The sequence below is a fragment of the Lolium perenne genome, chromosome 1, assembly GCF_019359855.2.
Source record: "Lolium perenne isolate Kyuss_39 chromosome 1, Kyuss_2.0, whole genome shotgun sequence".
Lineage (NCBI taxonomy): Eukaryota > Viridiplantae > Streptophyta > Magnoliopsida > Poales > Poaceae > Lolium > Lolium perenne.
The window spans coordinates 20555514-20627602 of NC_067244.2; the positions used below are offsets into that span (position 1 = coordinate 20555514).

The following is a 72089-nucleotide window of genomic DNA, read 5'->3' on the forward strand; positions in this document are numbered from 1 at the left end:
AAATAAGTTCTTCATTGTTACCTTGGGTGATTGCATTCACCTTTCTTGAGGAGGATCTTTCAACATACTATTGGGTATGGTTGCTTTGCATATCGTCTAGAAGCCTCCTTGTCAGCTCAACTGGCTTGCCAATGAATGTTCCTCTGCAGTATCAAGCATAGACTTTGACATTGGGTTAAAGGCATTATAAAATAAGTGTAGGATTAACCAATCCTCCATTCCATGACTTGGACAGTTCATGGTGGCTTCGTTCACCCTTTCCCCCGCAAACGCTAGTGGCTCGCGGTCTTCTTGTCTAAAATCTGTAATGTTAGACGACGTGGGCTTAGCCCAGTGGTTGGGATCGCAGTGGCGCACCTCAACGACCGGAGTTCGATTTCTGTCTGGGATGAATTTCGGAATTGTCACGCCAAGTCCCCGCTTCTACTATATCAAAAACTGTCTAGTTCCTCCTAGACACGGTTTCAACAAAATCTGTAATGTTAGAACGCGGTTGCATAATCTTTATTGGTGGGAAAACTTAGTCTTAAATATATTAGTACATTCATCCCATGAAGTTAGAGGATTATCCTTAGCTAATGAGGTTAGATGTTCTCGGATAATTATTCGATCAGATTGTTTGTAGGTCATTGAAATGGTACATTTAGGAGATTTTCCGTCAACTGCAGCTACGGCTTTGTTTGATGATATTTAAGTTTAAGCCTCTACTTTCTCTTGCTGTGAGTTTAGTTTTTGTGACAGGGAAGCACATTGTGTAGTTGATCGTTTATCGAGAGAGATGGCTTCACTCCCGTGTGTTTGGGTAGATATGAACCACCAAATTTTATAACTTCTCTTTTAATTAACAATGTAGCTATGATTTAATTAATAAAGATCACAGTAGAATCCCCTAAGACTAGAGGACACAGTCGTACAAAGAGACAGAGAGAATAGAGCGTCGACTGAGACGTAGTAAGATACGTAGTATTCTCAGTCCGACTGCTCCCCCGATGTATAGATTTCTAGTTTCTCCAGATTTGAATCCGAACCGGTTGTATACTGGGAGTACGTGTACATAAGCTTTTTGCCCGGAATCGTGTCGACTCGCACAATCGCACGGATGTTAGGATTAATCTTGAGTTAATTAACGTGTAGCTAGTTAGTTGTCTAGATGTTGGTTCCTGAGTTGGACATACACCGTGAGTTCTAGTCCTTGTAGGTATAGGAAATATGGAAAGTGCTGCCGTATACGTGAGTCATTGTAGTATACTAGTGAGAGTCCAGTTTGGTAGAAGTAGAGTACTAGGAAGATTGAGCAGGACTCCGGCTGGGATTAGTGCTTGGTCGTGCGGGTGTCTTCATGTTAGAGTAGAATTAGGACTAAGGTGTTTAGGTCGGTGGTCTGGTTTCTGGACGTGTATAAAAGCATATCCAGGTCGTGTAAGAAGTTGTACCGTGAGCACGGAGAAAAATAGAAAAGAAATAAAGAGAGGGAATAGAGGCGATAAATTTTATCGTTGCGTGTGTTTGTCTAGTTTCATGCGATTGATCCGTGGACGAATTTCAACAACAGACGTACCTAGCACCTCAAAGCAAATTGACCATGGAGGATCGGCGGCGGGTAGTGCTCCGGCCGCGTGGACCGGATTATCCCGGTAAGGGCGTGGTGAACCAAGAAAGGTCGCAGCTTATCGCTACAGTGCACAACTCGTTCGAGGAGGCGCGCCGGCTCCGGCAAGCAGATGGCTTCTCTTGCATTGGCCTCCTCGATCCCGTCTCCAACATCGCCGTCAACGCCACCATCTCTGACACCGTGACGGCCGAGGATCTCGAGCGCCGGTCTGTGGATGGCATGGTCGTCTTCCTCACCACCTTCTTCCCCTACCTCACCGACTGGGAGGCCGTGCACTACCTCCTCCTCGCTCACGCCCACCTCCTCGGCGCCGCCTGCCTCGTCCTCAAGGACCGCGCCATGGAGACCTCTGCTGGACACGTCGACTCTATGCTCCGGACCGCCCTCAAGTGCGCCGCCCTGGCCGCAAGGCACCCGGAGCCCGACCGCCTCGTCGCCGCCTGGCTATCGCTCTCTCCTCGCCAGCTGGATGACATCGTCGCCGGCGACCTTTCCACCGTTCGCCTGGGCGAGCTGGCCGGTGATGCGGCCAAGAAACCTTGGGAGCTCGCGGCGTCCCGGCAGCAGCTGCTGGAACTGGAAGGCGACGTGCCGTATTACTACCACACGAGGTCCCTCAGGCGCGCGCTCCTCGACAAGGTCCACCGGCACTACCTGCGGGCGCTCGCCAGGCTGCCGCGGCGCGAGCTGCGCGGCCGCTACCACCGCGCCCTACTCGCCGGCGGCGGCTGCTACGGCCCACTCGACGACCCCGCCTCCAACATCGTCCTCAACATCGTCTGGTACGACGCCACGTTCCCGCCAGCGAGACGCGACCGGACAGAGGAGACCGTGGACATGATCGGCACCGACGCCCTCGCGCGCGCCGCCAGCCGCTCGACGTACGGCATGCTGTCCTTCCTCTGCACCCGCTTCGACGGCCTCTCCGAGCACGACGCCGTCCGTTGCCTCCTCGACGCTGACGCCGACCTCCACGCCGCCGCCCGGGACGCGGAACGCCGCGGCCACCATCAATGCGCCGGCACCACCCTGCAAGAAGCCTACGTGGCCGCCGCCACGGCCGCGGGCCACCCGGACGCCAACGCGCAGGCGGCGTTTCTCGCTGCAGGTTGCGTCGACGCCTTGGTATTGCAGCAGCCGCTAGAGTCCCCGGAAGACATCCTCAGGCTCGCCGAGCTGCTGTGTCCGGCACCGCCGCCGGAGCCGGTCGTTCCCGAACCGGCGACCAAGCTGTACTGGGCGATCATAAGGGACCGGAGGAGGCAGTTCAGGGCCAACGAAGCAAGGATCGTGGCGAAGGTGAATGCCGCGTTAGAGCAATACGCGGCGGCGCTGGGCAGCACGGCGTACGAGCTTCACGCCATCTGCGGCGTGAACGAGGACGTCTCCGGCCCCAACGAAATCCCCAGCACCGACACCAGCACCCATCTACTCCCATACAGATACGACCGCTCCCACATGAACTTCCTGGCGACAAGCATCGGCGGCGAGCCGGTGCTGTTCTTCGCCGAGTGCCGCAACTACAACGATGTCGAGGACGAGCAGGCGCCGCTGTGCGTCCCGGTGGGCATACCGCCGCCGAGAGCCTCTCTGGTCCGGTGCCTGTACTGCGACAGCAAAGGGGGCAACATTGTGCACCCGGCGTCGACGGAGTTCCACGGCCGTGACAAGAAGTTCGAAGCGGCGGCGCGCGGCGGGACGCAGGTTCGGCAGCTGCACCGGAACGAGGACATCATCCAGAGAAGCGATCACTATGCGGAGCGCATGAGTGCGCTGCAAGAGGACTGCATATACTACGACAGCGACGGGGCGAGCAGCGACGATGATCGGGACCTTCTTTCTATGTGTGAATTTGACGAGTGAAGACATTCCTATTCCACAAACTGAAAATGAAAGTAGTAATATCGAAATCGTCCGTGAAAATGGATAATATTTGAATCTATTTTATAAAAATAAATATAAATGTGGTATTCAATTTTGAAACAAACATGGATATGAAAATAGTTATATCCGTATCTCAATAAGAATTTTTTCACCAAATTTTAGTAATTTGACTCCAATATACCAATTACCTTTTTTTTGCGAGGAAACAGCTGAAAATACAGAAAAGATCACCACAAACTCAGAAATTCCAACCTAGTCCTTCTGTAGATTGATGTCGACAACGAGGAGAGAAACGTGCCGATGGCGCGCCGCCGCTCCTTCTCCACTGATGCCTTGGATGGAAGAAGATCCCCAAGCGGACGGGAAGTCGTCGGGCCTCGAACTCCGGAGAGCCTCCGCCTCGCTCCATCGCCGGCATCGCCTTGAAATGACTCCAACTGCTTCACTAAGGTCGACCGGATCCGCCGCGACGAGATTCGGAAGGGGATCAAGCGCACACGGCGACCCCGGGGGGCCGCGAGCACGCGGAAGGGGACGCTCCGCCGCGACGCTCCGTCGAGCACCGCGGCCGGAGAGGAAGAGCACCACCTGCAAAACCAACACCAGCCGCGCCACCAACTCCCTGACGCCGCCGGCGAGGACCCTAGCAACACCTACACTATGTACACGCCGGGGCCCGAGGTTCCCCCACCTCCCGCCGCCGGAGCGGCCGACCGAGAAGGGGGAACCGGCGAGCCGCCGGCGGCGAAGTGGAGTTGACGGGGTGGGATTCAGAAATCGCCTCTCAGGTCGCGGGAGAGGATAAGGGTCCAGGGCTCCCTTTTCATGTAATATACCAATTACCTAACTTAGAGAAACTAACAAATCGACCAAATATTATATGATTGAACTTGAAACTATTATGCATTATTTCAATATATTTCTCTACCATTCTATAGTCGGCTCATTATAAGATATAAGTCTATTACTATTATCTTACACCCGCATCTGCTCCAAATTTGTATTCAGCAATATCCGTATATGCATCATTACTCGTTAACGGTTTTAGGAAGGGCACTATCTAATCCGCATCCGATCGGGTTTCAATTCCTATAGTGGAAAGAAAAAGATGGCCTTCCTTAAGGAGAAATGGACTTGTAGCACCACCAATTTGGGAAAAAACTTCAAACGGAGGCCGAGCTACACGTAGCTCTTTACTTTTAAACACTCAGAATTCGTATTTCAAGATTTTGAAAAATCCAAATCAAATTTAGAGATAGCCAATGATGTAAAATCTCAATACAAACTAGTTTATATTCTAGGTACACAAATATGATAAATTCTGACAAATTTTATAGTGAATAGTACATATTTTAAGACTACTAATTTTGTCAGATTTTATCAATTTCGTGTAGCCTATAATATAAAAGAGTTTGCATTGAGATTTTGCATCATTTTAGGATACATCGTTGGCTACCTCTAGAATTTTGTTTCAGTTTTTTGAAAACTTTGAAATACGAATTTTGAGTCTTTGAAAATAAAGAGCTACATGTAGCTTGGCCTCCAAAACGCCACTCCATCGATTTGTGTGATATGCTTTAAGATTTGGATAGGTAGAGAATCTTTTGCATGCACATAGTACTATGCATACCCCACATAAAATTGTTTGTTTGGACAAAATTCAATTTGAATTCTGAAATACATATAAACATAATGATGCACAATAAAACTAGATACAAAAATGTGTTTTTAAACTGGAACTCTACGGCAATTGCCAAATATTTTCTAAATTTGATGAACCAAGTTTGAAACGTAATGAAAGAAATTGTTTCAAAGAAAAGTTTCACCTTGTTTCATCATATTTGATTTTGTTTTTTTAAGTTATCAAAATCTATTCAATATTAGACTTATTTTGTAGGTCTTTTTAATAGGAAACCAAATGTTCAAACGGTTTTCAAATTAAACTTCTAGTTTGGATTTTACAAGTTTTACATCTAGTATGAATGGATAGAGAAAAAAACTGACATAACTTAGAAAAAGTAGAATAGGGAGACGGTGGATCCGTGCATGGGAGGCACCTTGTATGTCAAATAAAGAAGGAATATTAGTATGAGAATGAGTTGGCATGGCCTGAAATACTTAGAAATTCAACCTCACAGGTTTAGAGTCAGGAAAAGAAAACAATAGGGGGTTCTGAAACTAATCCCGCATTCAGCATTTGATATCGCATTCAGCATGACTGCAGCTAGTAGCAAATATCCAGGTTGCTTGTTCAGTTGCCATTTCTGAAACTGAGTATAACCCCACATTGTTATTACTAAGGTAATGTTAAATGTATGATAATTTAAAATGGCGCAGCAATTAGAACAAAAGGAAAAGAAAAAAACATGTCACACCTGACTCGTGATGCATGGAGAATGTATCCGGGAGCTCCGGAGCTGCCCTGCCCCATCAACAAAAAACATCCATCTTTTACTACCCAAGTTAGTACCGCCCACTCATCTAAAGCAAATATCATCTTGTGCCGCCAAAACAACGAACAAAGTGGAAGCATGCAGTCCATCAGGACGAAACATTCTTGGAGCTGAGCGAGTTTGCGCTGCCGCCCTGGGAGCTCATCCGCTGTTAAACCATACGCAAGTCACATCAAACTTGACATGCCATATTAAAGAAGGATAGAATTAATAGAGCGACATCCAGAAGAAAAAACAAGGAGAATTACCTATGCCATTGCCACCTCGGTTATCATCCCTATATCAAGAAAACTGAAGAGGCTAACAAACAAATATTTGTACTTCATATGGACAACTTCACATTATGCATATAATGAGATATACTAAATTCAGGTACCAGCAAATTGAACCCGGTGTGCATTGCCACAGATCAAGAGTAAGTTTCATGCAAGAGTAGCCAAGAGTGCTACAGATCCAGACTAACTTTTGTGCATTTTCTATGAAGGCACATCCACCAGGACATAGTGAAATTGGGAAATTCCCAGCTTTGGACCAAATCGATTAGACTGAATGAACCAGGACTGTAAATGATCTAAGAGTAATAAAGGGGCATACAAATTATAGCAAAGTACCAATTCTCACAGCAGAAAACTAAACAAAACAACCTCATGAGACACCAGAGCATCTTACAATGACACATGCAACACTATGTACTGAGAGTTTATTTTCAGAAACACTATGTACTATCCCCTGAACAAGAATGGACATATGCGCCTTGTGCCATTCTTAGGAATTCAGAAACTAAGAAACCGCATATGTCCATTCTTGCTCATTGCAAATCAAGGTGAAGCAAACACAAAATTCTGTTAAGATGCCAACTCTCAATCTTTGAATGCACCTCCAGTCAAGTACTCCAATCTCATAGACTTACAGTGATACATTTTGTTAAGATGTCCAACTCTGAATCTTTGAATGCATCTCCAATCGAGTAATACAGCTCACTGAATTACAGTGTTAAATCTTTGAATGCATCTCCAATCAAGTTATACAATTCATGAATTACAGTGATACATTTTTGTTAAGATGTCCAGCTCTGAATCTTTGGATGCATCTCCAATCGAGTAATACAGCTCACTGAAATACAGGGTTAAACTTTGCTAAGATGTTCAGCTCTGAATCTTTGAATGCTTGTGCAATCAGGTACAATACAATTCACAGAATCACAGTGACAATTTCTCGAAAGACAAAGCTTCGGGACTTATCTCCTTCCTCTGGTCGACATGGTCGTCCACCTCGAAGAAATGCCAGCTCGTCTCGTTGAACGCACGTGCGAACCCGTCGCCCTCATCCACATCCCCGGCCTCGTCGACGCGCTCCTCCCACGCGAAGCGCTCCGCCTGGAGCACGAGCACGCAGAGACTGGAGGGCCTTGGCGGCGGGGCCGGAGCGGTTCTCCTCCGCCTGGAGGGCGTAGCGCAGGAAGCTGTTGCCGAGCACGCAGACGCGGCGGAGCTGGGCCCAGTTGGCGTCGAGGAGCGCGTCGTAGAGCGAGGCCTCGCAGTGGGGCATTTTTTTTTCTCCGCGTACGTGGAATCGAAACTGCGGTCTCCTTTGTTTGTTTTGTAGTACACGCCGCGAAATCGAAACTGCCCACCCGCCGGTTTCTCGTTCGCTCGAATCACCAGGGCGGGTGTTTTCTTCTCTTCCCATCGCGCGACCCCTCCATTTCTTTCATTTTTTAACCAGGGCGCGCCGAGGAGGAAAGGAAATGAACGGGAGGATGCTCCAACGAATCCAATTGTTTTCTTAATTTCCTTTCTTTTCGCGATCGACTCCAAACCTAAATTAGCTAATCCACTTTCTACGTGCAATCTTTTCTGCCTGCCTGGACCGCCTCCAAAATTAAACTGCCATCTGCCACGCCACCTCTAAACTTGGAAATTCTCCTCTCTTTTTTTTCTTTTTCCCATCGGAGACTTGTACACACATCATCTACAACGGAATCCATCCATCCATTCTTCCATTTCCAGTCGAAGAAGGAGTCTTTATGTTTGGCATCATCGACAATAGCTAAATTTATCGGGTGCTCCGTGCTCAGCTCGGCCGGCTATCAGTCCGCTAGATCTGGCCGGTCCGTGCAATCTCCGAATTGTATCTTCTTTTTTTGTTTTGTTGGGCATGTTTTTCCTGCTGCCCAGCACTTTTCGTGTGTGTGCTTTCCTTGTATGATCTTTGCTTTATTTATAAAGCTGAGCGAAAGCCTATTTCAAGATTGGAGCTCCCTTTATTAAATACCACCAAATGACCCAAACAACGAAAAAAGATAAAGCTCCGCGCTTCGTCCAAACGAAACAGGGAACCAACCAAGTCGTCCAAACGAAACAGGGAACCAACCAAGTCGTCCAAACGAAACAGGGAACCAAGTCGCAGCACTAATTGCAGCTATGCTCGGCCACGCCACCTCAAAACTCTATAATAATCTATACTACTCCCTTCATCCCGTGAAAATTTATCAAAAAATTCTTTTTAGTGTCCGAATTTGGACGAATTTCCGACGACTTTCATGAAACGGATGGACTAGTATAAACATACTGAGGCTCACTAAGTAAGATGGTTTCCAAATTAGAGCTCAACTTGCCAATTCAAGCTTGCCACCAATTCTTTAAGAAAAAAAGTGCATCAGTTCAGCTAATTAACATGCTAACAAAACGTGAATGATGAATATGACAGCACCAACACAATTACCCAACCGGTCCTAGGCCAGCACGGCAGCGGCTCCACCTGAGCTAGCCGGCAACACAGTTCTACAATGTCGTCGTTCGGTGCGTCTGCCTTGCCCGCGCTTCACCGTTGGCTTGCCTCGCTGCACCTGCACAAACAAACCGCAGCGAGTTAATCGATTTCTTCTTCTTTAAGAAACCAAAAGCACTAGCTAACTAACAAACTCTTCAAGTTTAATCATCAATGGTGTTGAAAAACTTGACATGGCCTTTGCCTCTTTTTGGACATCCAGAGACCACAATTCATATAGCAGAAACAGTTAAAAGTGCATATACCAGCACACCTACCTCTAGATGCATTCAAACACGCAGTCCAACTTGACTAGCATGTTAAATGCTGAGAATATCAACTAGTACCTGCAATGGCACGATTCCAGTACTACCAGAAATCACCCAAAAAATTTCATCAAGTTCACCGAATTGTAGCAACAACTCTTCTTATCTGATTGATTGGTGGTAGAAAAACAACAAAATAAAACCCACAGCTTCAATAAAACTCCTTCGACTTGAATACAAACCGCAACAACAACAGTGATATTACTAAACGTTATAAATTATGTTGACACAAAACTGGATACTCCAGCCCAGCAATGGGCATGTGGAGAGGCTACATGGTCAACTACATGCACAAGAGTAAGAAATCACAGAGAGGACCAGAATCATACCTAAACACATGGGGTCAGACCAAGGCGACCGCTCTCATTGTTTAGCCCTCCTAGTTATCCTCGAGCAAGAACAAAGCATGGTCAGGTAAAAAGAACACTTATATTTATAGAAGGATCCAAATAACAGCAACTAATAAGCGCACATGTAACCAACTTAAGCATCCAACATTCGACAATTAAGAACCTATTGTTCCCAACTTAGGCATAACTGGAATCACGCTACACCATTTGCATGCAACAAAATAATAAGGGGATGATACTGTAAGCAAAAGTTCAATTATGACCGAACCATTTGAGATTTAGGGAACCATTTGAGATTTATGGGACCATTTAAACTATTGTCCAACCAATCTAGAACCAATTCAATCGTTAAATCCAGAAGAACAAGTGGAAGCTCCGTACACTAAAACAATCGCAATAAGTACACTAGTCCATTCACAACCACCTGAGTGCCTCCACGATGCACTTTTTGATGTCGCCGATGGTGTTCGCCACAACACCTCCTCCTCCCGGTTCCACTCCGACGCAGGTTCTCGCCCTTCAGATCCTCCTCCGACATGCTTTCAACCTGAAAAATATGCATGATTTTCAGCACTACCTATGCATATCAAACATCAAGCAAACAATTGAACACATACTATTTCCTACACATCTACTGCCAAATTGCCAACGCACAACAATTTTTCCTTGACTGAAACAAGTTGCCATCTATACATGCAAGCACATTTGATTAAACTCAAAAAATGAAACAATTGTTAGCAACAACAGATTGCAGGAGGGTAAGAGGGAGCTCACCGGCAGTAGCTCGTTGGGGAGGTGGTCGTTAGAGCCATGTCGGAGTCATGGCAGCCCACGGAGTTGTACAATGTCATCAATTTTCTGCGGCTGACAGCCCGCTCTTCCCTGTTGGCTGGCCGACTCTGTTGTCCTTGCACAGCTCAAATGCATCTTCCTGTACGACTGCCTGCATAAAGCAAGATACTTCAGATGTTCAAATTAAGAACCGAAATTTAACATATCATATAACATGGCATGAACATGAATAGCTTGCAATATTTGACAACTGAGAACTTAAGGTTCTCCACTATTCACATAAAAGGTATGACTGGCTAAATAAACAGACTAACACTTTATAATCAAAGCAGATGGATACAACGATGATGAGTACAAAGTATTAGCCAAGTACACCTTCATACGATAAGCATCTGCGAGTGAACTCGAGTGGATGTCGGTGTTTTGAAGCTGTCCAACAAAATCAATAACATGCAGCAGCTCGAAGAAATATGTAGCCGACCTATCTGAAAAGGCAGAAAAAAAGGAAGTTAAGTACATGTTGAGGGAAGTATTGAAGTATGAAATCTTAATAGCGCAACACCAACAGGCATTTCTGTCAAAAGAAGTTCAGAGTAAAATCAAGATGCCTCCTACCATAAATAAGCAGGAATGTGCATCACCAGAGTTTAATCATAAGCAGGAAGTTGGGTCCCAGAACCACAATGACTCAGCAATGTGCATCACCAGATTAGTTGTGTTTATCCCATTTTTTTTTTTTAAAAAAAAGAGTATAGTACTGAATGTTACGGCCAGAGCAACGACAGTTGCAGAAACATACAAATTTATCAAGTTTCAATGCTTAATCATAAAAATGGAGAGATGCTCGCCTCTACAAATTTCTGCACTATATGTAAGAAACAATTGCACTAATTTGCATTTCAACAAATACAATAAGTGGCCACACAGAATCATTAAGCTGAACAGGAAAGCAGGTCAAACACCCTATTTTTATATGCAATGAATGGGCAAAGCAAAGGTATGGCAACAAGTAAATGAAGCTCTATATCTTACAGAATATATCGACATGTTGCACCATACAACAACGATTTGCACAATACCTCTACACCAATCGAAATAATCACTTCCGAACGCCTAGGCGGCCAAAGAGAAAAAAATGACCTTTGTTGCTGATGTCGATGATATCTGGAACAGCGTTCGGGCAAGCTCCTGCACGCCATGGACGCCTGATCTCCAGCCAGCCACCCTCCTTCAGTTCCTTGCAATGACATCATCAGCCACGGGCAGACTCCCATCAACCTGGAAATTAAAATGAGGCTAGATGTCAGGACCATAATAAAATAGAGCTCATAATTCTCATCGCAAGGCGTTGAAAATTGACATCAACACTGCTAATGTAGCTACTTTTTCTTTTTTTAATTACCGAACAATAATGTAGCTACTTTTTCTTTTTTCATGCATCATGGTTTAATTACCGAACACTACACATGCCTAATGCTGCTAAATATAGGTGTGCATCCTACATACAGAGGACTCTACTAGAGCCCCTAAGCTGACATACAGAAGAACAAAATTCGACCTTTGATTCTCCACACGCAGACGGAGGAAACAGGAGCAGCTGCTGCCGGAATGGCGGGCCTGGGGGAGACCACCGAACAGCGCGGTTCCCCTCCTCCGAGGAGACGCCCTCCTTGCAGCGCGTGGAGGACGACGGCCTTCCGCAGCTCGCGACTTGGCGGCCGGCGCGTCCTGGTGGCCGGAGACACCTCGCCGGCGTGGAACACTGCAGCACTGCATCGGCTAAGCTGCGACGGAGTCCGGCCAGCTCGACGGAGCCGCGCGCATAGGGTGCACGCGCGCGCCGGCGAGCAGGCAGGCCGCGACGCCATGGTCCTGGCTGCGCCGGCTCTCTCGTTGCCGGCGCTGGGGGCGGGAGCGGATGACGGGAGGAAGTGGGGTCGTAGGGGGAGGAGGCTCGAGGATGGCGCAGGGGAGGAGATGGGGTGGCGGCGGAGGGGCGCAGCCGGCGACGGCGAGGGAGGAGCGGCGGCGGAGAGGAGAATGGGGATTAGGGTTCTGGCCAGGACTAAACTAAAACTGCAGCCTTGATTACCCAAACAATTTGGCCCAATTTGATAGTGGACTCCGACCCACGATAACTGGAGTATTTTATTTTACCTCTTCCCGCCCATTTCCGTAAGCCTCCGGTCGTTTGTGATAACTATATGAAGCTAAACTAGTACTAGCCACACATGGTACTACAAAATTTTGGGCTAACTATGTTGAGTTCGGACGTATAATTATCTTGGATTTTCTAGACAAGTTTCAGGTAAAACTCAAATCTAGTATAAATCTGGTCAGAATTATTTTAAATTTGAAAAAAAACGATAGAATAACTCTGAAAAAATTCATGAGGTTTCCTTGATTTTGGAGGGTCATGGAATTTTTCTAGAAACATATCTCAAAACCATAGTTCTTGGTATCTGTACGCCCACCAATAGAAACTGATAGAGCCATCCTGCCCACGTCTGAGATCACCTAGCATTCCACATGTCCTCACACACTATTATTTTATGCTAGGGGTCTGAGATCACCTATCATTTAATCTGTCGGGGTGGTCGTGGTTAGGGTAGGTGGGGCCACTGAGGTGGAATAAAAGTGTCAGTGCCAAAAATATAGTTAGATAGGCTAGGCCGGATGGCAATGGTGCGGCGGCAACAATTATTATAAATGGTACAAGCATGGCTATGGCGACGAACAAAGGCCAAGGATGTCTAGGTTTTCTATAGGCTTGTAGAATAATAGCGAACTTGACCGTGAGGGAACTAGCACACTTAACTTCTGAGTTCCTTCCGTCCCGCTTCCATGTACTTTGCGCACATCTTATTGATATTACTATCATATCAATCCCATTAACCTCTTGGTCACGATATCACACTTCTTAGATTTTTTATCGATCTAGGTGTATCGTCGTCGTTCGGCATTGACCATGTCGTCGTCCCCACATATGTATTGTGGGTGAACATAATTTGTCATTGCTAAACCACCAACAAAGCCCGTCTCCACACGCAAACTCTTGATCTACTGGTAAACAGGTTAGACGGTTGTTACTACACTGGGCGCGCGATAGACCCGCCGTGCCCGGTGGACAAGCCCACAACTTTCGCTATGGATCTACTATCTTCTCACAATAGATCCCTCAACTACGACCTAGTGGTAATAAAACCTGGTAATATTATGCATCACCGCTTGCCACACACCACTATGGATCTCTCTGTGGTCTCATCATTCTGAGGATCATTAGATTATGTGCTAGCCATGCATTGCCTAGCATGCGGCCTCTGTAAGGGGTCACCATCGATACATGTTGCCACTGGTTACTGGAGGTGTCATCAACCAGCCGCAACACACCCACACATAGCACACGAGCGCTATGTCTATTAGGGAAGCAACCTATGTCATGCATCAAGCTTCATCATCCTCGGCATAGGAGTTGGCAGCGTCACGACCGATGACCACTGTGCGCGAGTATAGCTTCCACGGCCGGACGAGGTAGTTGGTCATGGCAACAAAGGTCGTATTGCCGGCGAGCTCTAGCGTGACCACGATGGAGCAACCCTGCATGGTGGTGACCATGTTCTAGATCGGGTAGGTGCGTCCCTACACCGTCACGGTGTTGCTCTAGCTAGCCATCTGGAGCTGGTTATTGAGGGTGCAGTTTAGGAAGATGATGGAGGTGTTGCCGAAGACGTAGTCGACAGCGCCATAGATGTCGCATGCCCGGTATAAACTGATAGAACCATCCGTGTGTGTTCGAGGTCACCTAGCATTCCATGTGTCGTCACACGCCCTTATTTTATGCTAGGGGTTCGAGATCACCTAGCATTCCATGTGTCAGGTGGTGGCGGTTAGGGCGGTGGTTGGGGTGGTGTGGTTGGGGGCGGTGAGGTGGAATAGAAGTGTCGATGGCAAGAAGACAGTTAGGCTTAATGGCAATGGTGGTGCCAAATGTAATTATAAATGATACAAGCATGACTGTGGCGATGGCATAGGCCGAGGATGTCTATGTTTTCTCTAGGCATGACGATTGTAGAATAGTATCAGAATTGACAATGAGGGAACTAGCTTCCAACTAGGACGCCCCCAACCTAGCTATCCCAAATAATTATTTGGTTCTTACAATAATTACACTATATTAATTATTATATGTGGGATTAGTCCATATAAAAGTTAACTAAAGTTTATTATCCAAAAATATATGCCCTCTATTAGTTCATTTGTGATGCATTGTTATAAAAATTAATTAATATTACACTCTCTATTTGAGTAAGCATTGTTTGCACGATCCGAAGTCAATCCCACTCTAGAGATCGGAGATGGGTTTATTTGTTTGGCAATGGGCTGAGAGCAACATATTTGCATCAAAGACATGAGGGTAATGATGAAGAGAGATTTTACTATTGGTATGATCACAAGATTGTACAGTACTTAGACATTGAACTCCACAGTCTTATAGATGCACCCGATGAGGTTTATAGATTGGATCTAGGGTTCATGTCTGAAGAGTCAACGATGGTGATTTGGTGTAGTGGTTTGAGCTCATTTCCATGACGAATGTGCTTCTGTATATGCGTAGGTGGTAGGAGTCTCCATGTTGCACTCTTGCCCATATGATTTTCCCTAACAAATCCTTGAGATCACCTCAAATAAGGATACACATGCATTTTTTTTAATCTTCTTTTACTGTTTTGGGCAAGCACATGAACACTTTTAAATATTTTATTCCCAATATTTTCAATTTCACAAATGAATACATAAAATACAAGACAATTAATTTTGACATCAACATACATTTATTTCCATGAAGGTTATGTTAACGATACATGAACAACACCATTATTATACATGAACCAACGATGCCCCACCGCATTGTCTCCTCCGACAAAGGACATGTACATGGTATTTCAGGAGAATATACACAACATCACCTCAAAGAAACGATGATAATGATGAAGAGTTTCTCTCAGACTTTATTATAAGTATGATCACAAGATTTTACAAGATGAACTTAACGGGCTTATGGATGCACCTGACGAGATTTACATACTAGTTCTAGGGTTCATTGCTATGGAGTCTACGATTGTGGTTTTGTGTAGTGACTCGACCTCCTTTCCATGATGAATGTGCTTTTGTATATCTGGACGTTGGTGGTAGAAGTCTCCATGTTGCACAAATTCCCATATACTTTGTCCCTAGCTAATTCTTGTGACCACCTCAAATAAGGATACACATGCATTTTTCATCTTGTTTTACTATTTTTGGCAAATGCATGAACAATTTAAATGTTTTTTGTTCCCAACATTTTCAATTTCACAAATAAATACATAAAAATGAGAAATTTAATTTTAACATTAACAAACATTTATTTCCATGAAGGTTATGTTGACGATACATGAACAACCCCATTATTATACATGAACCAACGATCCCCACTGTATTACCCCCTCCGACAAAGGACATGGAACGGTATGTCAGGAGAATATACACGCCACCTCGCCGCCCCGACACAGCGAAATCAATGGGCGATGCGTAGCTCTCGGTTGCTCGTGTCCACCGACCTGCTGGCTTGTCACGTAATTCTCACCACGGGATACTACATCAGATGAGTTCAATTCTTGTTCCACGACTTATTGTTGGAGCACCGCCCGCCTCACCACTATGGATATCCGCGTGATTTCATCATTCTAGTGATCATTAGATTATGTGTTAGCCATGCATTGTGTAGCATGCGGGCCCCCATGAGTTAGGGGTCACCATTGGTAATGGTTGCCACCCGTTGATGGAGTTTCCATCGGCAAGCCGCATGATGCCCATACATTGCACATAGTTGCTATGTCTCCGGTTTCCTCATGCTCATAGTAGGAGGTGGCTAGGGGTGTGCAAAACTAAAACCGTTGGAACAGTAACCAGTTAGTGGAAGTAGTTCATTTTTCTTTCATAAATCAAATCTTCGCTTCTACTTTAGTGACAAAAGATGAACTAAACTAAAGCTGGCCAAACCGTGAAACCGGTTTGCCCACCCCTATTCAATTTGGAGCCATTCGTAAAAAAAAACCCGAGCCATCAAGCCCGACTATTCAATTTGAAGATATACAAGTGTGTGCAGTGCAGCTAGGTAATCTGACTATATTCAGATGAGGTAACTCAATTTAGAGCACCCTAGCTAGCTAACTGAATTACTCGTGTGCAAAAGAAAAAAGAAAGGATGAACGATTGGTGGAGAAGAGTGGAAGACCACGTAAATTAATTGTCTGTCATGTAGGCATGCTATGCTTCAAAAACGTCAGCCCTTCTGTTCCAACGGAATCGGCATGATGCATTCGATTGATATGCATATCACGAGCAGAAGAAAATTATCGGTGATTAGTTATGGTAAGGTGGCGCCAAACCAAAATGTTAGGACCAAGGAGTACACAGCCTGCCAAAGTTTTGCTTATTTTGGAGTAAAATTACGCTGACTGATTTGGCGCTGTTTCTGCCTGGAATTGTGGAGGCGGTTTAAATGGACTGCTAAATTTGGGTTGAGTCTCCTCCATATCTCGCTCGATTCAGATCGCATCTCTTTCATTTTTCTAGAAATTTTCTTCTCAGTACGGATCAGCCCGATTCGTATCTCGCCGCCGCCGGCGCCACCCAGCTCCGCTCACCGGAGCCCATCCTCGCTGCTCACCGGCTACCCCCGCGCAGCCTCCTTCTCACAGGCCGATTCCCCTACAGCCGCCGCACTCCCGCGCCCGCCCCCGGTCGCACCCATGCCAAAACCCTAGCGCTCCACTGCCGGCCGGCGTCGGCAACGAAGCAGGACGCCCTCGCCTGGCTTCTGCTCCTTCTCCGACCACCACGCGCGACATGGACCCCCTCGTCGGTGGTCCGGTCCGGTGCTCTCCTCCACGGCTCCGACCCATCCGCGCCGAGCTCACCCGGCCGTGCCCGCTGTAAGCTCCCGAGTGAACCCCTTTCCCTGTCCACGCCTAAAAACACAAGATTTAAGGCCGTGACGTGTAAAAGATGAGATTGTTAATGGACCACGGTCTTGCCTGCCACACAACTGTTTTGGATACATGTACCATCTATCACCATCAAGTCCAAACGATGTGAAACTGCCACATGTTCACAGATGCTAGTTTATTTTTCCACCCACTAGGACAAATACCTAATCTACATGTGCTTGTCTGAAAATTTGACTGAACAAAAGCACGGGAAGGGTTTCTGATGCTTGTATATAAGTACGAGTTGATCGTATTGTTGAATTCATCTCTTGAAATTTTGACTCTTCACTGCCTTTTTGTGTGTTAATCCAATGGACCTGAATGTTTTGATCGCAGGGGGATGTTCACCTGGAAATTCATGTACTGAATATCAACCAAGGATGGGCAGCGGCATGGCGGCTAGACCACGGTGGAGCTGATGCGGCCAGCCAACGAGCCATGGCTCTGGGACCCTGACGGTCGGTCGGATGCCGGTGTCCTTGGGGCCTCGATCATCTGCAAGTGCAAGGATTTCAACCGGAAACAAGGTAAAATGCCCCTGCATACCGTTGGTGATATATACATGATTTTCCAGCAGTTCAATCGGAAACTAGGTGACAAGTTTTATTGCACTATCTATGTGGCTTGAGTGGAGTAGCTCTGGAGTCCATATCTTCGTTATATAAGAAATTACAGGCTTTCTAATATGTGTTCAGCTTCAGGTAATTTGGGGAATTTCCCCGCAAAAAAGGTAATTTGGGGAAATGGATAACATATGTTGTTCAAGAATGTTGTACTCTCATACACTTCTAGTGTGCACATTTGGCAACAACATGTGAATTCAAAGAACCCTGTCTCGTTGGATCTGTAACTACAACTTAGTGGTCATCCACAGGAACTTGTATCGTTATTGATTCATATGGTTCAACTTAGTTACAACTCTATGTATTATTAGGGTGTTAGCTTTACATGAATTTTCATCTGCTTGGAGAATCTCCGTTAGGTGTGTTTTGATAACTGTCAAAAAGAATTTGGCAAACTTCTTCCCCCTTTCATTAAACATAGTAACAAGTACAAGAGAGGGATATACAGTCCTTTATTACAAAGCTCGCAACTAGATACAAAAGTTCCTAGAACGCATGATTGTCTATGGTAAATTGCTTGATGTTGAAGTGTTCCCAGATAAATTGTAGTCTTCTAGCTATTTTTTTAATGTGATTTATTGCTAAATTTTGCAACATTTTTATGGTATTGGGTTTGTGGTGCAATTTATTATTATGCTGCCGAGTTAGTCACCTTCTTTGCCAAACGCAGCTTGGGGTTGCCTCCATCCAGTGGCGACAGGGCACCCTCCCCACGTTCTCCTCCGTCGCAGCAGGTTTTAACAATGCCCTGGCTTCGTCCTCGACAGCAAGAAGGCCATGAAAACGGTGAGACATCTACTATTCTCTCTATCCCTACAACAAACCGAGTTGCAGGAAGCCGACTGTTTGTAAAATGATACGATCTTGCACAGCTTTTAGTGTTGTATGATTGGAACCTGTAAGCTTCTGTTTGTAGACCTTGTTTTAGTTAAAACGGGATATTGGATGCACAAACTAGAACACAAATATAATATGTAATATAAATTAATGAAGATTTTCAAAAAACCTGAACAAATTCATGTCTATTCCAGTCTATTCGAAGTAGAGGCTTATTCAGAAGCAAACCTTTGATACTCCATGGCCTATTTAAATGGACGTTCCTGAACATGGAGGATTTGTGAGCATTTCAATGCGATTGGAAAACTCGCGTATATTGTGCCCTCCTTTGATCTTTAGTCTAGTTCACATTTTAATGCATAGTTTCTGTATTATCTTGGTCTAAAATTGCAAAGAGATATGTTTGTTGTTCACTCAAAATAACTGATGATTTTTTTAAACTATTTGTAGAAAGATAGGCTTGTTCTACTTGTTGCCCTCGTACATGTATTTAGATTTTAATGGTTTATCACATTTTCTTCTGTAGCTGATACGAGCAATTTACTTTTATCTTGACTCCGCGTTGTTGTGTCCTATGGAAACAGTCGCAATTTATAGCCATCTCGTCATCAACAAGTCTGGTCACATATATAGTACAAAAGGTATCTTCGTGTAATCATCCTCCTCTTCTACCTTACAAAAATGGAGTCTAAACAACCTGCGCATCTCTCAAGGACTATGACTCGGCCAGGAGAATGGACACCAACGACAGTCTACAATTTGGCATTTGATGCATGATATCTCTCATCAGTTGTCCCCTACTACCATTGGTTGGAATGGAATTGACAATCTACGGGCCTGCAGCTTTGACCTCCACTTCTTCCAATCTCTCGAAGGTATTCACTTATGTCATGTTTCTTGTAACTTGCTTGACAACTAGTATCTGCATGCTGATGCTATAGGTAGTTTGAGTATTTCTTTTAGTTGGATAGGTTTCTTTATTAGTGGACTCGTGAATTATAAAAAAATCCTCTGCTCTCTAGCTATCCACTTTACTCCTTTATCAGTGTTAAGTTATGTTTTGAACACCAATTTTGATAATTAATCTACAATTATGGCAATATTAATTACTACAGCATCTTCTATGAATTGCTCGCGATTGACCGGGTCTTACGGAGGTGCAGGAAGAGAAAGGTTTGATCTTTGGCGTCCATGGCCATAACATAGCAACCGACTGGAACGCGTAGAGCTGATGTGGTCAGCTGACAAGCCGTGGCCCTTGGACTCTCACCAACTCAGCCATCCTCGGGCCCTGAACTATCTGCGAGCGTTAGGAGTTCAATTGCAAACTAGGTGAATCACCCCTTCCTATGTTGTACGGTTATATTTATATTTTTCCAGCTGTTCAATCGGAAACAAGGTGCCAAGTTTAATTGGTATGTTTCTGTGGGTTAAATCCAGTAACTATGGAGTCCATAACTTTATATAAGAAATTCAAGACTTCTTATGTCAGCTTCATGATATTTGGGGAAATGGATTATATAGTTCAAGAATTCTACACTCTCGTACATTTCTATTGTTCACATTCTAAACGACCTGTGAATTCAAAGACCTGAGTGGTCTTTAGGCTTATCACGTCAATAGGAACTTGTATAGCAAGTGATTCATATGGTTCTACTTAGTTAGAAGTCTACGTGTTATTGAGTTATCTTTACAGTGTACTGCTATTTTTGTGCCATGAATAAGCTTCTTGAAATTTTTCTCTTAACTGAATGTACGGCTCACTAAGCATGGGATTGTCGGTTTCTTGGCTGTCCAGGTCTCAAAAAAGGGAAGATTTGTTCGTCGGGTCGGATTAATAATTAATTAGTACCCCACTTCAGCGTGTACAAACACAAATAAATGAGCTCAATCGGTAGTTTTGCTAATGAGAAATCGTTTTACACATGGCCAACCAGAAGTGCGAGTACACTCTACCAGGCAGGCAGGAGGTACAGCCAACCAAGCCAAAATTTGAATGGATTTGAGATTTTTCTTACAGAAAGATTTGGATTTGTTACGTACAACCTTGGTACGCATTGTACCCCGCGGAAATGGGACACCACGGCAGAACTATTTTAGCATTGTTCATGTCTGGTGCTACCAACACTGCACACACACTCTCCGGGATATTTTTTCTGCGCGGATTAATAATGCACCTTCATTAGAGTACTAATTTTCAGAGTAAGTTGTGAGTGAAGCAGAGATCTGCTTTACTTGTGCATGGACAGGAGGAGGCATGTTGTTGCCTCAGCGGCAAAAAGAATTACTTTCACTTCTATTGTCGATTCTCCAAGTTTTATTGGTCTATCTATGTGGGTGAAGTGGAGTAACTCTGGGGTCCACTTTTTTATATTTGTTGAACATCGGGAATTTGGGGAAATGAAGAATATGTGGTTCATGAATGTTGTACTCCCGTATACTTTTGGTGTTCACATTTAACACCAGACATTTGCAATCAAAGAACCATGTCTCATTGAATCTGTAACTAAAATTGAGTGGTTTTCAGGCTTATCTCATCCAAAGAAAATTGTATAGTAACTGATTCATATGGTTCACCCTAGTTACAACTCTACATATTATTGGGGTGTTAACTTTACATAAGTTTTCATATACTTGGAGAATCTCCGATGTGTTTTATGTTTTGATAATTGTCCATGGCAATTGCTTATATATTTATGGATATGATACTATGCTATGTATCTAGGTGTTTTCTTGAACTATCTACTTTTGTATACTGAAGTGTTCACAGATAAACTTGCAGTCTTCTAGCCATCTTTCTGTATAATGTGCTTTGTTGCTCGGTATGTTATAGACATATAAGTGCCAATGGTTCATGCCATCATGTATGCTTGCACTTGTAGACATTGTGCACTTTCATGCAGAAAAGTGTATTTGCACCAAGTCGGATCAGTTTTAGTCAAGATACAATAGTTCTATTCCAACTGTCTAGCTAGTGTGGGACGATAGAAATGTTGCCACCTCTGGTGTAATCTGGAGGTGCACGTTACATTGTTCGATTAAGCCATATTTGCATCTTTCTTCAAGTTGACTGCTGGCATCTACACTGGCGGTCACACCAGCGTCGACGCCACACCAAACCCTCTCCTACTCAGGCCTCCCCGCAGCCTGGGCCGAGAGCTGGGAGGTGTTCAAAGCACCCCTTGCCCCGTAGTAGGCCTGCTTGTTTGTTTTTCTTCCTTTCGTTGGACTGGACATAACCATGTATATCTCTATTTCTGTTTTACAAACATCCTCGTGACCATGCTTATTTTTGTCAGATGTAGCTGGCCAACAAGCTGCGGCAATGGGACCCTCGCTGGCTCCCTTGGAGCCTACACCATCCGCAAGCACACCTGACTGTTGTGGATGTCTCCGGCTCCGGCCGCATTACCCGTCTCCAAGTCGGCACCCACCGCCAACTGTAGATTTTATGGGTAATCTGTTGGTGGGAGACACATAGGTTGAGTAGAAACAGCTCATCAGCTGGTGCCGACCACAACCATGCTCTTGCCGCCGCACCATGTGCCCTCCTGCTTGCAACCCGGCGCGGTGCGCCTAGTTGATGATTTGCTGCTAGGCTTACCCTAGACAATGTTGTTCCAAGCAACAAGGCCGTCTGAAAGTGATGGACTTACTTCTGCTTACTTCTGTTGCATGTTTGAAATTGTCCCTTAAAACTGGTACTAATAGGCAGGGCATACTGTAGTAGGATACATGGTATCTTGTGTTCGTTTATTAGAGGTTTTCATAGACGTGGACAAGTTTGTGGTCTTGGAGTGAAACAACACTGTGGATTTTTAAAGTATTACGTGTCATGTCTTTGGTGGGTTTACATTTTTAAACTATAATGTGCAGATTTTACTTCGCAGTATTTTCTAGTGTAAGTCTGCCTGTACTTTGAAGTGGGTTGTCTAAAAATTTGCAGGTGGGATATTTGATTCTTTTATTTATGGCATGTTAATTGGCCTGCAGCTGTTTTGTATGCACTATTCATAGTAGATTTGTCAAAAGTTCTTGTTCGTATTATTGTATGTTTATTTATTCATTTTGCTTAATTTGTTGTAGGCTTCCAGCCATCGGACCTGGAGAAAGAGTCAGGTAGGTCTGGGGCATAGCTATAGCAGTCTGTCCTAAACATCAGCAGTTTCAGCACTTCTCTGACGATCACTCCAAAGATCTTCTGCAGCGGTGTCAGCGGCGACACAGGTGCATATCTCGGTTCACGAGTCTGTTTCCTTACCTTGTGAATGTGCTATTGGATCATGAAACAAATTAATTAAGCCTTGTTACCTTCAAAATTGAGATATCTCCAGGTCTAGATTACTAATTACATACCTTCATGTATTCATCTCTAGGGAGGGGGCACCCATGGTTCAGATTTAAAAAGTATAACAGAGCAAACATAAAGTCCCTCCTTTTTTATTGGTTACTTTCTTCTGTCTTAGTTGCACTCTTATGTATCATTGCACCCCTCTATTCATACAATCCATGTTGCATTAGATCCATTAAATAACACCTAACTGAGCTGAGTTTTGAGGTAACATTTCTCGTATTTTTTTATGATTGGTTGTTCTTTCTTCACACGGCCTCATTGTTTACTTTCTACAGTTTTTATAGTGTACCACTAGGTCCACTACTGCAAAATTCAAGTACATTTGGTCTGAATGATGGACTCACCATCTAGAAATTGTAGATGTTTTTTTCTAATTGGATGTAATGAAGGCTGGTGATTTTTCTATTCATATCCCAAGTCATGATTTTGCGGATTCATAATGAAAATTTTGTTTTTTAACAACCTGATCTACATTTTTCACTAGATACCACTGATTCCTCATACTTTTTTTGAGTTATGCTGACACTATTTGGCCTTGATTCGTTCTTGATGGTCTCCTTTATTACATCGTATGGTCTCTTTGCTGTTTGGGATGATTATTTTGTTCTAGATAAATTAGCCTTATGAATGTATGGCATGTTGTTCTGTAAGAGGAAAGCAAGAAACTATGTCATTTTTCCTCTTTACCCCATGGCAATATCATATTATGATCATTTTTTTTATTTTCTCATCACTGGAGTTCATGTCTTCATGGGTGTATACTCATGGGTTCTATTGTACATCAGTTTGGAGACAATCAGACAACAATAATAACTTGCATGGGGATAATATTGCAACACGAGCCCGCGGTGTGTGGAAGTAGGCATCCAAAGTTTGCTGACCTATATGGTGACCAGCTTCCATCCAGGAAGTTTAGTTGATCATTATTGGAGCTCTAGTCCTACAAATAATCTGCCAATGTATGTCACTCAGCTTCTAATTTAACTATCATTACATACCCATAGTATGTAGAGTTCTAGTGTATTCATGTTACCTTTAGCTTTAAGTTTCTTCATGTGATATATAGGGCCTCCACTTGCACATGACCTATATTTGCATGCTGCCCGAGTGGTTTCAGTCATTTATGTCCTGAAACAGGAACTAGCTTTCTTTTGCCTTACCTTTTTTTATGAAATTAATCATCAATTAGCGTGCCTTGAAACTCCCTGTATTGTTTCAGTAATATATGAAAATGTTTATTTTGGCTTCCTTTTGAGAGTGCTCCCAGCCAACCATATTTTTGTAGTTGGTTACTTATCTTTGTAGTTGATTACCTAGATTATGCAATTATTTCTTTATGCAGATCTGGCATGTTTCTGAAATTTCCACTAGCTACAAAGTGCCCTCTATGCCTGCTATGGGGTATATGAGTAGCACTATGTGGTCGTCTGATTGAATCCCTTGAAACAAAATCTCCATTCGTAGTAGAACACCCATCAAACTTTATCACAAATGTTGTCCCAAAGATTCATGGTCATTCTATGTTATAACTTTGTTCTTCACTTACTTTTCTCAGATGCATACAGTAACAAAACATAATATATATGTGTGTAGTTCTATGCTTTTTGTACCCGATGGTTCATTCTATTCAGTATGATTTTTTATTCTTTTCAATACCATTTTAGCCACCTGACAAGGCTGGTGCTTGGTGATTGGTGCATGGATTTAACCACTATCCCTGCATTACTTACTTTGAAATGAACTTTGTTAAACTAGTTGCCTGTTAGAGTTGATTCGTTCTTATGCATTTACAAAAGTTTGGAACATGTCCTAATTCTTTTTATTCTCATGGAGTAGCAGAACCTCTGTGGTGTTGAAATCGCCCATAAATACAAAAACATATCTACCAAGGTTCATAAATAGAAATGCCTTCTTTCTTATGTTTATTTTTCATATCAATATTCTAATTTTGTTATAATTAGGTACATTCCGTCACACCTATTGACCTATATATATATATATATTGATATCGTTGTAAAATACTGACCATGCTAAAAGTCCACACTTCTATCACTCGAAATCCAAATGAACTCGGGTAAACTTGATAATATCGTGGATTTGTAGGTTGATGTTATCCTTGCACTCCTTAGAAACAAAATTTTGTAAACTAGAAGGTGTTCTGGATTTGCAGTTAATAACAAATTAAACAACACTTGTAAGAATTTCCTAGATATGACTTTATTCTATGAAGACCTTATACACCAAATACCCTTGGACAAGTTTTAGTCCATTCAAATGTTAAGTAATGTAATAGTGGCCTATAAGTCTGAATTACAAATAGTGTTATATATTGTATCATAATCCATGAGGCTAGTTTGACACTTTGACTCAACGGTTGTTAACTGTTGTCTGTTGCAGGCCGGGCTATATTGTCTGAATTACAAATAGTGTTCTATATTGTATCATAATCCACGTGAATGCGTTACTTGTTAAGACAAAATCATCTTGATTATGCTTTATGGTGGCTTTGACAGAAAGCTTGTGTAACTCTCACTATATTGCAATGATCAACAGGGGCGTGTATATATACACGTTACAGGATAAGTATCGGAGAGGATCTATCCTAGTACATTACACAACTATCGGAGTGGCGTGCGTGCGGTGCGGAATGGCCACACACCGAACGTGCGCGGCGAGAGCGCGGTGAGCGCCTCCTGATGACTCGGTCTGACAGTACGTGAAGCGGTCTTCCAACATTGACTAGGTAGTTGCACACCACCTGTAATAATAATGTAATTTTGTCTCTATAAATAACCCACTGATAGTTTCTTTTCATCATGTTATATACTCGTAGCTTAAGTGACACATGGCTTGATTGTAACGAGTATCCCAAGAAGTGATAGTTTCATCTTGCTTAATATCTTCCTTTTATTGGTCAGAAAACCAACTAACGGAGAACCAGTAATGCTGGTGTATAAGCAAGCTGATAACTGGCTAGATGCATAGTTTATATTTTTGTATGGAAACATGATGTGTGAAACTGTTGATGTGGTTAATCTTAAATTCCAAGCTATATTTGCCACCGTATTTATGCCTGGTTGATGATTAAGAGTTCCCTGGGGATCGATGTTATTCGAGTTGGTGATTTTCCATGTTAGTTATGTTAAACTTTGTAGGATCCTGATCTGAAACATCAATTATATTGTCCTGGTAGATGCATAAAGAATTACCTAGGGATCGATGCTATTGAAGGTGGAGATAATGTTTCCCTTATATGGCCTCTTTCTATTTCAGGTTGTTGGCGCCAGGGGTGCGTGGGGTTGTCAAGGACAAGGGGACCTACTGCAAGAGGTAAATCCCTGCTGGTGAACCCCGGTAGACCTGGATCTGTTGTCGACGTCTTACGATGACCACATCCCCAAGAAATTGCTATGAGTAACTAAAAAAGGTTGGTAATGTAATCAATATTAAATCCACCATATTGTCAGCATGTTGGTTTGATATACTCAACTAGTATGTGTGAAGTGTCTGATGACTACAAAAAGTGAACTAGTCATTGATGTCCTCTGTTTATATTACTACTTGCAAAATTAGTGGTTGTATTGTATAAGTATTTTTGGTATAATGAACTAGTGATTGATGTATTTTACTTGACTAGTGATATCTTGTCTAGTTATTCTTCTCCTGTCAGAGTCGTTGGGGTACCGACTCATAGACTAGTCGTGACTAGTCTAGACTACTGCTCGATTAGTTGATATGTACTGCATCAGTAGCTAGTACAAAATACTATCGTATATAGTAACCAGATAAGAGATTTAGTAACTAAATCGACATTAGTTCAACACAAGTTACATAACATAATAATGCTAGAACCTAGAAGTTCATGGAATAGGCCTCAAATTATCTTGTCTAGATGATGAAACAATGTCTTTGAACTTCAGCTTCATCCTCCACGTCTAAATATTGCTCCATAGCTCTAAACTTCCTTGTATTTAAGAAGTTGTGGATTTCATTCTTTATTTCCACCAACTCCTATGGACAGTAACCTATCCCAAATTGAGTCAATCGACTCGAATACCACGATTAGTCTAGACTAGTCCACAACTAGACGGTCCAAGTACATCGAGAGAAATATACTTGTCGCTTGACCGCTCGACTCTTCAAACTAATCGAGTCGAACAAGCTAGTCGACAGTCAAGTCACGACTCATATACTGGTCGCACGACTAGTCTAGACTAGTCGTTACTCATAATCCATGCTTCCTATCATCTTTAAAAACGGATATGTGTTATCATGCTTTAGACAGTCATGTTTTAAAATTTCCACTACTTTGTTGTCATGTGTTTCACCTTGTGTCCTATGGAAATATGAGGAATCACCATTTTCTCTTCTAAAATTATGCTCGACTATGTGCATTTTTTCACACTTATTTATCATAATAGGTGTGTTTGGATGAGCGAAATCTTTCTTTCGAAAGTTTTGTTGTTTGCCCTGATGAGTTTATTGTATAGTCTTCTCTAATTACAGTAGTATTGTTCCGCGTTTCCTCCTGTGTATGTGTTGTGCAATAGTGAATTGGTTTCCTTTGCACATTTGTAGTAGTGCTCTGCAAATACCATGCTGAATTGTTTTGAACGTGGAACTGGCCTTGTAAAAGTGATAAGTTGGATTAGTAGATGTGGCTATGAGTAGGAGAAAAATGTCCGGTAGTGCTACGAATCTATTGGGTTGTTGCTTTGGTGTATTCTAGTTGAGAATTTTACATTGATATCAGCATTAGGTAGTTTTGACAGAGACACACAGTGGATTTGTTGTTGTGTGTACACCACTTACAACTAGAATTTTCCGTTGAAAGAAACCTTTATTCTTGCTGATATATTTTTGCAGAATCTCTTGCTGGTGCTTATGGTGCTGGTAATGTACATACCACCTGCTTGTCATTGATAACCAGGATTAACTATGGATAAAGCATGAATGTTTACGTGTCATTATAGGGAATTTATCTGAATTATAGTGGAAGAATGTAGTGTATGTTTGGGTGTCATTCTGCTGCTTCAGCTACAATTTGTATATCGGGCTAATAAGTTATCTCACTTCTCTTTTGGAATATGTAAATCAAGTTTGAATACAACATGCTTGTATTGATCAGTATTTTTTTTTTTTGACATGTAGCCTAGTTATCTCAGTACTTAATGCAATGGCAGGTTTCATTTTGTATTGCTGATTTGGCTTTACCATGGACATGATTTATCTCGTGATTTACCTACTGCAAGACATAAATGATCACCTACAATAGCAGCACCTGCTTTCTCAAGCACAAATTCCTGGTCGTGAGCCCCGCTCCACCTGGAGCTGCTGTTGGCGTCTTGTGACGAGCCCCACTCCACCTGGAGCTGATGTTGGTGTCTTGTGACGACCATGTCCTCGAGCAATTGCTATGAGTAACTGAAAAAGGTTGGTAATGGAATCCTTAAATTCACTATATTTTAACTTCATGTCAGTATGGCAGTTTGATAAACTCAACTAGTATGAGTGAAGTGTCTGATGATGGTAAATAAAGTGAACTAGTGATTGATGTCCTCTGTTTATATTACTATACTTACATAATCAATGGTTGTGTTCAAGTAATTTGTATATCGTGCTGATAAGTTTATGTCACTTATTTTTGAATATGTAAATCAAGTTTGAATGCAACATGCTAAATGTGTTGATAGTATAGCAGTCCTTCCTAAATGTGTTGATAGTATAGTTGTATGGCCATTTATGTTCTGTTGTTTGTTTTAGAGAACAGAAGAAGTTGTTAGTATGATGTGCTTGGCTGGTTATTGATTGCCCTTTTGTAGTTATAACTTTTGACATGTGGCATAGTTATCTCAGTACTTGATGCATTGCCAAGTTCCATTTTTATTGCTGATTTGGCTTTATTTGTGGGCATGATTTAGCACGTCATTTTATCTTGGTTGCTTTATTCTGGTTGTCTTACATTCAATTCGGTTTTATGTTGATTCAGTAGCTATGAAGGACGAATATTGATTCAGTAGCTATGTTAAATCTCTATGTATGTAAATTGCATGGTTTGTATGATAGTGATGTTGGTGATCTTGTAGGTGTAGCAGAATCTCCACAAAAGATTGTGGAGCTCTGGAGGAAGTACGAAAGGTTATGGTAGACGGAAGAAGAGAAATTTGAGCATGACCGCTTCGTCGGCATGTCGAGCCAAAGTTTATTTTTGTACCGAAATTCCCACTCCTGTTAGGAGCATTCTAGGCGTACCGTTTTTCATGGTCAGATCTGGATTCATGTCATGTTCTTTCAACAGCCCGATTATAAGAAGGCCAAGAAGGAGCAATTGTCGAGCCGCTCATCCAGAGACGCATCTTCCAGGGGCTTCTCATGAGGCACGCTGGGTGGAATGGCTAGCTTCGCTAGAGGAATGGGTGGTCGTATGCCTCGGGGAATGGGTGGTGATATGCCTGGAGGGGCTCCCGATCCCGATGTTAGCATTTGGTGATTGTGTGGTCACATCAACTCTTCAAGTGGGTACAGTTTCCCTAAAATAGTTCCTCCGCTTCCTTTATGCAATTCCCTTGTTATTTTAAATAATATACTATGTGCTGGCTGTTGGGTCCCCCCTTTATGCAACTTGGATGATATGTTTGGTACTTGTGCCTTGTTGCTTTTTTATGCAGCAGAAGCATACTGCATATCCTTTGGGTGCTTGAACAGATGTCGAGTTGTTCAGGGAAAGAAAACCTCAAATTGATATCATGTAGGTGTGGATGGGATATTTCCACTAAATACTTGACAGCGGCATCAATCCCAGTTGAGTTTAGTTTCTTACTTTACCAAGTATTAGGCTTCCACTGGTAGGAGAAACTATGGAGTCGATGTGATCCATTAGAACCATCAGGGTTCGCTCTTGGCTAGAAGCCTAGAACTAGTGTTACCGTCCTGCTGTTTCATTACATGTCCACTTGCCATCTTTGCTTAAGCATGGGCTCCTTTTGAATGTACCATATGACTGTTTAGTTGCATATGATTTTCCTTTTAGATATGGGCATTTTCATGTAGATGGTTGCTCTGACATGTACCTCCAATGTGGCTATAAAATTATGTGTACATGTTATAGCTTTTGCTTGTCGTTCTTGGCTAGAACTACTGCTACTTTCCTGCTATTTCAGTCTGCCATATTTTCTTATGCATGTCCAGTTGCCTTATGTTAAAGTGTCATGTCGGTGACGAAGGAGGTGTGCTTGTTAAACCAGTGGCTTGTGGAGGCGATGGAGTAGCAGGTTGGCGTGCCGCTTGTGAAGGTGCGAAGTGGTGATGTACGTTGGAACCACCTGGCCGACATGCTTTCTTATATGATATTTCTTGTAGTTGGTTAGGTCAAATGTTGGCCTCGAGCATCTTTTAATTTTGTCGTTGGATGTTTGTTTCCCAGAGACATGATCTAGCTTATTGATGTCGTGGACCTGGTGCGGTGGCTCCACTTTAGGTTTATAAGCTACATGTAGATATGTTTATTCTGTACTTTGGTGGCAAGACAGACTTGTCATGGCCCATGAGTTGTATTGATACAGAATTTTAATCGAAATACAAGTTTTTGACGGTGTTTCAAGTTAATTTGTGCTGGATGCCTGGTGTTTCTTACTTAAGGAGGCGGACATGGTCCTTATGCACTCCAGGTGTTCCCCATGATCAAAATTATGTATGGTACATGCATCGGCCATCGATTCTACTTCCTCTCTGTTCCCTAATATAAAACGTTTTGTAATGGTAATTTAAAACTTTTTATAATAGGCAACGGGGAGGAGTAGAAAAACATGCATATCATATAGGAAACAAAAAATTAGAAAGATAAGCATCTCCCTTTGGCTGCTGTGTATCACATGAAACAAAGCATGCATGTTAGATCCGTCGATGCGCCCAGAACAACGAGTAAAATAATAAAAGAGTTATGTGTCACAAATGACGGCCTCCCAATTAAGGTTGTTGTTAGTTTGAGAGACGATTAATTGTACGCTCCCGTGATTAGTTTTGATTCTCCTGAAACTGAGGGTCAGAGAAACCGAAAATAGCGGCAAATAAACTAGCCAATATAAGGCATCTCCTTTTCTCCGGGGTGTATGCCTTGGGACAGAGGAAACAAAGCATGTGAGATCCATTTCCTGATTCCATGCGTCTTTAACAACCACCCAGGTAAAATAAAATAGAAAGAATATTGTATCCCAAATCATAGCCTCCCAGTTAAGGCAGTTCCTAGTTTAGAGGAGGGTTAATTGTCCGGTCCCGTCTTTATTTATTTCTCTCGTGATGAAATTGAGTGTCACCGGCGGCAAGCATCAGTACTAGGAGGGGATGACAATTCGAACTAAAACGAACCCGTGGCTTCTAGTCTATAAATAGGGAGAGGGGTAGAACCACCACGTGCGGCTGGCGCGTGCGATCGACTTAGTCACAGGTTATGGAGAGAGGCAAGGCTATATGGAGATGTGCACGTGCAGAAGAGAGGAATTAGTAAATCTGACTAGCCTATGTTTTTTAACTTTTGAATTGGCGGGGGGGCGTTTAGGGGGTGCGGCTGGGCAACGGTGCCCTCCTATTTAGGGGTTATGTGCCGGCACCCCCAAACGGTCAGGCGCGGGACGCCGTATGGGGGTCACGAGTGGAGATGCTCTTATCAAAGTCACAATTCTAAATCTAAATTTTATGGTGTTTGTGTGTTGAACCCTTTTTGGTATGTTGTCATGCAGATGATGGACGGATGAGCCGATCATCTCCAACTAGTGGCAGCTGCTTGTGACGGTGCAACAATATAGAGAGCAGCAGGCTGCCATGGCGCGCCCTCTAGTGGAGATGCACATCGGCGGAGATGGAGCTGTCTAGGAGGTAGTGAGGGAGGCATGGTCCGAATGGCTGCCGGAACAGAAGATGCTTTATTTGTTAACTTCTTCAAGTAATGTTGTAGTTGGTGAGGTACTAGTAAGCTGAAGGTTCAATGTTGCGGTCATCTTCAACTGATCTTCATTATTTATCTCGAGTGTTGGTAGAGCTATGTATGAGGTTTAACTTTGAAATAGATGTAGTCCTCTCGTTTGGGGGAAATGAAAAGCAATACCTCACTCATGTGTTGACATTGATGTTTCAAAGGAGAAATGTTATATTTATATGAGGAATCACCCGAGAATTTGTGACTATTATATGCCATATTTTGGAATGCAAATACACGTGTCTTTTTGTCCGGTTCACAACTTTTGTTGTACCCAAGTCCAAAGCCACAATATGGTGGCTGGCCATGCCGCAGTAGGCAACCAAGCCGCCGCTGATACTTGTTGTGCCGATCTCGCCGGATTCGTCTCGCCTGTCTCCGGCCACGGCCTCCACCCAGGAATGCCACTGCAACTGGTTCCATGGAATCTGAGATAATAACTACACAACAGAAAATTCATACTTAGTGGGATTCTTTTGACCAATTCTCAAACCATCGTAGCCATGCATGTCAAGGAGATGCAAATAGGTTTTATATTAAAGATTTTTTTTTCCTAAAAATGTACAATTGTGAAAGGATGGAGTACCTGTTCTTCAAAGAATTTATAGAAATATGTCTTCTTTAACACCCATGAAATACTAGCAGGTGCACTGATTTTACATTGATGTTATGTCTATGTATGCGAATTGAAGGGATAAACATGTACATTTCCCTCAAATAGAGAGGAATAATTTGGTACATGAACTGCGACTTTAGCGTCGCGGAAAGTCCCTGGTTTATAATTAGGTACTTCCTTCCATTATATATTACTCCCTCGGTTGCTATGTAAAGGGTGTAAAAATTCAGGCGCTAGGATTAAGAAGATCCAGGCACGTAAATTTATTTCCAAACCCACCCCTACTTAATTACTTATTCTTCCTAGTATTTCACCAATTTAACTCCCCTCGGAGCACACAGCCGGACTCCTAGTTTTTCTCCCGATAACTACTCCACGATTTAGTAGGGGTATAAATAGTCCTTAACTCTCCTCATTACTCCATTACAGGCCAATAGATAGATACAGTACTGCCTCCGAATACCAAATTATTCTCATTAAATAGGCAACAAATCCTCCGAATTAAATCTTGGCCTGGTAAGTGAAGATTGGCCAGGTAGTATATATATAGCCTTTAATTAGTCCAATCAGCTCTCTCTCCAAAAATTTCGTAACAACCTTGTTTAAGGTGGCAATTAATTAGGTCATGCGAAGAGATGGAGTAGGCCCACGAATTTACATGACCGCACAATTTTTAATCTCCAATTTATCCTCTTTGTCGATGCATTTGTTCTTTTTTTTTAGACGAAACAGTTTTCACGTAGCAAAATTAATGGATAGGAGGTGGAGGAGCGGTTTAGAGGGAGGACAGGCCCCACGCGTGCCAATAAATTGTCGTATTTATTGCTATATGAGCCCTGTTTGTTGATATTGTTTTGTTCCCGTAATTCTCATCGTGTAGTACCAGGGAAGGTAACGGGAACAATAATCATCTTCCCATCCTATTCTCTTAGTAATAAATTCCGGGCTGTAAATCCGGTTCCATTCGGCAAACACACCATGATGGAGACAAGCATAATCTGCGGGAGTGTTTCCCAAAGCGTTAATAGTGGAACGAGGCCATGCATCAAATAAGTCAAGGATCCCGTAATTAATTACGGGGCGTTTCATTTTGTTTTCTCTAGGTGGGCCAGCCATGAGCCATGTCATCGATCGGTGGTGTGTTTTTCATCCAGGCGGTCCATTCGTTCCAGATGAGATGATGAAAATAGTGGCGGCAAAGACAAAAAAGTGGCGCCCATTTGTGAGGTTTGAACGAAAAGTACTCGCTGCTCTAGTCTATAAATATAGCGAGGGGTGTAGCCAACGCGTGCGTCGTGTGTGACGACTTAGACTTTGACTCTTTACTCGTCGAGGAGAGGAGAGGAGAGGAGAGGAGAGGAGAGGAGAGAAGAGAAGAGAGGGTCGGCGCGCTGGATCAGCTAGCCGAGTTCATGGTTGATCTGATTCCCGTCCGCGCGCGAAGAGGGGATCCATCAGGTAATCACCAATCTCATCGATCGATCCGTGCGTGGGGGTTTCTGCTCATGATGATGTGACCTTTTCTCTATGTATATATATTTGGATGCTCTTATATGCATGCCTCTTTTTTTCGTATCCATCAATCCGTCGTGCTTTGAAACAAGAGGAATACTGGGTACTGGCTTTCGGCCAGCCGGTGCACGTGAGTTGCTAATCGGTACTAGGCAATTGTTTCCCTTCGTTTCCTTGAGATAAATGGTGCACACACGTACCTGATTTGCTAAATCCATGCATCGATCGATCAGGACGTGCGCGCGTGCGTGCGAGAAAGGAGTCTCTTTTAATCAGTTTTTTGATTGGTTGATTGAGGTCTCCGTCGAGCTGAACGGATCGATTTTGGTCAACGAGGCTTTCCTTTCCTTTCCTGCGCGCGCAAATAATAACACGGGCCCCTAATAACGTGGCATCAAACGTGCGCCTCCTCGTGCGCAGGCGGCGTTTCTCGACGCCTTGGTATTGCAGCAGCCGCTGGAGTCCCCGGAAGACATCCTCAGGCTCGCCGAGCTGCTGTCTCCGGCACCGCCGCCGGAGCCGGTCGTTCCCGAACCGGCGACCAAGCTGTACTGGGCCATCATAAGGGACCGGAGGAGGCAGTTCAGGGCCAACGAGGCGAGGATCGTGGCGAAGGTGAATGCCGCGTTAGAGCAATTCGCGACGGCGCAGGGAAGCACGGCGTACTACGAGCTTCACGCCATCTGCGGCGTGAACGAGGACGTCTCCACAGGAACTTGTATCGTTATTGATTCATATGGTTCAACTTAGTTACAACTCTATGTATTATTAGGGTGTTAGCTTTACATGAATTTTCATCTGCTTGGAGAATCTCCGTTAGGTGTGTTTTGATAACTGTCAAAAAGAATTTGGCAAACTTCTTCCCCCTTTCATTAAACATAGTAACAAGTACAAGAGAGGGATATACAGTCCTTTATTACAAAGCTCGCAACTAGATACAAAAGTTCCTAGAACGCATGATTGTCTATGGTAAATTGCTTGATGTTGAAGTGTTCCCAGATAAATTGTAGTCTTCTAGCTATTTTTTTAATGTGATTTATTGCTAAATTTTGCAACATTTTTATGGTATTGGGTTTGTGGTGCAATTTATTATTATGCTGCCGAGTTAGTCACCTTCTTTGCCAAACGCAGCTTGGGGTTGCCTCCATCCAGTGGCGACAGGGCACCCTCCCCACGTTCTCCTCCGTCGCAGCAGGTTTTAACAATGCCCTGGCTTCGTCCTCGACAGCAAGAAGGCCATGAAAACGGTGAGACATCTACTATTCTCTCTATCCCTACAACAAACCGAGTTGCAGGAAGCCGACTGTTTGTAAAATGATACGATCTTGCACAGCTTTTAGTGTTGTATGATTGGAACCTGTAAGCTTCTGTTTGTAGACCTTGTTTTAGTTAAAACGGGATATTGGATGCACAAACTAGAACACAAATATAATATGTAATATAAATTAATGAAGATTTTCAAAAAACCTGAACAAATTCATGTCTATTCCAGTCTATTCGAAGTAGAGGCTTATTCAGAAGCAAACCTTTGATACTCCATGGCCTATTTAAATGGACGTTCCTGAACATGGAGGATTTGTGAGCATTTCAATGCGATTGGAAAACTCGCGTATATTGTGCCCTCCTTTGATCTTTAGTCTAGTTCACATTTTAATGCATAGTTTCTGTATTATCTTGGTCTAAAATTGCAAAGAGATATGTTTGTTGTTCACTCAAAATAACTGATGATTTTTTTAAACTATTTGTAGAAAGATAGGCTTGTTCTACTTGTTGCCCTCGTACATGTATTTAGATTTTAATGGTTTATCACATTTTCTTCTGTAGCTGATACGAGCAATTTACTTTTATCTTGACTCCGCGTTGTTGTGTCCTATGGAAACAGTCGCAATTTATAGCCATCTCGTCATCAACAAGTCTGGTCACATATATAGTACAAAAGGTATCTTCGTGTAATCATCCTCCTCTTCTACCTTACAAAAATGGAGTCTAAACAACCTGCGCATCTCTCAAGGACTATGACTCGGCCAGGAGAATGGACACCAACGACAGTCTACAATTTGGCATTTGATGCATGATATCTCTCATCAGTTGTCCCCTACTACCATTGGTTGGAATGGAATTGACAATCTACGGGCCTGCAGCTTTGACCTCCACTTCTTCCAATCTCTCGAAGGTATTCACTTATGTCATGTTTCTTGTAACTTGCTTGACAACTAGTATCTGCATGCTGATGCTATAGGTAGTTTGAGTATTTCTTTTAGTTGGATAGGTTTCTTTATTAGTGGACTCGTGAATTATAAAAAAATCCTCTGCTCTCTAGCTATCCACTTTACTCCTTTATCAGTGTTAAGTTATGTTTTGAACACCAATTTTGATAATTAATCTACAATTATGGCAATATTAATTACTACAGCATCTTCTATGAATTGCTCGCGATTGACCGGGTCTTACGGAGGTGCAGGAAGAGAAAGGTTTGATCTTTGGCGTCCATGGCCATAACATAGCAACCGACTGGAACGCGTAGAGCTGATGTGGTCAGCTGACAAGCCGTGGCCCTTGGACTCTCACCAACTCAGCCATCCTCGGGCCCTGAACTATCTGCGAGCGTTAGGAGTTCAATTGCAAACTAGGTGAATCACCCCTTCCTATGTTGTACGGTTATATTTATATTTTTCCAGCTGTTCAATCGGAAACAAGGTGCCAAGTTTAATTGGTATGTTTCTGTGGGTTAAATCCAGTAACTATGGAGTCCATAACTTTATATAAGAAATTCAAGACTTCTTATGTCAGCTTCATGATATTTGGGGAAATGGATTATATAGTTCAAGAATTCTACACTCTCGTACATTTCTATTGTTCACATTCTAAACGACCTGTGAATTCAAAGACCTGAGTGGTCTTTAGGCTTATCACGTCAATAGGAACTTGTATAGCAAGTGATTCATATGGTTCTACTTAGTTAGAAGTCTACGTGTTATTGAGTTATCTTTACAGTGTACTGCTATTTTTGTGCCATGAATAAGCTTCTTGAAATTTTTCTCTTAACTGAATGTACGGCTCACTAAGCATGGGATTGTCGGTTTCTTGGCTGTCCAGGTCTCAAAAAAGGGAAGATTTGTTCGTCGGGTCGGATTAATAATTAATTAGTACCCCACTTCAGCGTGTACAAACACAAATAAATGAGCTCAATCGGTAGTTTTGCTAATGAGAAATCGTTTTACACATGGCCAACCAGAAGTGCGAGTACACTCTACCAGGCAGGCAGGAGGTACAGCCAACCAAGCCAAAATTTGAATGGATTTGAGATTTTTCTTACAGAAAGATTTGGATTTGTTACGTACAACCTTGGTACGCATTGTACCCCGCGGAAATGGGACACCACGGCAGAACTATTTTAGCATTGTTCATGTCTGGTGCTACCAACACTGCACACACACTCTCCGGGATATTTTTTCTGCGCGGATTAATAATGCACCTTCATTAGAGTACTAATTTTCAGAGTAAGTTGTGAGTGAAGCAGAGATCTGCTTTACTTGTGCATGGACAGGAGGAGGCATGTTGTTGCCTCAGCGGCAAAAAGAATTACTTTCACTTCTATTGTCGATTCTCCAAGTTTTATTGGTCTATCTATGTGGGTGAAGTGGAGTAACTCTGGGGTCCACTTTTTATATTTGTTGAACATCGGGAATTTGGGGAAATGAAGAATATGTGGTTCATGAATGTTGTACTCCCGTATACTTTTGGTGTTCACATTTAACACCAGACATTTGCAATCAAAGAACCATGTCTCATTGAATCTGTAACTAAAATTGAGTGGTTTTCAGGCTTATCTCATCCAAAGAAAATTGTATAGTAACTGATTCATATGGTTCACCCTAGTTACAACTCTACATATTATTGGGGTGTTAACTTTACATAAGTTTTCATATACTTGGAGAATCTCCGATGTGTTTTATGTTTTGATAATTGTCCATGGCAATTGCTTATATATTTATGGATATGATACTATGCTATGTATCTAGGTGTTTTCTTGAACTATCTACTTTTGTATACTGAAGTGTTCACAGATAAACTTGCAGTCTTCTAGCCATCTTTCTGTATAATGTGCTTTGTTGCTCGGTATGTTATAGACATATAAGTGCCAATGGTTCATGCCATCATGTATGCTTGCACTTGTAGACATTGTGCACTTTCATGCAGAAAAGTGTATTTGCACCAAGTCGGATCAGTTTTAGTCAAGATACAATAGTTCTATTCCAACTGTCTAGCTAGTGTGGGACGATAGAAATGTTGCCACCTCTGGTGTAATCTGGAGGTGCACGTTACATTGTTCGATTAAGCCATATTTGCATCTTTCTTCAAGTTGACTGCTGGCATCTACACTGGCGGTCACACCAGCGTCGACGCCACACCAAACCCTCTCCTACTCAGGCCTCCCCGCAGCCTGGGCCGAGAGCTGGGAGGTGTTCAAAGCACCCCTTGCCCCGTAGTAGGCCTGCTTGTTTGTTTTTCTTCCTTTCGTTGGACTGGACATAACCATGTATATCTCTATTTCTGTTTTACAAACATCCTCGTGACCATGCTTATTTTTGTCAGATGTAGCTGGCCAACAAGCTGCGGCAATGGGACCCTCGCTGGCTCCCTTGGAGCCTACACCATCCGCAAGCACACACGATCGTTGTGGATGTCTCCGGCTCCGGCCGCATTACCCGTCTCCAAGTCGGCACCCACCGCCAACTGTAGATTTTATGGGTAATCTGTTGGTGGGAGACACATAGGTTGAGTAGAAACAGCTCATCAGCTGGTGCCGACCACAACCATGCTCTTGCCGCCGCACCATGTGCCCTCCTGCTTGCAACCCGGCGCGGTGCGCCTAGTTGATGATTTGCTGCTAGGCTTACCCTAGACAATGTTGTTCCAAGCAACAAGGCCGTCTGAAAGTGATGGACTTACTTCTGCTTACTTCTGTTGCATGTTTGAAATTGTCCCTTAAAACTGGTACTAATAGGCAGGGCATACTGTAGTAGGATACATGGTATCTTGTGTTCGTTTATTAGAGGTTTTCATAGACGTGGACAAGTTTGTGGTCTTGGAGTGAAACAACACTGTGGATTTTTAAAGTATTACGTGTCATGTCTTTGGTGGGTTTACATTTTTAAACTATAATGTGCAGATTTTACTTCGCAGTATTTTCTAGTGTAAGTCTGCCTGTACTTTGAAGTGGGTTGTCTAAAAATTTGCAGGTGGGATATTTGATTCTTTTATTTATGGCATGTTAATTGGCCTGCAGCTGTTTTGTATGCACTATTCATAGTAGATTTGTCAAAAGTTCTTGTTCGTATTATTGTATGTTTATTTATTCATTTTGCTTAATTTGTTGTAGGCTTCCAGCCATCGGACCTGGAGAAAGAGTCAGGTAGGTCTGGGGCATAGCTATAGCAGTCTGTCCTAAACATCAGCAGTTTCAGCACTTCTCTGACGATCACTCCAAAGATCTTCTGCAGCGGTGTCAGCGGCGACACAGGTGCATATCTCGGTTCACGAGTCTGTTTCCTTACCTTGTGAATGTGCTATTGGATCATGAAACAAATTAATTAAGCCTTGTTACCTTCAAAATTGAGATATCTCCAGGTCTAGATTACTAATTACATACCTTCATGTATTCATCTCTAGGGAGGGGGCACCCATGGTTCAGATTTAAAAAGTATAACAGAGCAAACATAAAGTCCCTCCTTTTTTATTGGTTACTTTCTTCTGTCTTAGTTGCACTCTTATGTATCATTGCACCCCTCTATTCATACAATCCATGTTGCATTAGATCCATTAAATAACACCTAACTGAGCTGAGTTTTGAGGTAACATTTCTCGTATTTTTTTATGATTGGTTGTTCTTTCTTCACACGGCCTCATTGTTTACTTTCTACAGTTTTTATAGTGTACCACTAGGTCCACTACTGCAAAATTCAAGTACATTTGGTCTGAATGATGGACTCACCATCTAGAAATTGTAGATGTTTTTTTCTAATTGGATGTAATGAAGGCTGGTGATTTTTCTATTCATATCCCAAGTCATGATTTTGCGGATTCATAATGAAAATTTTGTTTTTTAACAACCTGATCTACATTTTTCACTAGATACCACTGATTCCTCATACTTTTTTTGAGTTATGCTGACACTATTTGGCCTTGATTCGTTCTTGATGGTCTCCTTTATTACATCGTATGGTCTCTTTGCTGTTTGGGATGATTATTTTGTTCTAGATAAATTAGCCTTATGAATGTATGGCATGTTGTTCTGTAAGAGGAAAGCAAGAAACTATGTCATTTTTCCTCTTTACCCCATGGCAATATCATATTATGATCATTTTTTTTATTTTCTCATCACTGGAGTTCATGTCTTCATGGGTGTATACTCATGGGTTCTATTGTACATCAGTTTGGAGACAATCAGACAACAATAATAACTTGCATGGGGATAATATTGCAACACGAGCCCGCGGTGTGTGGAAGTAGGCATCCAAAGTTTGCTGACCTATATGGTGACCAGCTTCCATCCAGGAAGTTTAGTTGATCATTATTGGAGCTCTAGTCCTACAAATAATCTGCCAATGTATGTCACTCAGCTTCTAATTTAACTATCATTACATACCCATAGTATGTAGAGTTCTAGTGTATTCATGTTACCTTTAGCTTTAAGTTTCTTCATGTGATATATAGGGCCTCCACTTGCACATGACCTATATTTGCATGCTGCCCGAGTGGTTTCAGTCATTTATGTCCTGAAACAGGAACTAGCTTTCTTTTGCCTTACCTTTTTTTATGAAATTAATCATCAATTAGCGTGCCTTGAAACTCCCTGTATTGTTTCAGTAATATATGAAAATGTTTATTTTGGCTTCCTTTTGAGAGTGCTCCCAGCCAACCATATTTTTGTAGTTGGTTACTTATCTTTGTAGTTGATTACCTAGATTATGCAATTATTTCTTTATGCAGATCTGGCATGTTTCTGAAATTTCCACTAGCTACAAAGTGCCCTCTATGCCTGCTATGGGGTATATGAGTAGCACTATGTGGTCGTCTGATTGAATCCCTTGAAACAAAATCTCCATTCGTAGTAGAACACCCATCAAACTTTATCACAAATGTTGTCCCAAAGATTCATGGTCATTCTATGTTATAACTTTGTTCTTCACTTACTTTTCTCAGATGCATACAGTAACAAAACATAATATATATGTGTGTAGTTCTATGCTTTTTGTACCCGATGGTTCATTCTATTCAGTATGATTTTTTATTCTTTTCAATACCATTTTAGCCACCTGACAAGGCTGGTGCTTGGTGATTGGTGCATGGATTTAACCACTATCCCTGCATTACTTACTTTGAAATGAACTTTGTTAAACTAGTTGCCTGTTAGAGTTGATTCGTTCTTATGCATTTACAAAAGTTTGGAACATGTCCTAATTCTTTTTATTCTCATGGAGTAGCAGAACCTCTGTGGTGTTGAAATCGCCCATAAATACAAAAACATATCTACCAAGGTTCATAAATAGAAATGCCTTCTTTCTTATGTTTATTTTTCATATCAATATTCTAATTTTGTTATAATTAGGTACATTCCGTCACACCTATTGACCTATATATATATATATATTGATATCGTTGTAAAATACTGACCATGCTAAAAGTCCACACTTCTATCACTCGAAATCCAAATGAACTCGGGTAAACTTGATAATATCGTGGATTTGTAGGTTGATGTTATCCTTGCACTCCTTAGAAACAAAATTTTGTAAACTAGAAGGTGTTCTGGATTTGCAGTTAATAACAAATTAAACAACACTTGTAAGAATTTCCTAGATATGACTTTATTCTATGAAGACCTTATACACCAAATACCCTTGGACAAGTTTTAGTCCATTCAAATGTTAAGTAATGTAATAGTGGCCTATAAGTCTGAATTACAAATAGTGTTATATATTGTATCATAATCCATGAGGCTAGTTTGACACTTTGACTCAACGGTTGTTAACTGTTGTCTGTTGCAGGCCGGGCTATATTGTCTGAATTACAAATAGTGTTCTATATTGTATCATAATCCACGTGAATGCGTTACTTGTTAAGACAAAATCATCTTGATTATGCTTTATGGTGGCTTTGACAGAAAGCTTGTGTAACTCTCACTATATTGCAATGATCAACAGGGGCGTGTATATATACACGTTACAGGATAAGTATCGGAGAGGATCTATCCTAGTCTGTTACACAACTATCGGAGTGGCGTGCGTGCGGTGCGGAATGGCCACACACCGAACGTGCGCGGCGAGAGCGCGGTGAGCGCCTCCTGATGACTCGGTCTGACAGTACGTGAAGCGGTCTTCCAACATTGACTAGGTAGTTGCACACCACCTGTAATAATAATGTAATTTTGTCTCTCGCAAATAACCCACTGATAGTTTCTTTTCATCATGTTATATACTCGTAGCTTAAGTGACACATGGCTTGATTGTAACGAGTATCCCAAGAAGTGATAGTTTCATCTTGCTTAATATCTTCCTTTTATTGGTCAGAAAACCAACTAACGGAGAACCAGTAATGCTGGTGTATAAGCAAGCTGATAACTGGCTAGATGCATAGTTTATATTTTTGTATGGAAACATGATGTGTGAAACTGTTGATGTGGTTAATCTTAAATTCCAAGCTATATTTGCCACCGTATTTATGCCTGGTTGATGATTAAGAGTTCCCTGGGGATCGATGTTATTCGAGTTGGTGATTTTCCATGTTAGTTATGTTAAACTTTGTAGGATCCTGATCTGAAACATCAATTATATTGTCCTGGTAGATGCATAAAGAATTACCTAGGGATCGATGCTATTGAAGGTGGAGATAATGTTTCCCTTATATGGCCTCTTTCTATTTCAGGTTGTTGGCGCCAGGGGTGCGTGGGGTTGTCAAGGACAAGGGGACCTACTGCAAGAGGTAAATCCCTGCTGGTGAACCCCGGTAGACCTGGATCTGTTGTCGACGTCTTACGATGACCACATCCCCAAGAAATTGCTATGAGTAACTAAAAAAGGTTGGTAATGTAATCAATATTAAATCCACCATATTGTCAGCATGTTGGTTTGATATACTCAACTAGTATGTGTGAAGTGTCTGATGACTACAAAAAGTGAACTAGTCATTGATGTCCTCTGTTTATATTACTACTTGCAAAATTAGTGGTTGTATTGTATAAGTATTTTTGGTATAATGAACTAGTGATTGATGTATTTTACTTGACTAGTGATATCTTGTCTAGTTATTCTTCTCCTGTCAGAGTCGTTGGGGTACCGACTCATAGACTAGTCGTGACTAGTCTAGACTACTGCTCGATTAGTTGATATGTACTGCATCAGTAGCTAGTACAAAATACTATCGTATATAGTAACCAGATAAGAGATTTAGTAACTAAATCGACATTAGTTCAACACAAGTTACATAACATAATAATGCTAGAACCTAGAAGTTCATGGAATAGGCCTCAAATTATCTTGTCTAGATGATGAAACAATGTCTTTGAACTTCAGCTTCATCCTCCACGTCTAAATATTGCTCCATAGCTCTAAACTTCCTTGTATTTAAGAAGTTGTGGATTTCATTCTTTATTTCCACCAACTCCTATGGACAGTAACCTATCCCAAATTGAGTCAATCGACTCGAATACCACGATTAGTCTAGACTAGTCCACAACTAGACGGTCCAAGTACATCGAGAGAAATATACTTGTCGCTTGACCGCTCGACTCTTCAAACTAATCGAGTCGAACAAGCTAGTCGACAGTCAAGTCACGACTCATATACTGGTCGCACGACTAGTCTAGACTAGTCGTTACTCATAATCCATGCTTCCTATCATCTTTAAAAACGGATATGTGTTATCATGCTTTAGACAGTCATGTTTTAAAATTTCCACTACTTTGTTGTCATGTGTTTCACCTTGTGTCCTATGGAAATATGAGGAATCACCATTTTCTCTTCTAAAATTATGCTCGACTATGTGCATTTTTTCACACTTATTTATCATAATAGGTGTGTTTGGATGAGCGAAATCTTTCTTTCGAAAGTTTTGTTGTTTGCCCTGATGAGTTTATTGTATAGTCTTCTCTAATTACAGTAGTATTGTTCCGCGTTTCCTCCTGTGTATGTGTTGTGCAATAGTGAATTGGTTTCCTTTGCACATTTGTAGTAGTGCTCTGCAAATACCATGCTGAATTGTTTTGAACGTGGAACTGGCCTTGTAAAAGTGATAAGTTGGATTAGTAGATGTGGCTATGAGTAGGAGAAAAATGTCCAGCGAGTAGTGCTACGAATCTATTGGGTTGTTGCTTTGGTGTATTCTAGTTGAGAATTTTCCATTGATATCAGCAGTAGGTAGTTTTGACAGAGACACACAGTGGATTTGTTGTTGTGTGTACACCACTTACAACTAGAATTTTCCGTTGAAAGAAACCTTTATTCTTGCTGATATATTTTTGCAGAATCTCTTGCTGGTGCTTATGGTGCTGGTAATGTACATACCACCTGCTTGTCATTGATAACCAGGATTAACTATGGATAAAGCATGAATGTTTACGTGTCATTATAGGGAATTTATCTGAATTATAGTGGAAGAATGTAGTGTATGTTTGGGTGTCATTCTGCTGCTTCAGCTACAATTTGTATATCGGGCTAATAAGTTATCTCACTTCTCTTTTGGAATATGTAAATCAAGTTTGAATACAACATGCTTGTATTGATCAGTATTTTTTTTTTTGACATGTAGCCTAGTTATCTCAGTACTTAATGCAATGGCAGGTTTCATTTTGTATTGCTGATTTGGCTTTACCATGGACATGATTTATCTCGTGATTTACCTACTGCAAGACATAAATGATCACCTACAATAGCAGCACCTGCTTTCTCAAGCACAAATTCCTGGTCGTGAGCCCCGCTCCACCTGGAGCTGCTGTTGGCGTCTTGTGACGAGCCCCACTCCACCTGGAGCTGATGTTGGTGTCTTGTGACGACCATGTCCTCGAGCAATTGCTATGAGTAACTGAAAAAGGTTGGTAATGGAATCCTTAAATTCACTATATTTTAACTTCATGTCAGTATGGCAGTTTGATAAACTCAACTAGTATGAGTGAAGTGTCTGATGATGGTAAATAAAGTGAACTAGTGATTGATGTCCTCTGTTTATATTACTATACTTACATAATCAATGGTTGTGTTCAAGTAATTTGTATATCGTGCTGATAAGTTTATGTCACTTATTTTTGAATATGTAAATCAAGTTTGAATGCAACATGCTAAATGTGTTGATAGTATAGCAGTCCTTCCTAAATGTGTTGATAGTATAGTTGTATGGCCATTTATGTTCTGTTGTTTGTTTTAGAGAACAGAAGAAGTTGTTAGTATGATGTGCTTGGCTGGTTATTGATTGCCCTTTTGTAGTTATAACTTTTGACATGTGGCATAGTTATCTCAGTACTTGATGCATTGCCAAGTTCCATTTTTATTGCTGATTTGGCTTTATTTGTGGGCATGATTTAGCACGTCATTTTATCTTGGTTGCTTTATTCTGGTTGTCTTACATTCAATTCGGTTTTATGTTGATTCAGTAGCTATGAAGGACGAATATTGATTCAGTAGCTATGTTAAATCTCTATGTATGTAAATTGCATGGTTTGTATGATAGTGATGTTGGTGATCTTGTAGGTGTAGCAGAATCTCCACAAAAGATTGTGGAGCTCTGGAGGAAGTACGAAAGGTTATGGTAGACGGAAGAAGAGAAATTTGAGCATGACCGCTTCGTCGGCATGTCGAGCCAAAGTTTATTTTTGTACCGAAATTCCCACTCCTGTTAGGAGCATTCTAGGCGTACCGTTTTTCATGGTCAGATCTGGATTCATGTCATGTTCTTTCAACAGCCCGATTATAAGAAGGCCAAGAAGGAGCAATTGTCGAGCCGCTCATCCAGAGACGCATCTTCCAGGGGCTTCTCATGAGGCACGCTGGGTGGAATGGCTAGCTTCGCTAGAGGAATGGGTGGTCGTATGCCTCGGGGAATGGGTGGTGATATGCCTGGAGGGGCTCCCGATCCCGATGTTAGCATTTGGTGATTGTGTGGTCACATCAACTCTTCAAGTGGGTACAGTTTCCCTAAAATAGTTCCTCCGCTTCCTTTATGCAATTCCCTTGTTATTTTAAATAATATACTATGTGCTGGCTGTTGGGTCCCCCCTTTATGCAACTTGGATGATATGTTTGGTACTTGTGCCTTGTTGCTTTTTTATGCAGCAGAAGCATACTGCATATCCTTTGGGTGCTTGAACAGATGTCGAGTTGTTCAGGGAAAGAAAACCTCAAATTGATATCATGTAGGTGTGGATGGGATATTTCCACTAAATACTTGACAGCGGCATCAATCCCAGTTGAGTTTAGTTTCTTACTTTACCAAGTATTAGGCTTCCACTGGTAGGAGAAACTATGGAGTCGATGTGATCCATTAGAACCATCAGGGTTCGCTCTTGGCTAGAAGCCTAGAACTAGTGTTACCGTCCTGCTGTTTCATTACATGTCCACTTGCCATCTTTGCTTAAGCATGGGCTCCTTTTGAATGTACCATATGACTGTTTAGTTGCATATGATTTTCCTTTTAGATATGGGCATTTTCATGTAGATGGTTGCTCTGACATGTACCTCCAATGTGGCTATAAAATTATGTGTACATGTTATAGCTTTTGCTTGTCGTTCTTGGCTAGAACTACTGCTACTTTCCTGCTATTTCAGTCTGCCATATTTTCTTATGCATGTCCAGTTGCCTTATGTTAAAGTGTCATGTCGGTGACGAAGGAGGTGTGCTTGTTAAACCAGTGGCTTGTGGAGGCGATGGAGTAGCAGGTTGGCGTGCCGCTTGTGAAGGTGCGAAGTGGTGATGTACGTTGGAACCACCTGGCCGACATGCTTTCTTATATGATATTTCTTGTAGTTGGTTAGGTCAAATGTTGGCCTCGAGCATCTTTTAATTTTGTCGTTGGATGTTTGTTTCCCAGAGACATGATCTAGCTTATTGATGTCGTGGACCTGGTGCGGTGGCTCCACTTTAGGTTTATAAGCTACATGTAGATATGTTTATTCTGTACTTTGGTGGCAAGACAGACTTGTCATGGCCCATGAGTTGTATTGATACAGAATTTTAATCGAAATACAAGTTTTTGACGGTGTTTCAAGTTAATTTGTGCTGGATGCCTGGTGTTTCTTACTTAAGGAGGCGGACATGGTCCTTATGCACTCCAGGTGTTCCCCATGATCAAAATTATGTATGGTACATGCATCGGCCATCGATTCTACTTCCTCTCTGTTCCCTAATATAAAACGTTTTGTAATGGTAATTTAAAACTTTTTATAATAGGCAACGGGGGAGGAGTAGAAAAAACATGCATATCATATAGGAAACAAAAAATTAGAAAGATAAGCATCTCCCTTTGGCTGCTGTGTATCACATGAAACAAAGCATGCATGTTAGATCCGTCGATGCGCCCAGAACAACGAGTAAAATAATAAAAGAGTTATGTGTCACAAATGACGGCCTCCCAATTAAGGTTGTTGTTAGTTTGAGAGACGATTAATTGTACGCTCCCGTGATTAGTTTTGATTCTCCTGAAACTGAGGGTCAGAGAAACCGAAAATAGCGGCAAATAAACTAGCCAATATAAGGCATCTCCTTTTCTCCGGGGTGTATGCCTTGGGACAGAGGAAACAAAGCATGTGAGATCCATTTCCTGATTCCATGCGTCTTTAACAACCACCCAGGTAAAATAAAATAGAAAGAATATTGTATCCCAAATCATAGCCTCCCAGTTAAGGCAGTTCCTAGTTTAGAGGAGGGTTAATTGTCCGGTCCCGTCTTTATTTATTTCTCTCGTGATGAAATTGAGTGTCACCGGCGGCAAGCATCAGTACTAGGAGGGGATGACAATTCGAACTAAAACGAACCCGTGGCTTCTAGTCTATAAATAGGGAGAGGGGTAGAACCACCACGTGCGGCTGGCGCGTGCGATCGACTTAGTCACAGGTTATGGAGAGAGGCAAGGCTATATGGAGATGTGCACGTGCAGAAGAGAGGAATTAGTAAATCTGACTAGCCTATGTTTTTTAACTTTTGAATTGGCGGGGGGGGGGGGGGGGGGGCGTTTTTGGGGGGCGGCTGGGCAACGGTGCCCTCCTATTTAGGGGTTATGTGCCGGCACCCCCAAACGGTCAGGCGCGGGACGCCGTATGGGGGTCACGAGTGGAGATGCTCTTATCAAAGTCACAATTCTAAATCTAAATTTTATGGTGTTTGTGTGTTGAACCCTTTTTGGTATGTTGTCATGCAGATGATGGACGGATGAGCCGATCATCTCCAACTAGTGGCAGCTGCTTGTGACGGTGCAACAATATAGAGAGCAGCAGGCTGCCATGGCGCGCCCTCTAGTGGAGATGCACATCGGCGGAGATGGAGCTGTCTAGGAGGTAGTGAGGGAGGCATGGTCCGAATGGCTGCCGGAACAGAAGATGCTTTATTTGTTAACTTCTTCAAGTAATGTTGTAGTTGGTGAGGTACTAGTAAGCTGAAGGTTCAATGTTGCGGTCATCTTCAACTGATCTTCATTATTTATCTCGAGTGTTGGTAGAGCTATGTATGAGGTTTAACTTTGAAATAGATGTAGTCCTCTCGTTTGGGGGAAATGAAAAGCAATACCTCACTCATGTGTTGACATTGATGTTTCAAAGGAGAAATGTTATATTTATATGAGGAATCACCCGAGAATTTGTGACTATTATATGCCATATTTTGGAATGCAAATACACGTGTCTTTTTGTCCGGTTCACAACTTTTGTTGTACCCAAGTCCAAAGCCACAATATGGTGGCTGGCCATGCCGCAGTAGGCAACCAAGCCGCCGCTGATACTTGTTGTGCCGATCTCGCCGGATTCGTCTCGCCTGTCTCCGGCCACGGCCTCCACCCAGGAATGCCACTGCAACTGGTTCCATGGAATCTGAGATAATAACTACACAACAGAAAATTCATACTTAGTGGGATTCTTTTGACCAATTCTCAAACCATCGTAGCCATGCATGTCAAGGAGATGCAAATAGGTTTTATATTAAAGATTTTTTTTTCCTAAAAATGTACAATTGTGAAAGGATGGAGTACCTGTTCTTCAAAGAATTTATAGAAATATGTCTTCTTTAACACCCATGAAATACTAGCAGGTGCACTGATTTTACATTGATGTTATGTCTATGTATGCGAATTGAAGGGATAAACATGTACATTTCCCTCAAATAGAGAGGAATAATTTGGTACATGAACTGCGACTTTAGCGTCGCGGAAAGTCCCTGGTTTATAATTAGGTACTTCCTTCCATTATATATTACTCCCTCGGTTGCTATGTAAAGGGTGTAAAAATTCAGGCGCTAGGATTAAGAAGATCCAGGCACGTAAATTTATTTCCAAACCCACCCCTACTTAATTACTTATTCTTCCTAGTATTTCACCAATTTAACTCCCCTCGGAGCACACAGCCGGACTCCTAGTTTTTCTCCCGATAACTACTCCACGATTTAGTAGGGGTATAAATAGTCCTTAACTCTCCTCATTACTCCATTACAGGCCAATAGATAGATACAGTACTGCCTCCGAATACCAAATTATTCTCATTAAATAGGCAACAAATCCTCCGAATTAAATCTTGGCCTGGTAAGTGAAGATTGGCCAGGTAGTATATATATAGCCTTTAATTAGTCCAATCAGCTCTCTCTCCAAAAATTTCGTAACAACCTTGTTTAAGGTGGCAATTAATTAGGTCATGCGAAGAGATGGAGTAGGCCCACGAATTTACATGACCGCACAATTTTTAATCTCCAATTTATCCTCTTTGTCGATGCATTTGTTCTTTTTTTTTAGACGAAACAGTTTTCACGTAGCAAAATTAATGGATAGGAGGTGGAGGAGCGGTTTAGAGGGAGGACAGGCCCCACGCGTGCCAATAAATTGTCGTATTTATTGCTATATGAGCCCTGTTTGTTGATATTGTTTTGTTCCCGTAATTCTCATCGTGTAGTACCAGGGAAGGTAACGGGAACAATAATCATCTTCCCATCCTATTCTCCTAGTAATAAATTCCGGGCTGTAAATCCGGTTCCATTCGGCAAACACACCATGATGGAGACAAGCATAATCTGCGGGAGTGTTTCCCAAAGCGTTAATAGTGGAACGAGGCCATGCATCAAATAAGTCAAGGATCCCGTAATTAATTACGGGGCGTTTCATTTTGTTTTCTCTAGGTGGGCCAGCCATGAGCCATGTCATCGATCGGTGGTGTGTTTTTCATCCAGGCGGTCCATTCGTTCCAGATGAGATGATGAAAATAGTGGCGGCAAAGACAAAAAAGTGGCGCCCATTTGTGAGGTTTGAACGAAAAGTACTCGCTGCTCTAGTCTATAAATATAGCGAGGGGTGTAGCCAACGCGTGCGTCGTGTGTGACGACTTAGACTTTGACTCTTTACTCGTCGAGGAGAGGAGAGGAGAGGAGAGGAGAGGAGAGGAGAGAAGAGAAGAGAGGGTCGGCGCGCTGGATCAGCTAGCCGAGTTCATGGTTGATCTGATTCCCGTCCGCGCGCGAAGAGGGGATCCATCAGGTAATCACCAATCTCATCGATCGATCCGTGCGTGGGGGTTTCTGCTCATGATGATGTGACCTTTTCTCTATGTATATATATTTGGATGCTCTTATATGCATGCCTCTTTTTTTCGTATCCATCAATCCGTCGTGCTTTGAAACAAGAGGAATACTGGGTACTGGCTTTCGGCCAGCCGGTGCACGTGAGTTGCTAATCGGTACTAGGCAATTGTTTCCCTTCGTTTCCTTGAGATAAATGGTGCACACACGTACCTGATTTGCTAAATCCATGCATCGATCGATCAGGACGTGCGCGCGTGCGTGCGAGAAAGGAGTCTCTTTTAATCAGTTTTTTGATTGGTTGATTGAGGTCTCCGTCGAGCTGAACGGATCGATTTTGGTCAACGAGGCTTTCCTTTCCTTTCCTGCGCGCGCAAATAATAACACGGGCCCCTAATAACGTGGCATCAAACGTGCGCCTCCTCGTGCGCAGGCGGCGTTTCTCGACGCCTTGGTATTGCAGCAGCCGCTGGAGTCCCCGGAAGACATCCTCAGGCTCGCCGAGCTGCTGTCTCCGGCACCGCCGCCGGAGCCGGTCGTTCCCGAACCGGCGACCAAGCTGTACTGGGCTCAAATATATCATCAAGCTTAGCTGGAAGTTTTTCAGCTTGCTTTTTATATTGTAGTTCTAAATCAAGGACTTTGAATGCTACCTCATGAATAAATTGACGGTGTCTTTCACCATTACCTTCATCGACTCATGGGTGTCTTACCGTGACCATCTTTATGAGATCTTCTACGGAGTACTCAGGTGTTGGAGCATTGCTATAGTCCAGTTCTTCAAGTGCTTCTCCTTGTCTTTTGATCCTCTTCATCTTGAGGTCTTCAACGGGGTTTGGTTCTGGTTTACCTGCAAATCTTGCAAGTATTATAGTTTGCCTTTCAGCTATGTTTCCCAGTTGAGTCTCGACGGTCTTCATCCTTTCCTGTAGAACTTGACATCGTTCTTAAGAGAAACGGTTTGATTAGATAAATTCCCTAACATAGTGCTATGATTTTCAGTAAGCTTTGTAAGGGTACTATTTTGTTCAGATTGAGCACGCATAAAATTCTTAAAAGTATTTTCAATTGAAGTATTAACATTGCTTGTTCCACTACCGTTGGTGTAGTTATTATTTGGAACTCCTACATTGTTATTATATTATCTAAAAAAATAGAGCCATAGTTTTGACTCTTCCATGCAGGGTTATAAGGATTTCTTGCTATGAAGTCTACTTCATCAACATTAGAATTGGTGATGGCATTAACTTGGGTACTTTCCTTACCCTTAAGGATATTTATAAGCTCGTCTACCTTTGAAATAAGTTCTTCATTGTTACCTTGGGTGATTGCATTCACCTTTCTTGAGGAGGATCTTTCAACATACTATTGGGTATGGTTGCTTTGCATATCGTCTAGAAGCCTCCTTGTCAGCTCAACTGGCTTGCCAATGAATGTTCCTCTGCAGTATCAAGCATAGACTTTGACATTGGGTTAAAGGCATTATAAAATAAGTGTAGGATTAACCAATCCTCCATTCCATGACTTGGACAGTTCATGGTGGCTTCGTTCACCCTTTCCCCCGCAAACGCTAGTGGCTCGCGGTCTTCTTGTCTAAAATCTGTAATGTTAGACGACGTGGGCTTAGCCCAGTGGTTGGGATCGCAGTGGCGCACCTCAACGACCGGAGTTCGATTTCTGTCAGGGATGAATTTCGGAATTGTCACGCCAAGTCCCCGCTTCTACTATATCAAAAACTGTCTAGTTCCTCCTAGACACGGTTTCAACAAAATCTGTAATGTTAGAACGCGGTTGCATAATCTTTATTGGTGGGAAAACTTAGTCTTAAATATATTAGTACATTCATCCCATGAAGTTAGAGGATTATCCTTAGCTAATGAGGTTAGATGTTCTCGGATAATTATTCGATCAGATTGTTTGTAGGTCATTGAAATGGTACATTTAGGAGATTTTCCGTCAACTGCAGCTACGGCTTTGTTTGATGATATTTAAGTTTAAGCCTCTACTTTCTCTTGCTGTGAGTTTAGTTTTTGTGACAGGGAAGCACATTGTGTAGTTGATCGTTTATCGAGAGAGATGGCTTCACTCCCGTGTGTTTGGGTAGATATGAACCACCAAATTTTATAACTTCTCTTTTAATTAACAATGTAGCTATGATTTAATTAATAAAGATCACAGTAGAATCCCCTAAGACTAGAGGACACAGTCGTACAAAGAGACAGAGAGAATAGAGCGTCGACTGAGACGTAGTAAGATACGTAGTATTCTCAGTCCGACTGCTCCCCCGATGTATAGATTTCTAGTTTCTCCAGATTTGAATCCGAACCGGTTGTATACTGGGAGTACGTGTACATAAGCTTTTTGCCCGGAATCGTGTCGACTCGCACAATCGCACGGATGTTAGGATTAATCTTGAGTTAATTAACGTGTAGCTAGTTAGTTGTCTAGATGTTGGTTCCTGAGTTGGACATACACCGTGAGTTCTAGTCCTTGTAGGTATAGGAAATATGGAAAGTGCTGCCGTATACGTGAGTCATTGTAGTATACTAGTGAGAGTCCAGTTTGGTAGAAGTAGAGTACTAGGAAGATTGAGCAGGACTCCGGCTGGGATTAGTGCTTGGTCGTGCGGGTGTCTTCATGTTAGAGTAGAATTAGGACTAAGGTGTTTAGGTCGGTGGTCTGGTTTCTGGACGTGTATAAAAGCATATCCAGGTCGTGTAAGAAGTTGTACCGTGAGCACGGAGAAAAATAGAAAAGAAATAAAGAGAGGGAATAGAGGCGATAAATTTTGTCGTTGCGTGTGTTTGTCTAGTTTCATGCGATTGATCCGTGGACGAATTTCAACAACAGACGTACCTAGCACCTCAAAGCAAATTGACCATGGAGGATCGGCGGCGGGTAGTGCTCCGGCCGCGTGGACCGGATTATCCCGGTAAGGGCGTGGTGAACCAAGAAAGGTCGCAGCTTATCGCTACAGTGCACAACTCGTTCGAGGAGGCGCGCCGGCTCCGGCAAGCAGATGGCTTCTCTTGCATTGGCCTCCTCGATCCCGTCTCCAACATCGCCGTCAACGCCACCATCTCTGACACCGTGACGGCCGAGGATCTCGAGCGCCGGTCTGTGGATGGCATGGTCGTCTTCCTCACCACCTTCTTCCCCTACCTCACCGACTGGGAGGCCGTGCACTACCTCCTCCTCGCTCACGCCCACCTCCTCGGCGCCGCCTGCCTCGTCCTCAAGGACCGCGCCATGGAGACCTCTGCTGGACACGTCGACTCTATGCTCCGGACCGCCCTCAAGTGCGCCGCCCTGGCCGCAAGGCACCCGGAGCCCGACCGCCTCGTCGCCGCCTGGCTATCGCTCTCTCCTCGCCAGCTGGATGACATCGTCGCCGGCGACCTTTCCACCGTTCGCCTGGGCGAGCTGGCCGGTGATGCGGCCAAGAAACCTTGGGAGCTCGCGGCGTCCCGGCAGCAGCTGCTGGAACTGGAAGGCGACGTGCCGTATTACTACCACACGAGGTCCCTCAGGCGCGCGCTCCTCGACAAGGTCCACCGGCACTACCTGCGGGCGCTCGCCAGGCTGCCGCGGCGCGAGCTGCGCGGCCGCTACCACCGCGCCCTACTCGCCGGCGGCGGCTGCTACGGCCCACTCGACGACCCCGCCTCCAACATCGTCCTCAACATCGTCTGGTACGACGCCACGTTCCCGCCAGCGAGACGCGACCGGACAGAGGAGACCGTGGACATGATCGGCACCGACGCCCTCGCGCGCGCCGCCAGCCGCTCGACGTACGGCATGCTGTCCTTCCTCTGCACCCGCTTCGACGGCCTCTCCGAGCACGACGCCGTCCGTTGCCTCCTCGACGCTGACGCCGACCTCCACGCCGCCGCCCGGGACGCGGAACGCCGCGGCCACCATCAATGCGCCGGCACCACCCTGCAAGAAGCCTACGTGGCCGCCGCCACGGCCGCGGGCCACCCGGACGCCAACGCGCAGGCGGCGTTTCTCGCTGCAGGTTGCGTCGACGCCTTGGTATTGCAGCAGCCGCTAGAGTCCCCGGAAGACATCCTCAGGCTCGCCGAGCTGCTGTGTCCGGCACCGCCGCCGGAGCCGATCGTTCCCGAACCGGCGACCAAGCTGTACTGGGCGATCATAAGGGACCGGAGGAGGCAGTTCAGGGCCAACGAAGCAAGGATCGTGGCGAAGGTGAATGCCGCGTTAGAGCAATACGCGGCGGCGCTGGGCAGCACGGCGTACGAGCTTCACGCCATCTGCGGCGTGAACGAGGACGTCTCCGGCCCCAACGAAATCCCCAGCACCGACACCAGCACCCATCTACTCCCATACAGATACGACCGCTCCCACATGAACTTCCTGGCGACAAGCATCGGCGGCGAGCCGGTGCTGTTCTTCGCCGAGTGCCGCAACTACAACGATGTCGAGGACGAGCAGGCGCCGCTGTGCGTCCCGGTGGGCATACCGCCGCCGAGAGCCTCTCTGGTCCGGTGCCTGTACTGCGACAGCAAAGGGGGCAACATTGTGCACCCGGCGTCGACGGAGTTCCACGGCCGTGACAAGAAGTTCGAAGCGGCGGCGCGCGGCGGGACGCAGGTTCGGCAGCTGCACCGGAACGAGGACATCATCCAGAGAAGCGATCACTATGCGGAGCGCATGAGTGCGCTGCAAGAGGACTGCATATACTACGACAGCGACGGGGCGAGCAGCGACGATGATCGGGACCTTCTTTCTATGTGTGAATTTGACGAGTGAAGACATTCCTATTCCACAAACTGAAAATGAAAGTAGTAATATCGAAATCGTCCGTGAAAATGGATAATATTTGAATCTATTTTATAAAAATAAATATAAATGTGGTATTCAATTTTGAAACAAACATGGATATGAAAATAGTTATATCCGTATCTCAATAAGAATTTTTTCACCAAATTTTAGTAATTTGACTCCAATATACCAATTACCTTTTTTTTGCGAGGAAACAGCTGAAAATACAGAAAAGATCACCACAAACTCAGAAATTCCAACCTAGTCCTTCTGTAGATTGATGTCGACAACGAGGAGAGAAACGTGCCGATGGCGCGCCGCCGCTCCTTCTCCACTGATGCCTTGGATGGAAGAAGATCCCCAAGCGGACGGGAAGTCGTCGGGCCTCGAACTCCGGAGAGCCTCCGCCTCGCTCCATCGCCGGCATCGCCTTGAAATGACTCCAACTGCTTCACTAAGGTCGACCGGATCCGCCGCGACGAGATTCGGAAGGGGATCAAGCGCACACGGCGACCCCGGGGGGCCGCGAGCACGCGGAAGGGGACGCTCCGCCGCGACGCTCCGTCGAGCACTGCGGCCGGAGAGGAAGAGCACCACCTGCAAAACCAACACCAGCCGCGCCACCAACTCCCTGACGCCGCCGGCGAGGACCCTAGCAACACCTACACTATGTACACGCCGGGGCCCGAGGTTCCCCCACCTCCCGCCGCCGGAGCGGCCGACCGAGAAGGGGGAACCGGCGAGCCGCCGGCGGCGAAGTGGAGTTGACGGGGTGGGATTCAGAAATCGCCTCTCAGGTCGCGGGAGAGGATAAGGGTCCAGGGCTCCCTTTTCATGTAATATACCAATTACCTAACTTAGAGAAACTAACAAATCGACCAAATATTATATGATTGAACTTGAAACTATTATGCATTATTTCAATATATTTCTCTACCATTCTATAGTCGGCTCATTATAAGATATAAGTCTATTACTATTATCTTACACCTGCATCTGCTCCAAATTTGTATTCAGCAATATCCGTATATGCATCATTACTCGTTAACGGTTTTAGGAAGGGCACTATCTAATCCGCATCCGATCGGGTTTCAATTCCTATAGTGGAAAGAAAAAGATGGCCTTCCTTAAGGAGAAATGGACTTGTAGCACCACCAATTTGGGAAAAAACTTCAAACGGAGGCCGAGCTACACGTAGCTCTTTACTTTTAAACACTCAGAATTCGTATTTCAAGATTTTGAAAAATCCAAATCAAATTTAGAGATAGCCAATGATGTAAAATCTCAATACAAACTAGTTTATATTCTAGGTACACAAATATGATAAATTCTGACAAATTTTATAGTGAATAGTACATATTTTAAGACTACTAATTTTGTAAGATTTTATCAATTTCGTGTAGCCTATAATATAAAAGAGTTTGCATTGAGATTTTGCATCATTTTAGGATACATCGTTGGCTACCTCTAGAATTTTGTTTCAGTTTTTTGAAAACTTTGAAATACGAATTTTGAGTCTTTGAAAATAAAGAGCTACATGTAGCTTGGCCTCCAAAACGCCACTCCATCGATTTGTGTGATATGCTTTAAGATTTGGATAGGTAGAGAATCTTTTGCATGCACATAGTACTATGCATACCCCACATAAAATTGTTTGTTTGGACAAAATTCAATTTGAATTCTGAAATACATATAAACATAATGATGCACAATAAAACTAGATACAAAAATGTGTTTTTAAACTGGAACTCTACGGCAATTGCCAAATATTTTCTAAATTTGATGAACCAAGTTTGAAACGTAATGAAAGAAATTGTTTCAAAGAAAAGTTTCACCTTGTTTCATCATATTTGATTTTGTTTTTTAAGTTATCAAAATCTATTCAATATTAGACTTATTTTGTAGGTCTTTTTAATAGGAAACCAAATGTTCAAACGGTTTTCAAATTAAACTTCTAGTTTGGATTTTACAAGTTTTACATCTAGTATGAATGGATAGAGAAAAAAACTGACATAACTTAGAAAAAGTAGAATAGGGAGACGGTGGATCCGTGCATGGGAGGCACCTTGTATGTCAAATAAAGAAGGAATATTAGTATGAGAATGAGTTGGCATGGCCTGAAATACTTAGAAATTCAACCTCACAGGTTTAGAGTCAGGAAAAGAAAACAATAGGGGTTCTGAAACTAATCCCGCATTCAGCATTTGATATCGCATTCAGCATGACTGCAGCTAGTAGCAAATATCCAGGTTGCTTGTTCAGTTGCCATTTCTGAAACTGAGTATAACCCCACATTGTTATTACTAAGGTAATGTTAAATGTATGATAATTTAAAATGGCGCAGCAATTAGAACAAAAAGGAAAAGAAAAAAACATGTCACACCTGACTCGTGATGCATGGAGAATGTATCCGGGAGCTCCGGAGCTGCCCTGCCCCATCAACAAAAAACATCCATCTTTTACTACCCAAGTTAGTACCGCCCACTCATCTAAAGCAAATATCATCTTGTGCCGCCAAAACAACGAACAAAGTGGAAGCATGCAGTCCATCAGGACGAAACATTCTTGGAGCTGAGCGAGTTTGCGCTGCCGCCCTGGGAGCTCATCCGCTGTTAAACCATACGCAAGTCACATCAAACTTGACATGCCATATTAAAGAAGGATAGAATTAATAGAGCGACATCCAGAAGAAAAAACAAGGAGAATTACCTATGCCATTGCCACCTCGGTTATCATCCCTATATCAAGAAAACTGAAGAGGCTAACAAACAAATATTTGTACTTCATATGGACAACTTCACATTATGCATATAATGAGATATACTAAATTCAGGTACCAGCAAATTGAACCCGGTGTGCATTGCCACAGATCAAGAGTAAGTTTCATGCAAGAGTAGCCAAGAGTGCTACAGATCCAGACTAACTTTTGTGCATTTTCTATGAAGGCACATCCACCAGGACATAGTGAAATTGGGAAATTCCCAGCTTTGGACCAAATCGATTAGACTGAATGAACCAGGACTGTAAATGATCTAAGAGTAATAAAGGGGCATACAAATTATAGCAAAGTACCAATTCTCACAGCAGAAAACTAAACAAAACAACCTCATGAGACACCAGAGCATCTTACAATGACACATGCAACACTATGTACTGAGAGTTTATTTTCAGAAACACTATGTACTATCCCCTGAACAAGAATGGACATATGCGCCTTGTGCCATTCTTAGGAATTCAGAAACTAAGAAACCGCATATGTCCATTCTTGCTCATTGCAAATCAAGGTGAAGCAAACACAAAATTCTGTTAAGATGCCAACTCTGAATCTTTGAATACACCTCCAGTCAAGTACTCCAATCTCATAGACTTACTACAGTGATACATTTTGTTAAGATGTCCAACTCTGAATATTTGAACGCATCCCCAATCGAGTAATACATTTCACTGAATTGCAGTGTTAAATCTTTGAATGCATCTCCAATCAAGTTATACAATTCATGAATTACAGTGATACATTTTTGTTAAGATGTCCAGCTCTGAATCTTTGAATGCATCTCCAATCGAGTAATACAGCTCACTGAAATACAGGGTTAAACTTTGCTAAGATGTTCAGCTCTGAATCTTTGAATGCTTGTGCAATCAGGTACAATACAATTCACAGAATCACAGTGACAATTTCTCGAAAGACAAAGCTTCGGGACTTATCTCCTTCCTCTGGTCGACATGGTCGTCCACGTCGAAGAAATGCCAGCTCGTCTGGTTGAACGCACGTGCGAACCCGTCGTCCTCATCCACATCCCCGGCCTCGTCGACGCGCTCCTCCCACGCGAGCTGCTCCGCCTGGAGCACGAGCTTGGCCTTGGCGGCGGGGCCCGAGCGGTTCTCCTCCGCCTGGAGGGCGTAGCGCCGGAAGCTGTTGCCGAGCACGCAGAGGCGGCGGAGCTGGGCCCAGTTGGCGTCGAGGAGCGCGTCGTAGAGCGAGGCCTCGCAGTGGGGCATGTAGAAGAGCGTGGGCTCCGCCACGCGGCAGCGGCCGCCGTCGTCGAGGCTCGGGACGGCGAAGCCGAGGGCGGCGGCGGCGGCGCACTCGACGGCGGAGAGGACGGGGTCGAAGAGGTCGGCCGTGGCGGACCCCGGGAGGAGGTCGCGGCGGAGGAGGGCGGCGAGCGCGAGCTGGAGGCGCGCGGCGGGGGAGGACTCGAAGCTGCCGACGCCGAGGAGGGAGAGGCGGGCGGGGGCGAGGTGGGCGAGCCGGCGGCGGAGCGGGGAGCTCGGGAGGAGGAAGCGGCGGTAGAGGCGGGAGGCCTCGACGCGGGAGATGGCGGCGCGGGCGCGGGCGAGGAGGCGGGCGACGCGGGCCGGGTCGAGGGACGGGTCGGAGGGCGACCAGGGGACCGGGGTCAACGGGAGCGGCCGGGGAGATTCGGGGTGGGAGGCGGTCGCCGTGGCGTCTCCCTGGCGGCGGCGTCCGCGCCGGCGCACGACCGTCCAGTCGGCGGGCGACGCGACGGCGGCGGCCGCTGCCATGGGCTGGATCTAGCGCGAAGGGACTAGTCGCTGTTTCGCCTGGTGGGAAGTGATGATGGAAACCCTGGGCTCGCGCGATCAATCTGGGCCGTCCAATGTTTCTCGAAGGGTTGGAAATACGATATGAGACAACAAGTAATCCTCGCAAGATCGACCTCGACCGTACAGGAAGAGCTTCTCCGCATTTTTTTTTCGATGACTTGTCCTCTCTCCTTGATTCAGTTTGATTGGTCTGTGACATACAACACGTTGGTTTCAAGTTTTTCTTAAAACATCTAAAAAAAGTTTTTCTTAAAAAAAATGAAGACAAAGCTTTGCCTTAGCCATTAATTAAAAAGAAAATGTCCACTTTTAAAGAAAAAAACCAGACGAAAATCTACAATAACAGGGCCCGCCACACCCACACATATTGCACCGACCAATGTGTCGTCATACACGACAGCACTAAGCACCCTGGCCAACCTGACCACCCACACGGAGCACACACGTCGTCGAGAAGAAAAACCATCGTTGAGGACCTCATCAAGTGTCATCATCATCACTCCTCTACGACCCGGCAATTCTGGCTTCATCTTAGACGACCGCCAAAGAAACTCTCGCCACAAACAACGTCGGAGCCCATGTCAGCTTATGCCAAACAGTCGACCCCAAGATCTATTGACTACTATAGGAGTATTTTCTAAAATCAAATAGGGTGAAGTTTGATGAAGTTAATTTATTGCAAAAAAAATACATCCTTTGTTAGGTATTGTTGCCTGCCAAAACCCACCGGCGAGCAGCGACGAGCAACACGAAGAGCCGGGAGGCTCCCAGAACTGCTGGTGGGCCCTAGTCCCTCGCGCGACGGCCCGCAAAATCCGGCACACGTCCTGGCTATTGCGAGGGCGTGCCACCTGACCTATACCTGGTCTGGAAGGTGATGGATTGCTTCAATTAGTTTCCTGCATGGCAGACACGTAAACATTAAATCTGAGCCTCGATCGGCTCTCAGGTTACCCTGTGAATCGGCTCAAAGAGCCGATTGACCCATGGTTCGCATTGGATATACGATAACATGGGGATCCTGCTTTATCAATACCAAGTTAAATCGATCTACGACAGTCTAGGGCTTTCACCGCATAATTGAAACGTCCTACGCGTAGTTGAGCCTGGCAGATACGAAAGATAACAGAAAACTAGTCCTAGAAGAGGCCTAAAAACCAACACAGAGTCGATTCCCGGAACAACCCCTCTTGGATCGGCAAACCATACCTTACGCACTACTGGATCGTTCAACCCGTTTGCAAGGCCTAACCATGCGGATATCAAACTAATCCTTGGAGAATAAGGAACAACCATAACAGATCAGATCTACTAAATAAAGACCAAGCAAGATGCTGCCCTTACACCTAAGATAGGTGCAGAGGCAGCTAGATATTTAGGGGCAGCATAACAAGCAAACATATCAGAAAAGTATCGATGTTAGCCCCAAAACATCTATGATAACGGTATTACTCGCCATCAACAAGGCTTCAGTACGAGCAACACAAAACAACGAATAAACTGATACTGCCCAGATCGCAAGACCCGGAAGAAACCCTCGAAACAAGGGGTGGCGATGCGTCTAGATTGTGTTTGTTGTGAACGTGATCGTCCTCTTTTCCCAATAACCCTAGGTACATATTTATAGTCCGTAGACTTTATATCTTTGGAATAAACCTAACTGTGTACGAACCAAACTCTATCTCTTAATTCTAAACTGAAACGTGATCTACCATAATGTACAGATATACGGGCAATCTAGCCCAAACTCTCGCACGAGCCGATTCAGAAACACTTTATGTGCATATCCTCTAAGCCCACCTCAATCACTGCCCATCTCCTAATTTGGCTAAAATCCGGCGATAACACATGCCCCCTGGTTTTGGCAATAATAATTCCAAAACCACTCTGTTTTCCTTCATCGGGTTACGCGTTGCAGAGCAGAACCGCTACAGTGCCCTTCCATCATGATGTCTTTCCTTCTCAACTTCTCCGTACTGCACGATTTGACAGTTTTGGCACCGCATCCTCGAAAACCGCCACAGCATTGAATCATCTTCCACTGTATCCCCTTTATTTAACCTCATCCAAGCAGTTTGCCTCCTCATCCTCTTGTTCTGCATTAGCAATTGAAACTCCCCTCCTCTGCAACCATGGACTCCTCCTCTTCCTCCTACTCTTCGGGTCTCTCCTCCCAATCCTCCTCCTCCCGTGAGCCGACGCCGGAGTACGACCCGATAGCGGCGTTAGGAGGCCCTCGCCCCACTGTGGTGGGATGAGGCAGATTGGGATTTCGCCGTTAGATCAGAGGATGACGAATCCTTGACCGACAGGGAGGATAACTTCTAGTTCCTCGTTGACGGGGAGTTGGAGGAAGAGAGCGACGACGACGCTTTCTCCTGGGGTGAGGACATCTCCTCCGACGAAGAGGATGAAATGGAGGACGACACCTCCTCCGATGAATACCCGCCGGCGAAGCGCTTGAAGGAGATATGCCCTAGAGGCAATAATAAAGTGGTTATTATTTATATCTTTATGTTTATGATAAATGTTTATATATCATGCTATAATTGTATTAACCGAAACATTAGTACATGTGTGATATGTAGACAACAAAGAAGTCCCTAGTATGCCTCTTAAACTAGCTTGTTGATTAATGGATGATTAGTTTCATAATCATGAACATTGGATGTTATTAATAACAAGGTTATATCATTGTATGAATGATGTAATGGACACACCCAATTAAGCGTAGCATAAGATCTCGTCATTAAGTTATTTGCTATAAGCTTTTCGATACATAGTTACCTAGTCCTTATGACCATGAGATCATGTAAATCACTTATACCGGAAAGGTACTTTGATTACACCAAATGCCACTGCGTAAATGGGTGGTTATAAAGGTGGGATTAAGTATCCGGAAAGTATGAGTTGAGGCATATGGATCAACAGTGGGATTTGTCCATCCCGATGACGGATAGATATACTCTGGGCCCTCTCGGTGGAATGTCGTCTAATGTCTTGCAAGCATATGAATGAGTTCATAAGAGACCACATACCACGGTACGAGTAAAGAGTACTTGTCAGGAGACGAGGTTGAACAAGGTATAGAGTGATACCGAAGATCAAACCTCGGACAAGTAAAATATCGCGTGACAAAGGGAATTGGTATCGTATGTGAATGGTTCATTCGATCACTGAAGTCATCGTTGAATATGTGGGAGCCATTATGGATCTCCAGATCCAGCTATTGGTTATTGGTCGGAGTGAGTACTCAACCATGTCCGCATAGTTCACGAACCGTAGGGTGACACACTTAAAGTTGGATGTTGAAATGGTAGAACTTGAATATGGAATGGAGTTCGAATATTTGTTCGGAGTCCCGGATGAGATCCCGGACATCACGAGGAGTTCCGGAATGGTCCGGAGAATAAGATTCATATATGGGAAGTCATTTTATGTGAATTAAAATGATCCGGAAGGTTCTGTGGAAGGTTCTAGAAGGTTCTAGAAAAGTCCGGAAGAAATAAGGATGGAAGGTGGAGTCCCAAAGGGACTCCACCCACCTTGGCCGGCCAACCTAAGGGAGGAGGAGTCCCAAGTGGACTCCCCACCATGGTGGCCGGCCACCCCACCAAGGAAAGGGGGGAGTCCCACTCCCCCTAGGTTTGGACACTTGGAAGGTTTTGGTTGGGGTCTTATTCGGACTCTTTGACCTAAGCCTTGGGGCTTCCACCTATATAAAGAGGGGGAGAGAGGGGCTGGCCGGCCACTCTAGCCACCACCATGGCCGCACCCCTCAAGGGTGCCCTAGCCGGCGCCCCTCTCCCCAAACCCTAGCGGTCTCTCTCCTCCACCACATCCCGCACGCTTAAGCAAAGCTCCGCCGGATTTCTCCACCACCACCGACACCACGCCGTCGTGCTGTCGGATTCAAGAGGAGCTACTACTTCCGCTGCCCGCTGGAACGGGGTGGTGGACGTCGTCTTCATCAACAACCGAACGTGTGACCGAGTACGGAGGTGCTGCCCGTTCGTGGCGCCGGAAGCGATCGTGATCAAGATCTTCTACGCGCTTTTGCAAGCGGCAAGTGAACGTCTACCGCAGCAACAAGAGCCTCCTCTTGTAGGCTTTGGAATCTCTTCAAGGGTGAGACTCGATAAACCCCTCGTTGCTACCGTCTTCTAGATTGCATCTTGGCTTGGATTGCGTGTTCGCGGTAGGAAATTTTTTGTTTTCTTTGCAACGTTATTCCCACAGTGGTATCAGAGCCGTGTCTATGCATAGATGGTTGCACGAGTAGAACACAATGGTTTTGTGGGCGTTGATGCTCTTGTTATCTTTAGTTTGAGTACTTTGCATCTTTGTGGCATAGTGGGATGAAGCGGCCCGGACTAACTTTACATGACCGCGTTCATGAGACTTGTTCCTCGTTCGACATGCAACTAGCATTGCATAAGAGGCTTTGCGGGTGTCTGTCTCTCCTACTATAGTGAAGATTCAATTTACTCTTCTATTGACAACATTAGTATCACCGTTGTGGTTCATGTTCGTAGGTAGATTAGATCTCTCTCGAAAACCCTAAACCACGTAAAATATGCAAACCAAATTAGAGACGTCTAACTTGTTTTTGCAGGGTTTGGTGATGTGATATGGCCATATGATGTCTACGCCCCCCTCCTTTTCCTGTAGACAGTGTTGGGCATCCAAGAGCAGAGGTTTGTAGAACAGCAGCAAGTTTTCCCTTAAGTGGATCACCCAAGGTTTATCGAACTCAGGGAGGAAGAGGTCAAAGATATCCCTCTCATGCAACCCTGCAACCACAAAGCAAGAAGTCTCTTGTGTCCCCAACACACCAAATAGGTGCACTAGTTCGGCGAAGAGATAGTGAAATACAGGTGGTATGAATAAGTAGCAACGGCACCAGAAAAGTGCTTTGCCCAGACAAGAAACAAGCAGTAGTAACGCAGCAGTAGTAACACAAAGAAACAAGAAACAAGCAAATGATAGCGATATTTAGGAACAAGGCCTAGGGATCATACTTTCACTAGTGGACACTCTCAACATTGATCACATAACAAAATAGATAAATGCATACTCTACACCCTCTTGTTGGATGATGAACATATTGCGTAGGATTACACGAACCCTCAATGCCGGAGTTAACAAGCTCCACAATTCAATGTTCATATTTAAATAACCTTAGAGTGTAAGATAGATCAACACAACTAAACCAAGTACTAACGTAGCATGCACACTGTCACCTTCACGCTATGAAAGGAGGCATAGATCACATCAATACTATCATAGCAATAGTTAACTTCATAATCTACAAGAGATCATAATCATAGCCTACGCCAAGTACTAACACGGATGCACACACTATCACCATTACACCGTGCAGGAGGAATAAACTACTTTAATAACATCACTAGAGTAGCACATAGATGAATTGTGATACAAAACACATTGCAATCATAAAGAGATATAAATAAGCACTTCACTATGCCATTCATAACAGTGAATAAGTATTCTGTGAAATATAGCCTAAGAGACCCACACGATGCACACACTGTCACCTTTACACACGTGGGACAAGGAGTCTCCGGAGATCACATAAGTAAAATTCACTTGACTAGCATAACGACATCTAGATTACAAGCATCATCATATGAATCTCAATCATGTAAGGCAGCTCATGAGATTATTGTATTGAAGTACATAGGAGAGAGATGAACCACATAGCTACCGGTACAGCCCCGAGCCTCGATGGAGAACTACTCCCTCCTCATGGGAGACATCAGCGGTGATGAAGATGGCAGTGGTGTCGATGGAGGAGCCTTCCGGGGGCACTTCCCCGTCCCGGCGGCGTGCCGGAACAGAGACTCCTGTCCCCCAGATCTTGGCTTCGCGATGGCGGCGGCTCTGGAAGGTTTCTCGTACCGTGGCTTTTCCGTACCGAGGTTTTAGGTCCAGGGGCTTTATATAGGCGAAGAGGCGGCGTCAGAAGGTCGAAGGGGCGCCGACACTATAGGGCGGCGCGGCCAGGGCCTGGGCCGCGCCGGCCTATGGTCTGGGGGCCCAGTGCCCCCTCTCTGGCGGTTCTCGTGTGTTCTGGATGCTTCCGGGCAAAATAGGAACCTGGGCGTTGATTTCGTCCAATTCCGAGAATATTTCGTTACTAGGATTTCTGAAACCAAAAACAGCAGAAAACAGGAACTGGCACTTCGGCATCTTGTTAATAGGTTAGTTCTAGAAAATGCACGAATATGACATAAAGTGTGCATAAAACATGTAGATATCATCAATAATGTGGCATGGAACATAAGAAATTATCGATACGTCGGAGACGTATCAGCATCCCCAAGCTTAGTTCTGCTCGTCCCGAGCAGGTAAAACGATAACAAAGATAATTTCTGGAGTGACATGCCATCATAACCTTAATCATACTATTTGTAAAGCATATGTAGTGAATGCAGTGATCAAAACAATGTATATGACATGACTAAACAAGTGAATCATATAGCAAAGACTTTTCATGAATAGTACTTCAAGACAAGCATCAATAAGTCTTGCATAAGAGTTAACTCATAAAGAAATAATTCATAGTAAAAGCATTGAAGCAACACAAAGAAAGATTAAGTTTCAGCGGTTGCTTTCAACTTGTAACATGCATATCTCATGGATAATTGTCAACATAGAGTAATATAATAAGTGCAATATGCAAGTGTGTAGGAATCAATGCACAGTTCACACAAGTGTTTGCTTCTTGAGGTGGAGAGAAATAGGTGAACTGACTCAACAATAAAAGTAAAAAGAATGGTCCTTCAAAGAGGAAAGCATCGATTGCTATATTTGTGCTAGAGCTTTTATTTTGAAAACAAGAAACAATTTTGTCAACGGTAGTAATAAAGCATATGAGTTATGTAAATTATATCTTACAAGTTGCAAGCCTCATGCATAGTATACTAATAGTGCCCGCACCTTGTCCTAATTAGCTTGGACTACCGGATCATCGCAATGCACATGTTTTAACCAAGTGTCACAACGGGGTACCTCTATGCCGCCTGTACAAAGGTCTAAGGAGAAAGCTCGCATCGGATTTCTCGCTATTGATTATTCTCAACTTAGACATCCATACCGGGACAACATAGACAACAGATAATGGACTCCTCTTTTATGCATAAGCAAGTAACAACAATTAATTTTCTCATATGAGATTGAGGATATTGTCCAAAACTGAAACTTCCACCATGGATCATGGCTTTAGTTAGCGGCCCAATGTTCTTCTCTAACAATATGCATGCTTAACCATAAGGTGGTAGATCTCTCTTACTTCAGACAAGACGAACATGCATAGCAACTCACATGAAATTCAACATAGAGTAGTTGATGGCGTCCCCAGGAACATGGTTATCGCACAACAAGCAACTTAATAAGAGATAAAGTGCATAAGTACATATTCAATACCACAATAGTTTTTAGGCTATTTGTCCCATGAGCTATATATTGTAAAGGTGAAGAATGGAAATTTAAAGGTAGCACTCAAGCAATTTACTTTGGAATGGCGGAGAAATACCATGTAGTAGGTAGGTATGGTGGACACAAATGGCATAGTGGTTGGCTCAAGTATTTTGGATGCATGAGAAGTATTCCCTCTCGATACAAGGCTTAGGCTAGCAAGGTTGTTTGAAACAAACACAAGGATGAACCGGTGCAGCAAAACTCACATAAAAGACATATTGTAAACATTATAAGACTCTACACCGTCTTCCTTGTTGTTCAAACTCAATACTAGAAATTATCTAGACCTTAGAGAGACCAAATATGCAAACCAAATTTTAGCATGCTCTATGTATTTCTTCATTAATGGGTGCAAAGTATATGATGCAAGAGCTTAAACATGAGCACAACAATTGCCAAGTATCACATTATCCAAGACATTTTAGCAATTACTACATGTATCATTTTCCAATTCCAACCATATAACAATTTAACGAAGAAGAAACTTCGCCATGAATATTATGAGTAGAGCCTAAGGACATACTTGTCCATATGCTACAGCGGGGCGTGTCTCTCTCCCACACAAGCATGATGTAATCCAATTTATTCAAACACAAACAAAAACAAAAACAAACCGACGCTCCAAGAAAAGCACATAAGATGTGATGGAATAAAAATATAGTTTCAGGGGAGGAACCTGATAATGTTGTCGATGAAGAAGGGGATGCCTTGGGCATCCCCAAGCTTAGATGCTTGAGTCTTCTTGAAACATGCAGGGGTGAACCACCGGGGCATCCCCAAGCTTAGAGCTTTCACTCTTCTTGATCGTAGTATATCATCCTCCTCTCTTGACCCTTGAAAACTTCCTTCACACCAAACTTCTCATAAACTTCATTAGAGGGATTAGTACATAATCAAAAACTCACATTTTCAGAGGTGACACAATCATTCTTAACACTTCTGGACATTGCTCAAAGCTACTGGAAGGTAATGGAACAAAGAAATCCACCCAACACAGCGAAAGAAGCAATGCGAAATAAAAGGCAGAATCTGTCAAAACAGAACAGTCCGTAAAGACGAATTTTTAATAAATACTTCCGTTGCTCAGATCAGAAAACTCAAAACTAATGAAAGTTGCGTACATATCTGAGGAACACGCACGTAAATTGGCATATTTTTCTGAGTTAACTACAGAGAAAACAGCCCAGATTCGTGACAGATAGAAATCTGTTTCTGCGCAGAAATCCAAATCTAGTATCAACCTTCGATTAGAGGCTTCACTTGGCACAACAAAACACAAAACTAAGATAAGGAGAGGTTGATACAGTAGTAAACAACTTCCAAGACACAAATATAAAACAAAGTACTGTAGCAAAATAACACATGGGTTATCTCCCAAGAAGTTCTTTCTTTATAGCCATTAAGATGGGCTCAGCAGTTTTAATGATGCACTCGCAAGAAATAGTATTTGAAGCAAAAGAGAGCATCAAGAGGCAAATTCAAAACACATTTAAGCCTAACATGCTTCCTATGAAAAGGAATCTTGTACATAAACAAGTTCATGAAGAGCAAAGCGACAAGCATAGGAAGATAAAACAAGTATAACTTCAAAAATTTCAGCACATAGAGAGGCATTTTAATAACATGAAAATTTCTACAACCATATTTTCCTCTCTCATAATAACTTTCAGTAGCAACATGAGCAAACTCAATAATATAACTATCACATAAAGCGTTCTTATCATGAGTCTCATGCATAAAATTATTACTACCCACATAAGCATAATCAATTTTAGTAGTTGTAGTGGGAGCGAATTCAACAAAGTAGCTATCATTATTATCATCATAAATAGGAGGTAGAGTATCATCAAAGTAAATTTTCTCCTCAATGCTTGGGGGACTAAAAAGATCATGCTCATCAAAGCCAGCTTCCCCAAGCTTAGAATTTTCCATATCATTAGCAACAATGGTATTCAAAGTGTTCATATTAATATGTTCCATGGGTTTTTTAATTTTCGGATCAAACCATCCATGTCTTAAATCAGGAAATAGAGTAAAAAGCTCATTGTTGTCCATTATGCCTTACTAGTGTAAACAAGAAACAAAAAGATGCAATTGCAGGATCTAAAGGAAATAGCTTCGAGTACTTACAATGCGCCGGAAAATAGCTTAGTAGCCGAGATCCGGAGTGTGAGTACCTTTTACCTTTCCTCCCCGGCAACGGCGCTAGAAAATAGCTTGATGTCTACGCCCCCCTCCTTTTCCTGTAGACAGTGTTGGGCCTCCAAGAGCAGAGGTTTGTAGAACAGCAGCAAGTTTTCCCTTAAGTGGATCACCCAAGGTTTATCGAACTCAGGGAGGAAGAGGTCAAAGATATCCCTCTCATGCAACCCTGCAACCACAAAGCAAGAAGTCTCTTGTGTCCCCAACACACCAAATAGGTGCACTAGTTCGGCGAAGAGATAGTGAAATACAGGTGGTATGAATAAGTAGCAACGGCACCAGAAAAGTGCTTTGCCCAGGACAGTAAACAAGCAGTAGTAACGCAGCAGTAGTAACACAGTAAAACAGTAAACAAGCAGCGATAGCAGTATTTAGGAACAAGGCCTAGGGATCATACTTTCACTAGTGGACACTCTCAACATTGATCACATAACAAAATAGATAAATGCATACTCTACACCCTCTTGTTGGATGATGAACACATTGCGTAGGATTACACGAACCCTCAATGCCGGAGTTAACAAGCTCCACAATTCAATGTTCATATTTAAATAACCTTAGAGTGTAAGATAGATCAACACAACTAAACCAAGTACTAACGTAGCATGCACACTGTCACCTTCACGCTATGAAAGGAGGCATAGATCACATCAATACTATCATAGCAATAGTTAACTTCATAATCTACAAGAGATCATAATCATAGCCTGCGCCAAGTACTAACACGGATGCACACACTGTCACCATTACACCGTGCAGGAGGAATAAACTACTTTAATAACATCACTAGAGTAGCACATAGATGAATTGTGATACAAAACACATTGCAATCATAAAGAGATATAAATAAGCACTTCACTATGCCATTCATAACAGTGAATAAGTATTCTGTGAAATATAGCCTAAGAGACCCACACGGTGCACACACTGTCACCTTTACACACGTGGGACAAGGAGTCTCCGGAGATCACATAAGTAAAATTCACTTGACTAGCATAACGACATCTAGATTACAAGCATCATCATATGAATCTCAATCATGTAAGGCAGCTCATGAGATTATTGTATTGAAGTACATAGGAGAGATATGAACCACATAGCTACCGGTACAGCCCCGAGCCTCGATGGAGAACTACTCCCTCCTCATGGGAGACATCAGCGGTGATGAAGATGGCGGTGGTGTCGATGGAGGAGCCTTCCGGGGGCACTTCCCCGTCCCGGCGGCGTGCCGGAACAGAGACTCCTGTCCCCCAGATCTTGGCTTCGCGATGGCGGCGGCTCTGGAAGGTTTCTCGTACCGTGGCTTTTCCGTATCGAGGTTTTAGGTCCAGGGGATTTATATAGGCGAAGAGGCGGCGTCAGAAGATCGAAGGGGCGCCGACACTATAGGGCGGCGCGGCCAGGGCCTGGGCCGCGCCGGCCTATGGTCTGGGGGCCCAGTGCCCCCTCTCTGGCGGTTCTCGTGTGTTCTGGATGCTTCCTGGCAAAATAGGAACCTGGGCGTTGATTTCATCCAATTCCGAGAATATTTCGTTACTAGGATTTCTGAAACCAAAAACAGCAGAAAACAAAGAATCGGCACTTCGGCATCTTGTTAATAGGTTAGTTCCAGAAAATGCACGAATATGACATAAAGTGTGCATAAAACATGTAGATATCATCAATAATGTGGCATGGAACATAAGAAATTATCGATACGTCAGAGACGTATCACCATAATGTGATGATGAATATGTATGAGATGATCATTATTATATTGTGGCAACCGGCAGGAGCCTTATGGTTGTCTTTAATTTTTCATGTTGAGTAGTATTTCAAAGGTTGTAATAGTTGCTACATGAGGTGAACAACCATGAAGACGGCGCCATGAACCTTGACGCTACGCCGACGATGATGGATATCATGCCCGTTGATGATGGAGATCATGTCCGTGCTTTGGAGATGAAGATCGAAGGCGCAAAGACAAAAGGGCCATATCATATCACATATGAACTGCATGTGATGTTAATCCTTTATGCATCTTATTTTGCTTAGAACGCGACGGTAGCATCATAAGATGATCCCTCACATTAATATCAAGATAATAAAGTGTTCTCCCCTCGTATGCACCGTTGTAACAGTTCGTCGTTTTGAAGCATCTCATGATGA

General features: G+C 43.4%; 1 protein-coding gene and 3 long non-coding RNA genes across 9 annotated transcripts; 2 read left to right on the forward strand and 2 right to left on the reverse strand.

The window, feature by feature from the left end:
• Nucleotides 1–5417: 5417 nt before the first annotated feature.
• On the reverse strand, nucleotides 5418–12286 carry LOC127343714 (uncharacterized). Of its 3 annotated transcripts, none has more exons than XR_007877474.2 (8): nucleotides 11745–12286; nucleotides 11327–11464; nucleotides 10562–10671; nucleotides 10169–10337; nucleotides 9816–9941; nucleotides 9374–9423; nucleotides 5872–8797; nucleotides 5418–5766 (listed from the first exon to the last, which is right to left on the reverse strand). It is a non-coding gene; the product is annotated as an uncharacterized lncRNA (long non-coding RNA). The 3 variants fall into 3 exon arrangements; XR_011752228.1 differs by having other exon boundaries at nucleotides 5872–6097; nucleotides 6198–8797; nucleotides 9374–9941; nucleotides 11745–12285; XR_007877473.2 differs by having other exon boundaries at nucleotides 9374–9941; nucleotides 11745–12285.
• Nucleotides 12287–17048: 4762 nt separating this feature from the next.
• LOC127343724 (uncharacterized) lies at nucleotides 17049–22190 on the forward strand. Of its 2 annotated transcripts, none has more exons than XR_007877476.2 (7): nucleotides 17049–17160; nucleotides 17551–17741; nucleotides 18508–18623; nucleotides 19201–19315; nucleotides 19388–19549; nucleotides 19838–20006; nucleotides 21974–22190. It is a non-coding gene; the product is annotated as an uncharacterized lncRNA (long non-coding RNA). The 2 variants fall into 2 exon arrangements; XR_007877477.2 differs by having other exon boundaries at nucleotides 19259–19315.
• Nucleotides 22191–35262: 13072 nt separating this feature from the next.
• On the forward strand, nucleotides 35263–38798 carry LOC139829860 (uncharacterized). Of its 2 annotated transcripts, none has more exons than XR_007877481.2 (5): nucleotides 35263–35374; nucleotides 35952–36066; nucleotides 36139–36300; nucleotides 36589–36757; nucleotides 38724–38798. It is a non-coding gene; the product is annotated as an uncharacterized lncRNA (long non-coding RNA). The 2 variants fall into 2 exon arrangements; XR_011751757.1 differs by having other exon boundaries at nucleotides 36010–36066.
• Nucleotides 38799–57902: 19104 nt separating this feature from the next.
• LOC127343700 (protein SENSITIVITY TO RED LIGHT REDUCED 1) lies at nucleotides 57903–60268 on the reverse strand. 2 transcript variants are annotated; one of them, XM_051369898.2, is made up of 3 exons: nucleotides 58377–60268; nucleotides 58051–58276; nucleotides 57903–57944 (listed from the first exon to the last, which is right to left on the reverse strand). In XM_051369898.2, the coding sequence occupies exon 1, from the start codon at nucleotides 60192–60194 to the stop codon at nucleotides 59331–59333; it is 864 nt and encodes a 287-aa protein (XP_051225858.1). In that variant the 5' UTR covers nucleotides 60195–60268; the 3' UTR covers nucleotides 57903–57944; nucleotides 58051–58276; nucleotides 58377–59330. The 2 variants fall into 2 exon arrangements, with proteins under 2 accessions (XP_051225858.1, XP_051225852.1); XM_051369892.2 differs by having other exon boundaries at nucleotides 58051–60268.
• Between the last annotated feature and the right edge of the window lie 11821 nt (nucleotides 60269–72089).

What these genes read in the sequence shown, in the direction of transcription:
- LOC127343700 (XM_051369898.2), bottom strand. Translation starts at nt 60,194, where the DNA reads ATGGCAGCGGCCGCCGCCGTCGCGTCGCCCGCCGACTGGACGGTCGTG.